At 44.3% G+C, this 72,089-nt stretch overlaps 2 protein-coding genes across 3 annotated transcripts; one reads left to right on the forward strand and one right to left on the reverse strand.

The window, feature by feature from the left end:
- The first annotated feature begins 25,909 nt into the window (after positions 1-25,909).
- Positions 25,910-27,075, forward strand: LOC103634723 (protein STRICTOSIDINE SYNTHASE-LIKE 10). Its single transcript, XM_008657311.2, has one exon. The coding sequence runs from the start codon at positions 25,939-25,941 to the stop codon at positions 26,953-26,955; it is 1,017 nt and encodes a 338-aa protein (XP_008655533.1). The 5' UTR covers positions 25,910-25,938; the 3' UTR covers positions 26,956-27,075.
- Positions 27,076-28,808: 1,733 nt separating this feature from the next.
- LOC100283868 (sentrin-specific protease 2) lies at positions 28,809-34,009 on the reverse strand. Of its 2 annotated transcripts, NM_001156766.2 has the most exons (9): positions 33,289-33,980; positions 32,847-32,926; positions 32,665-32,758; positions 32,446-32,544; positions 31,469-31,561; positions 31,260-31,379; positions 30,752-30,852; positions 29,415-29,487; positions 28,809-29,217 (listed from the first exon to the last, which is right to left on the reverse strand). In NM_001156766.2, exons 1-9 carry the CDS (start codon positions 33,805-33,807, stop codon positions 29,155-29,157), a joined length of 1,242 nt encoding a protein of 413 aa, NP_001150238.2. In that variant the 5' UTR covers positions 33,808-33,980; the 3' UTR covers positions 28,809-29,154. The 2 variants fall into 2 exon arrangements, with proteins under 2 accessions (NP_001150238.2, XP_020407959.1); XM_020552370.2 differs by lacking the exons at positions 32,665-32,758; positions 32,847-32,926 and having other exon boundaries at positions 28,818-29,217; positions 33,289-34,009.
- Positions 34,010-72,089: the final 38,080 nt, after the last annotated feature.

Consider the following 72,089-nt stretch of genomic DNA (forward strand, 5'->3'; position numbering starts at 1 on the left):
GCCTTGGAGCCATTGGCGCACCGGACACTATCCGGTGCACACCGGACAGTCCGGTGCCCCCTCCCGACCGTTGGCTCGGCCACGTGTCTCGCGCAGATCGCGTAGCCGACCGTTGGCCCGGCCGACAGTTGGCTCACCGCACAGTCCGGTGAATTATAGTCGTATGCCGTTAATTCCTTCCTGAGAGCAGCAAGTTCGTCTGAGCCAGCCTAGCGCACCGGACACTGTCCGGTGCACCACTGGACAGTCCGGTGCACCCAGACAGAGCTGGCTTTGGCTGAAACAAAGCTATCTCCCTCCAATTTGTTTTCTCCTGTTTCCAGCACTTAGACACAATACATTAGTCCATAAAACAATGTACTAAGTCTAGAAACATACCTTTTGACTTGATTTGCACTTTGTCCACCACTTTGCATAGATCAACACTTAGGCACTAGTGTTGGATACTAAATCACCAAAACACTTAGAAATGGCCCAAGGGCACATTTCCCTTTCAGCATGTTAGATCAATCAATAACTCCAGCCAAAGTGATGACAGAGGAAGCGAGCTTCAAAGGCCACAACACAGCTCTCAATCCTCAGGGCAACAACAAAGTTCTTTTAGGCCACCAACCCCAAGGGGCAGAGGCGGCAGGGGCTTCGAAGGAAGGTACGGGGATCGGCCTAGAAAACTTTATTGCTTATTATGTGGTGAAGACAAGGGCCACACTACAAGAACATGCCAGGTCACCATTCAGAAGCAAAAGCAGATTGCCGAAGCTGAGGCGCGGCAGAATCAGCCGAAGCAGGTTCTACATACTGCTTCATGCTACTCTCCCTACATACCAGAATACATAAGTAATCAAGAACCTGCGACTTCTGTTGCTTCGGCAAGTCATTCTCAAGCTTCCTGGGCCTAGCTCCCGTTACCACCACCATTACCACCTACTCACACCCGAAGCCAGCAGCCAGAAGGGCACACACGTGCACAGCAGCAGCGTGATTTTCGAGAGGAATTCGAAGCTCGTACAGTCAACAGTACTGTGCCGGAATCGAAGCATATCTACTAAAGAATATCCTGCTCTTAATGTACCTTTATCTTTTATGCCATTTTATTTTTTGTATGAGAAACAAGTAACGAAGGACTAAATTTCGATTTCTTGTAATAATTGTGCTTGCATCAATGAGTAAAATATGCCTTCCTCACAGTCTTCTGAAGCTTGAAAATCGTTCCTAAGGGAGCGCAGAGTAAATTCCGAAGCTGCAAAAAATCGTTCCTAAGGGAGCGCAGAGTAAATTCCGAAGCTGCAAAAGGTCGTTCCTAAGGGAGCGCAGCGTAAGTTTTCTGCTCAAATGTCGTTCCTAAGGGAATGCAGAGCCAAAAATTAAGTTTTGAAGTTGCAAAAAAGTCGTTTCTAAGGGAGTGCAGCGTAAGTTTTCTGCTCAAAAGTCGTTTCTAAGGGAATGCAGAGCCAAATACCACCGAAATATAAGGTGAAGAAGCTCAAAAGTCGTTCCTAAGGGGACGCAGAGCTTAAATGCCACCGAAATAGAAGGTGAAGAAGCTCAAAAGTCGTTCCTAAGTGGATGCAGAGCTTAAAAGACTCAAAAGACGTTCCTAAGGGGATGCAGAGTCTTGTGTGTTCTAGTGTGGGCGCGTGTGTGTGTCTTCGGCATCACCATCATTTTGCATCATATCATCATATCATTACACATAACATTACATCATACATCATATCGCATCAACAGCAAGAAAGAATGAATATATACGAAGCAAATCCTCGGCAATACTTTGTTAAAAGAAAATGTCCAGAGGCACGAACCGAACTTCGGGAAATACGTTTTTATCGGACTTGCCAAAGAAGGGGCCTCTTTCTTTACAAAGCATGAAAAGAAGGGAAAGTGTTTTTCGCTGAAGGCTCAAAAAACGGTATGTGCGTAAATTTCATGCATCGTAAAGAAACATGTTACAATAATTTACATGTCTGATTAATTGTTCTATACACCAAATATTACATACTGTCATTACAATAAGGTCTAATCTTCCCTAAGTATTTTTTTCCGCGGCTTTGTTCAATAGCTTGTCGACGACTTCGTCAACAATGGAGTTAGCAACGCTTATTACATCCAGTGCTTCCTTCATGTCCGGATCAGCCAGGGGGTTGTATGGCTCCGGCAGCGGTGAAAGGGAATTAGGCTTACACCTTTTTCCTAATTGATTTTGGTGGTTGAATTGCCCAACACAAATAATTGGACTAACTAGTTTGCTCTAGTCTATAAGTTCTACAGGTGCCAAAGGTTCACAATAAGCCAATAAAAAGACCAAGAAAGGGTTCAAACAAAGAGAGCAAAAGACATCCCAAAAGGCACCCTGGTCTGGCGCACCGGACAGTGTCCGGTGCGCCAAGCGATAGCAGCCTTCCAACGGCCATATTTTGGTGGTTGGGGCTATAAATACCCCAACCACCCCACATTCAATGGCATCCAAGTTTCCAACCTTCAACACATTACAAGAGCTATAGCATTCAATTCTAGACACTCCAAAGAGATCAAATCCTCTCCCAAGTCCGGAATCACTCCAAATCAAATAGTGACTAGAGAGAGCGACATTTGTGTTCATTTGAGCTCTTGCGCTTGGATCGCTTCTTTTCTTTCTCATTCTTCTTGTGATCAAACTCAATTGTAACCAAGGCAAGAGACACCAATTGTGTGGTGGTCCTTGCGGGAACTTTGTGTTCCGTTTGATTGAGAAGAGAAGCTCACTCGGTCTAAGTGACTGTTTGAGAGAGGGAAAGGGTTGAAAGAGACCCGGTCTTCGTGACCACCTCAACGGGGAGTAGGTTTGCAAGAACCGAACCTCGGTAAAACAAATCATCATGTCTCACTCTTTATTTGCCCGCGATTTGTTTTTCACCCTCTCTCTCGGACTCGTTTATATTTCTAACGCTAACCCGGCTTGTAGTTGTGCTTAAGTTTATAAATTTTAGATTTGCCCTATTCACCCCCCCTCTAGGCGACTTTCAAGCGGTGACAGTTTAGTTGTAGTAGGCAAACTATTAGTTTGAAGCCATAAAGTAAGTATCAAAGCCAAAATTCAAAAACAATACCTATGTGCCTTTCGCGTTCAGTAGCTTCTTCAGCTGGCTTAGCTTCTTCTCGGGCATCATGGGTGTCTTTTTCATTCTTCTTTATAATTTCGTTGGCCAATTCTCGGCCACCGTTCACCGAGACATCAGAATAAAATTTTCCGCCCACCAAAGTAGCTTTGACTGAAGGGTCTTTTGTGTCGTCTATGGAGAAGGCGGCTTCGGCCTGGGCTATAGCTTTAACATGATCACATCCTGCCTTCTCCAGAACAACCGCAATTCCCCAAGCGCCAGAGAAAGCACAGATATCCCCACGATCGCTCAGGATCTCCTCGAAAGCTTCGGCTTCCCACTTATCCACTCAATAACGCCCTCGGGGTCGCCTCGAATAAAATTTTCCTCAGAAGAATAAGCACCCACTTTGGAAAAGCTAGTTTTCAATTTATTCATGCAATCCAAGGATTTTTCAAAGCATCTTTCCTTGGATTCGTGAAGCTCCTCAACATTTTTCTCTAGCTTAGTCTTCCATCATTCACTAATTTCTTGGCTAGCCTTTGCGAGCGCACAATTTTCATTGGCTTCGGCAAGTTTTTTACGAAGATCTTCAACTTCGGCTTTATAAGCTTCGGATTGAGTATTAAATTTTGCTTCATCTTCTTTTGCTTTATCCGCCAATGAAAGTAGAATTCTGTCTTTCTCCATGGCTTCGTTTCTCAACCTGATGACCTCTGATCGAAGGTTGCTGAGAGCTATAGTGCAGCTCTCATCTTCGGCGTTCTTTTGCGCCCTCAGGGCGTTGCCAATGATTAAGCCCTGCAAGAAAGAATAAAGGATTAGCGTGAGAATAAAATACTTCATTTCCAAGTCCATAAGCTCCAAAGTTCACTTCTGTACCTTCAGACTGTTGTATGTGAGGCTGTCCGCGAGGTCAGCCTTCGTCATGGCGCAGAGGCCAGCTTCGAGCTTCGAAAATCCCATACTTTTGGCCATCTCCCGGCAGACGGATAACTCTTTGTTGTCCGGGAGGCAGTATAGGAAATCATCTTCGTCCGTGCCGTTAAACACTAAGGCCCCCTTCGGGTACTTCAGCTCCCGGGCATAGTGTTTGGCTTCAAAAACTTCTCCTTCGGATAATCTTTTTCCCGAAGTATGTCGAATAATATAGTCAAGTTCTTCGGACGGTGCTTCGGGAGCAGGGGATTTGGCTTCTTTGGCCACATTTTTCTCCAGAGCTACGCTAATATCTGGAGATTCTTCTTCGGCCTTCTGCTCAGTTGTGGCAAGCTTCGTCTCAACAGTCACTGAGGGCCCAGCTTCGGTTTCCGTATGAGTTGTAACAACTTCGGCAACTTTCTTCACAGGAGCGGGAGTCAGCGCTCTTGTTGCCTCCACAACAGCGTCTAGCATGCTGGCCATTCTCCTCCTCTTGGGAGTTGTGGCGGGAGCCTTTGTCACCTTCGGCAGTTCTGCCTCTGTCGGATGTCTCAGAATTTTTGGCAGCACCACTGTTTTTTCCAACTCTGGCTCTTTGGCGGCATCATCTTTGGCTTCGGCTGACCTGACTATAGGCACCTTCGGCATTACTGAAAGGGAATTAGGCTTACACCTAGTCCCTAATTAATTTTGGTGGTTGAATTGCCCAACACAAACAATTGGACTAACTAAGTTTGCCCAAGTTTATAGATTACACAGGTGTAAAAGGTTCACACTCAGCCAATAAAAAGACCAAGTTTTGGATTCAACAAAGGAGCATTGTGGGAACCGAAGGCCCTCTGGTCTGAGAGCACCGGACTGTCCGGTGTACACCGGACAGTGTCCGGTGCACCAGAGGACTCCAGCTCAAACTCGCCACCTTCGGGAATTTCCAGAGGCGACTCCGCTATAATTCACCGGACTGTCCGGTGTACACCGGACAGTGTCCGGTGCGCCAAGGAGGAGCGGCCTTAGGAACTCGCCAGCTTCGGGAAAACTCCAACGGCTAGTCCGCTAAAATTCACCGGACTGTCCGGTGTGCACCGGACTGTCCGGTGCGACTCCGAAGCAACGGCTATCTCCGCGCCAACTGCTCTCTGCCGCGCATTTAATGCGCGCTCTACGCGCGCAGATGTCAGGCGCGCCCATACTGGCACACCGGACAGCAAACAGTACCTGTCCGGTGTGCACCGGACAGCCAGGCGGGCCCACAAGTCAGAAGCTCCAACGGTCAGAATCCAACGGCAGTGTGACGTGGCAGGGGACACCGGACTGTCCGGTGTGCACCGGACTGTCCGGTGCGCCATCGAGCAGACAGCCTCCCAACGGCCACTTTTGGTGGTTGGGGCTATAAATACCCCAACCACCCCACCATTCATTGCATCCAAGTTTTTCACTTCCCAACTACTACAAGAGCTCTAGCATTCAATTCTAGACACACCAAAGAGATCAAATCCTCTCCAAATTCCACACAACGCCATAGTGATTAGAGAGAGTGATTTACTTGTGTTCTTTTGAGCTCTTGCGCTTGGATTGCTTTCTTCTCTCTTGATTCTTTCATTGCGAACAAACTCACTTGTAATTGAGGCAAGAGACACCAATCTTGTGGTGGTCCTTGTGGGAACTTTGTGTTCCAAGTGATTGAGAAGAGAAAGCTCACTCGATCCGTGGATCGTTTGAGAGAGGGAAGGGTTGAAAGAGACCCGGCCTTTGTGGCCTCCTCAACGGGGAGTAGGTTTGCAAGAACCGAACCTCGGTAAAACAAATCTCCGTGTCTCACTTGCTTATTCGCTTGGGATTTGTTTTGCGCCCTCTCTCGCGGACTCATTTCTTTATTACTAACGCTAACCCGGCTTGTAGTTGTGTTTATATTTGTAAATTTCAGTTTCGCCCTATTCACCCCCCCTCTAGGCGACTATCAATTGGTATCAGAGCCCGGTGCTTCATTAGAGCCTAACCGCTCGAAGTGATGTCGGGAGATCACGCCAAGAAGGAGATGGAGACCGGCGAAAAGCCCACTACAAGCCACGGGAGCACTTCATCGGAAGAGTCCCACACCAAAAGGAGGGAGAAGAAGAAGAAGAGCTCCTCCAACAAAGGGAAGGAGAAGAAATCTTCTTCTCACCACAAAGAGAAGAAGGAAAAATCTTCTTCCCACAAGCCGCATCGGAGTGGGGACAAGCAAAAGAGGATGAGGAAAGTGGTCTACTACGAGACCGACACTTCATCAACATCGACCTCCGACTCCGATGCGCCCTCCGTAACTTCTAAACACCAAGAGCGTAAGAAGTTTAGTAAGATCCCCCTACACTATTCTCGCATTTCTAAACATGCACCTCTACTTTCCGTCCCATTAGGCAAACCACCAACTTTTAATGGTGAAGATTATGCTAGGTGGAGTGATTTAATGCGATTTCATCTAACCTCACTCCACAAAAGTATATGGGATGTTGTTGAGTTTGGTGCACAGGTACCGTCGGTAGGGGATAAAGACTATGACGAGGATGAGGTGGCCCAAATCGAGCACTTCAACTCTCAAGCAACAACAATACTCCTCGCCTCACTAAGTAGAGAGGAGTATAACAAAGTACAAGGGTTGAAGAGTGCCAAGGAGGTTTGGGATGTGCTCAAAATCGCGCACGAGGGAGACGAGCTCACCAAGATCACCAAGCGGGAAACGATCGAGGGGGAGCTCGGTCGGTTCCGGCTTCGCAAAGGGGAGGAGCCACAACACATGTACAACCGGCTCAAGACCTTGGTGAACCAAGTGCGCAACCTCGGGAGTGTAAAGTGGGATGACCATGAAGTGGTTAAGGTTATTCTAAGATCTCTTATATTCCTTAACCCTACTCAAGTTCAATTAATTCGTGGTAATCCTAGATATACAAAAATGACCCCCGAAGAAGTAATCGGGCACTTTGTAAGTTTTGAGTGCATGATCGAAGGCTCGAGGAAGATCAACGAGCTTGATGATCCATCTACATCCGAGGCTCAACCCGTCGCATTCAAGGCGACGGAAGAAAAGAAGGAGTCTACCCCAAGTCGACAACCAATAGACGCCTCCAAGCTTGACAATGAGGAAATGGCGCTCGTCATCAAGAGCTTCCGCCAAATCCTCAAACAAAGGAGAGGGAAAGACTACAAGTCCCGCTCCAAGAAAGTTTGCTACAAGTGTGGTAAGCCCGGTCATTTTATTGCTAAATGTCCTATATCTAGTGACAGTGACCGAGGCGACGACAAGAAGGGAAGAAGAAAGGAGAATAAGAGGTACTACAAGAAGAAGGGCGGCGATGCCCATGTTTGTCGGGAGTGGGACTCCGACGAAAGCTCAAGCGACTCCTCCGACGACGAGGACGCCGCCAACATCGCCGTCACCAAAGGGCTTCTCTTCCCCAACGTCGGCCACAAGTGCCTCATGGCAAAGGACGGCAAAAAGAAGGTTAAATCCAAATCCTCCACTAAATATGAATCCTCTAGTGATGATAATGCTAGTGATGAGGAAGATAATTTGCGTACTCTTTTTGCCAACCTCAACATGCAACAAAAAGAAAAACTTAATGAATTGATTAGTGCCATCCATGAAAAGGATGATCTCTTGGACACCCAAGAGGACTTCCTTATTAAAGAAAATAAGAAGCATGTTAAGGTTAAAAATGCTTACGCTCTAGAAATTGAGAAATGTCAAAAATTATCTAGTGAGCTAAGCACTTGCCATGAAACAATAGACAACCTTAGAAATGAAAATGCTAATTTATTAGCTAAGGTTGATTCTCATGTTTGCAATGTTTCAATTCCCAACCCTAGAGATAATAATGATGATTTGCTTGCTAGGATTGAAGAATTGAACATTTCTCTTGCTAGCCTTAGAGTAGAAAATGAAAATTTAATTGCTAAGGCTAAAGATTTTGATGTTTGCAAAGTTACAATTTCCGATCTTAGAGATAAAAATGATATTCTTCATGCTAAGATTGTTGAACTTAATTCTTGCAAACCATCTACATCTACCATTGAGCATGTCACTATTTGTACTAGATGTAGAGATGTTGATGTTAATGCTATTCATGATCATATGGCTTCAATTAAACAACAAAATGATCATATAGCAAAACTAGATGCTAAAATTGTCGAGCACAACTTAGAAAATGAGAAATTTAAATTTGCTCGTAGCATGCTTTATAATGGGAGACGCCCGGGCATCAAGGATGGCATTGGCTTCCAAAGGGGAGACAATGTCAAAATTAGTGCCCCTCCTAAAAGATTGTCAAATTTTGTAAAAGGCAAGGCTCCCATGCCTCAGGATAACGAGGGTTACATTTTATACCCTGCCGGTTATCCCGAGAGCAAAATTAGAAGAATTCATTCTAGGAAGTCTCACTCTGGCCCTAATCATGCTTTTATGTATAAGGGTGAGACATCTAGCTCTAGGCAACCAACCCGTGCTAAGTTGCCTAGAAAGAAAATTCCTAGTGCATCAAATGATCATAACATTTCATTTAAAACTTTTGATGCATCTTATGTTTTAACTAACAAATCCGGCAAGGTAGTTGCCAAATATGTTGGGGGCAAGCACAAGGGGTCAAAGACTTGTGTTTGGGTACCCAAAGTTCTTGTGTCTAATGCCAAAGGACCCAAAACCATTTGGGTACCTAAAGTCAAGAACTAAACTTGTTTTGTAGGTTTATGCATCCGGGGGCTCAAGTTGGATCATCGACAGCGGGTGCACAAACCATATGACAGGGGAGAAAAGGATGTTCTCCTCATATGAGAAAAACCAAGATCCCTAACGAGCTATCACATTCGGGGATGGAAATCAAGGTTTGGTCAAAGGATTGGGTAAAATTGCTATATCTCCTGACCATTCTATTTCAAATGTTTTTCTTGTTGATTCATTAGATTACAATTTGCTTTCTGTATCTCAATTGTGTCAAATGGGCTACAACTGTCTTTTCACTGATGTAGGTGTCACTGTCTTTAGAAGAAGTGATGATTCAATAGCATTTAAAGGTGTGTTAGAGGGTCAGCTATACTTAGTAGATTTTGATAGAGCTGAACTCGACACATGCTTAATTGCTAAGACTAACATGGGTTGGCTCTGGCACCGCCGACTAGCCCATGTTGGGATGAAGAATCTTCACAAACTTCTAAAGGGAGAACACATTTTAGGATTAACAAATGTTCATTTTGAGAAAGACAGGATTTGTAGCGCATGCCAGGCAGGGAAGCAAGTTGGAGCCCATCATCCGCATAAGAACATAATGACGACCGACAGGCCACTGGAGCTCCTACACATGGATCTATTCGGCCCGATCGCTTACATAAGCATCGGCGGGAGTAAGTACTGTCTAGTTATTGTGGATGATTATTCTCGCTTCACTTGGGTATTCTTTTTACAGGAAAAATCTCAAACCCAAGAGACCTTAAAGGGATTCTTGAGACGGGCTCAAAATGAGTTTGGCTTAAGGATCAAGAAAATAAGAAGCGACAACGGGACGGAGTTCAAGAACTCTCAAATTGAAGGCTTTCTTGAGGAGGAGGGCATCAAGCATGAGTTCTCTTCTCCCTACACCCCACAACAAAATGGTGTAGTGGAGAGGAAGAATCGAACTCTATTGGACATGGCAAGGACCATGCTTGATGAGTACAAGACTTCGGATCGGTTTTGGGCGGAGGCGGTCAACACCGCTTGCTACGCCATCAACCGGTTGTATCTACACCGAATCCTCAAGAAGACATCGTATGAACTCCTAACCGGTAAAAAGCCCAACATTTCATATTTTAGAGTCTTTGGTAGCAAATGCTTTATTCTTGTTAAAAGAGGTAGAAAATCTAAATTTGCTCCTAAGACTGTAGAAGGCTTTTTACTAGGATATGACTCAAACACAAGGGCATATAGAGTCTTTAACAAGTCCACTGGACAAGTTGAAGTTTCTTGTGACGTTGTGTTTGATGAAACTAACGGCTCTCAAGTAGAGCAAGTTGATCTTGATGAGATAGATGAAGAACAGGCTCCGTACATCGCTCTAAGGAACATGTCCATTGGGGATGTGTGTCCTAAGGAATCCGAAGAGCCTCCAAATGCACAAGATCAACCATCCTCCTCCACGCAAGCATCTCCACCAACTCAAAATGAGGATGAGGCTCAAGTTGATGAAGTAGAAGATCAAGCAAATGAGCCACCTCAAGACGATGGCAATGATCAAGGGGGAGATGCAAATGAGGAAGACAAGGAGGATGAGGAACAAAGGCCGCCACACCCAAGAGTCCACCAAGCAATCCAACGAGATCACCCCGTCGACACCATCCTCGGCGACATTCATAAGGGGGTAACTACTAGATCTCGTGTTGCACATTTTTGTGAACATTACTCGTTTGTTTCCTCTATTGAGCCTCACAAGGTAGAGGAAGCACTTCAAAATTCGGATTGGGTGGTGGCGATGCAAGAGGAGCTCAACAACTTCACTAGGAATGAGGTATGGCATTTAGTTCCACGTCCTAATCAAAATGTTGTAGGAACCAAATGGGTCTTCCGCAACAAGCAAGATGAGCATGGTTTGGTGACAAGGAATAAAGCCCGACTTGTGGCCAAGGGATACTCCCAAGTCGAAGGTTTGGATTTCGGTGAAACCTATGCACCCGTAGCTAGGCTTGAGTCAATTCGCATATTATTAGCCTATGCTACTTACCATGGCTTTAAGCTTTATCAAATGGACGTGAAAAGTGCCTTCCTCAATGGACCAATCAAGGAAGAGGTCTATGTTGAGCAACCTCCCGGCTTTGAAGACAGTGAGTATCCTAACCATGTCTATAAGCTCTCTAAGGCGCTTTATGGGCTCAAGCAAGCCCCAAGAGCATGGTATGAATGCCTTAGAGATTTCCTTATTGCAAATGGCTTCAAAGTCGGAAAGGCCGATCCTACACTCTTTACTAAAACTCTTGAGAATGATTTGTTTGTATGCCAAATTTATGTTGATGATATTATATTTGGGTCTACTAACAAATCTACATGTGAAGAGTTTAGTAGGATCATGACACAGAAATTTGAGATGTCTATGATGGGGGTGTTGAAGTATTTCCTAGGATTTCAAGTGAAGCAACTCCAAGAGGGCACCTTCATTAGCCAAACGAAGTACACTCAAGACATTCTAAACAAGTTTGGGATGAAGGATGCCAAGCCCATCAAGACACCCATGGGAACCAATGGGCATCTCGACCTCGACACGGGAGGTAAGTCCGTGGATCAAAAGGTATACCGGTCGATGATAGGATCTTTACTCTATTTATGTGCATCTCGACCGGATATTATGCTTTCCGTATGCATGTGTGCAAGATTCCAAGCCGACCCTAAGGAAGCTCACCTTACGGCCGTGAAACGAATCTTGAGATATTTGGCTTATACTCCTAAGTTTGGGCTTTGGTACCCTCGGGGATCCACATTTGATTTGATTGGTTATTCGGATGCCGATTGGGCGGGGTGCAAAATCAATAGGAAGAGCACATCGGGGACTTGCCAGTTCTTGGGAAGATCCTTGGTGTCTTGGGCTTCAAAGAAGCAAAATTCGGTTGCTCTTTCCACCGCCGAAGCCGAGTATATTGCCGCAGGCCATTGTTGCGCGCAATTGCTTTGGATGAGGCAAACCCTGCGGGACTACGGTTACAAATTAACCAAAGTCCCTTTGCTGTGTGATAATGAGAGTGCAATCAAAATGGCCGACAATCCCGTCGAGCATAGCCGCACTAAACACATAGCCATTCGGTATCACTTTTTGAGGGATCATCAACAAAAGGGAGATATCGAGATTTCTTACATTAATACTAAAGATCAATTAGCCGATATCTTTACCAAGCCCCTTGATGAACAATCTTTTAACAAACTTAGGCATGAGCTCAATATTCTTGATTCTAGGAACTTCTTTTGTTAAATTGCACACATTGCTCTTTTATATACCTTTGATCATGTCTCTTTCATATGCTATGACTAATGTGCTTTCAAGTCTATTTCAAACCAAGTCATAGGTGTATTGAAAGGGATTTGGAGTCTTCGGCGAAGACAAAGGCTTCCACTCCGTAACTCATACTTCACCGTCACTCCGCGCTTCTCTCCATCTTTAGGGGGAGAATTCAAAAGCAAAAGGACTTTGTCTTTGGGGAAGAAAGTAAGAGCCTAAAGCAAAAGAACCAGACTTCGTCTTTGGTATGATCTTAACTCATTTATTTATGACCAAAGGGGAAGATAGTACTTCGAGGGCTCTAATGATTCCGTTTTTGGCGATTCATGCCAAAAAGGGGGAGAAATGAGCCCAAAGCAAAAGGACTGCACCACCACCAATTTCAAAAACTTAGTGTTGAATATTTTCAATTTCAAATGGTATGGTAGTATTTCAAAAATGGTATATCAAAACCCTCTTGAACACTAAGAGGAGGATCTCATTTAGGGGGAGTTTTGTTTAGTCAAAAGAGAAGCATTTGAAACAGGGGGGGAAAATTTCAAATCTTGAAAATGCTTTGCAAAATCTTATTCATTCACCTTTGACTATTTGCAAAAGAACTTTGAAAAGGATTTACAAAAGAGTTTGCAAAAACAAAACATGTGGTGCAAACATGGTCCAAAATGTTATAAGAAAGAAACAATCCATGCATATCTTGTAAGTATTTATATTGGCTCAATTCCAAGCAACCTTTACACTTACATTATGCAAACTAGTTCAATTATGCACTTCTATATTTGCTTTGGTTTGTGTTGGCATCAATCACCAAAAAGGGGGAGATTGAAAGGGAATTAGGCTTACACCTAGTCCCTAATTAATTTTGGTGGTTGAATTGCCCAACACAAACAATTGGACTAACTAAGTTTGCCCAAGTTTATAGATTACACAGGTGTAAAAGGTTCACACTCAGCCAATAAAAAGACCAAGTTTTGGATTCAACAAAGGAGCATTGTGGGAACCGAAGGCCCTCTGGTCTGAGAGCACCGGACTGTCCGGTGTACACCGGACAGTGTCCGGTGCACCAGAGGACTCCAGCTCAAACTCGCCACCTTCAGGAATTTCCAGAGGCGACTCCGCTATAATTCACCGGACTGTTCGGTGTACACCGGACAGTGTCCGGTGCGCCAAGGAGGAGCGGCCTTAGGAACTCGCCAGCTTCGGGAAAACTCCAACGGCTAGTCCGCTAAAATTCACCGGACTGTCCGGTGTGCACCGGACTGTCCGGTGCGACTCCGAAGCAACGGCTATCTCCGCGCCAACGGCTCTCTGCCACGCATTTAATGCGCGCTCTGCGCGCGCAGATGTCAGGCGCGCCCATACTGGCACACCGGACAGCAAACAGTACCTGTCCGGTGTGCACCGGACAGCCAGGCGGGCCCACAAGTCAGAAGCTCCAACGGTCAGAATCCAACGGCAGTGTGACGTGGCAGGGGGCACCGGACTGTCCGGTGTGCACCGGACTGTCCGGTGCGCCATCGAGCAGACAGCCTCCCAACGGCCACTTTTGGTGGTTGGGGCTATAAATACCCCAACCACCCCACCATTCATTGCATCCAAGTTTTCCACTTCCCAACTACTACAAGAGCTCTAGCATTCAATTCTAGACACACCAAAGAGATCAAATCCTCTCCAAATTCCACACAACGCCATAGTGATTAGAGAGAGTGATTTGCTTGTGTTCTTTCGAGCTCTTGCGCTTGGATTGCTTTCTTCTCTCTTGATTCTTTCATTGCGAACAAACTCACTTGTAATTGAGGCAAGAGACACCAATCTTGTGGTGGTCCTTGTGGGAACTTTGTGTTCCAAGTGATTGAGAAGAGAAAGCTCACTCGATCCGTGGATCGTTTGAGAGAGGGAAGGGTTGAAAGAGACCCGGCCTTTGTGGCCTCCTCAACGGGGAGTAGGTTTGCAAGAACCGAACCTCGGTAAAACAAATCTCTGTGTCTCACTTGCTTATTCGCTTGGGATTTGTTTTGCGCCCTCTCTCGCGGACTCATTTCTTTATTACTAACGCTAACCCGGCTTGTAGTTGTGTTTATATTTGTAAATTTCAGTTTCGCCCTGTTCACCCCCCCTCTAGGCGACTATCAATTACAATCGATCCTTCAGCGCTCCAAACTGCGGGAGCAGCTTGTTTCGCTTCGGCAGCGGAGGAGGTCCCTTCACCAAATTCAGGCACTACGGTCGTTTCAATATATCGTGGCCGGTGGGTCAAAACATTTATTTTCTTGCCCTTCAGCACAACAGTGGTGGCCGAAGCGACAGTTTTTCTCTTTTTTCCTTGCCTTCGCAAGGGGTAGCAGTAATCAGGGTATATGAAGCCAATTGCATCAAAAACTCTGTTCAATCTTTTCTTGCCCCGACTAGAAGTCGCCTAGAGGGGGGTGAATAGGGCGAATCTGAAATTTATAAACTTAAGCACAACTACAAGCCGAGTTAGCGTTAGAAATATGAACGAGTCCGAGAGAGGGCGAAAAACAAATCGCAAGCAAATGAAGAGTGAGACACAAGGATTTATTTTACCGAGGTTCGGTTCTTGCAAACCTACTCCACGTTGAGGTGGTCACAAAGACCGGGTCTCTTTCAACCCTTTCCCTCTCTCAAACGGTCACTTAGACCGAGTGAGCTTCTCTTCTCAATCAAACGGGACACAAAGTCCCCACAAGGACCACCACACAATTGATGTCTCTTGCCTTGGTTACAATTGAGTTGATCACAAGAAAGAATGAGAAAAAGAAGCAATCCAAGTGCAAGAGCTCAAATGAACACAAGTCACTCTCTCACTAGTCATTATTTGATTTGGAATGAACTAAGGACTTGAGAGAGGATTTGATCTCTTTGGTGTGTCTTGTATTGAATGCTATAGCTCTTGTAAGGTGTGGAAGTTGGAAAACTTGGATGCAATGAATGGTGGAGTGGTTGGGGTATTTATAGCCCCAACCACCAAAAGTGGCCGTTGGGAGGCTGTCTGTCGCATGGCGCACCGGACACTGTCAGGTGCGCCAGCCACGTTAGCCGGCCATTGGGTTCTGACCGTTGGAGCTCTGACTGGTGGGGCCTCTGGGCTGTCCGGTGGTGCACCGGACAGGTCCAGTAGACTGTCCGGTGCCCCTTCTGCGCGTGCTCTGACTCTGGCACACACTGTAGCGCATTTAATGTGGTTGCAGTCGACCGTTGGCGCGAAGTAGTCGTTGCTCCGCTGGCACACCGGACAGTCCGGTGTGACACCGGACAGTCCGGTGAATTATAGCGGAGCGGCCTCCCATTTTCCCGAAGGTAGCGAGTTCAGCGTCAAGTTCCCTGGTGCACCGGACACTGTCCGGTGGCACACTGGACAGTCCGGTGCGCCAGACCAGGGTTCCTTTGGGATGTCTTTAGCTCTCTTTATTTGAACCCATCTTTGGTCTTTTATTGGCTTGTTGTGAACCTTTGGCACCTGTAAAACTTATAGACTAGAGCAAACTAGTTAGTCCAATTATTTGTGTTGCACAATTCAACCACCAAAATCAATTTACGAAAAGGTGTAAGCCTATTTCCCTTTCAATCTCCCCCTTTTTGGTGATTGATGCCAATATAAACCAAAGCAAATATAGAAATGCATAATTGAACTAGTTTGCATAAGTGTAAGTGCAAAGGTTGTTTGGAATGAAACCAATATATTCTCATAAGATGCGCATGGATTGATTTCTTTTTCATTTTCAACATTTTGGACCACTCTTGCACCACATGTTTTGTTTTTGCAAATTCTTTTGTAAATTCTTTTCAAAGTTCTTTTGCAAATAGTCAAGGAACAAATGAGTAAGATTTTGAGAAGCATTTTCAAGATTTGAAATTTTCTCCCCCTGTTTCAAATGCTTTTTCCTTTGACTAAACAAAACTCCCCCTCAATCAAATCCTCCTCTTAGTGTTCAAGAGGGTTTTAGATATTAGTTTTGAAAGGGTTAAAGCAATTTGAAATTCTATTAAAAATAAGATACCAATTGAAAAATCATCAATTGAAAAATCTTTTCTTAACTCACAATTTTGAAAATTGGTGGTGGTGCGGTCCTTTTGCTTTGGGCTAATACTTTCTCCCCCTTTGGCATGAATCGCCAAAAACGGATACTTGAGTGAAATATAAGCCCTTTTACTTTCTCTCCCTATGGTAAATAACATATGAGTGAAGATTATACCAAAGTTGGAGAGTTGTGCGGAGCGACGGCGAAGGATGAGTAAATTGATGGACTGGAGTGGAAGCCTTTGTCTTCGCCGAAGACTCCAATTCCCTTTCAATCTGTGACTTAGCAGGAAATGCACTTGAAAACACATTAGTCATAGCACATGAAAGAGATATGATCAAAGGTATATTATTGAGCTATGTGTGCAAAACATCAAAAGAAATTCCGAGAATCAAGAATATTTAGCTCATGCCTAAGTTTGTTAAAAGTTTGTTCATCTAGTGGCTTGGTAAAGATATCGGCTAATTGTTCTTTGGTGTTAATATATGCAATTTCGATATCCCCCTTTTGTTGGTGATCCCTTAGAAAATGATACCGAATGGCTATGTGTTTAGTGCGACTATGTTCAACGGGATTATCCGCCATGCGGATTGCACTCTCATTATCACATAAAAGAGGAACTTTGGTTAATTTGTAACCATAGTCCCTAAGGGTTTGCCTCATCCAAAGTAATTGGGCGCAACAATGGCCTGCGGCAATATACTCGGCTTCGGCGGTAGAAAGAGCTACGAAATTTTGCTTCTTTGAAGCCCAAGACACCAGAGACCTTCCCAAGAACTGGCAAGTCCCCGATGTGCTCTTTCTATTAATTTTACACCCCGCCCAATCGGCATCCGAATAACCAATTAAATCAAATGTGGATCCCCTAGGGTACCAAAGCCCAAACTTAGGAGTATAAACTAAATATCTCAAGATTCATTTTACGGCCCTAAGGTGAGCTTCCTTAGGATCGGCTTGGAATCTTGCACACATGCATACAGAAAGCATAATATCCAGTCGAGATGCACATAAATAGAGTAAAGAGCCTATCATCGACCGATATACCTTTTGATCTACGGATTTACCTCCCGTGTCGAGGTCGAGATGCCCATTGGTTCCCATGGGTGTCTTGATGGGCTTAGCATCCTTCATTCCAAACTTGTTTAGAATGTCTTGAATATACTTCATTTGGCTAATGAAGGTGCCCTCTTGGAGTTGCTTCACTTGAAATCCCAAGAAGTGCTTCAACTCCCCCATCATAGACATCTCGAATTTCTGTGTCATGATCCTACTAAACTCTTCACAAGTAGATTCGTTAGTAGACCCAAGTATGATATCATCAACATAAATTTGGCATACAAACAAATCATTTTCAAGTGTTTTAGTAAAGAGTGTAGGATCGGCCTTTCCGACTTTGAAGCCATTAGTGATAAGGAAATCTCTTAGGCATTCATACCAAGCTCTTGGAGCTTGCTTGAGCCCATAAAGCGCCTTAGAGAGTTTATATATATGGTTAGGGTACTCACTATCTTCAAAGCCGGGAGGTTGCTCAACATAGACCTCTTCCTTGATTGGTCCATTGAGGAAGGCACTTTTCACATCCATTTGATAAAGCTTAAAGCCATGGTAAGTAGCATAGGCAAGTAAAATGCGAATTGACTCAAGCCTAGCTACGGGTGCATAGGTTTCACCGAAATCCAAACCTTCGACTTATGAGTATCCCTTGGCCACAAGTCGGGCTTTGTTCCTTGTCACCACACCATGCTCATCTTGCTTGTTGCGGAAGACCCACTTGGTTCCTACAATATTTTGATTAGGACGTGGAACCAAATGCCATACCTCATTCCTAGTGAAGTTGTTGAGCTCCTCTTGCATCGCCACCACCCAATCCGAATCTTGAAGTGCTTCCTCTACCTTGTGTGGTTCAATAGAGGAAACAAAAGAGTAATGTTCACAGAAATGAGCAACACGAGATCGAGTAGTTACCCCCTTTTGTATATCGCCGAGGATGGTGTTCACGGGGTGATCTCGTTGAATTGCTTGGTGGACTATTGGGTGTGGTGGTCTTGGAACTTGTTCATCTTCCTCATCTTGATCATGGGTATCTCCCCCTTGATCATTGTTCTCCTCTTGAGGTGGCTCAACTTCTTGATCTTCTCCTTCATCATTTTGAGCCTCATCCTCATCTTGAGTTGGTGGAGATGCTTGCATGGAGGAAGATGGTTGATCTTGTGCTTGTGGAGGCTATTCGGATTCCTTAGGACATACATCCCCAATGGACATGTTCCTTAGTGCGACGCACGAAGCCTCTTCATCATCTAGCTTATCAAGATCAACTTGCTCTACTTGAGAGCCGTTAGTCTCATCAAACACAATGTCACAAGAAACTTCAACTAGTCCAGAGGACTTGTTAAAGACTCTATATGCCCTTGTGTTTGAATCATATCCTAGTAAAAAGCCTTCTACAGCCTTAGGAGCAAATTTGGATTTTCTACCTCTTTAAACAAGAATAAAGCATTTGCTACCAAAGACTCTAAAATATGAAACATTGGGCTTTTTACCGGTTAGGAGTTCGTATGATGTCTTCTTGAGGATTCGGTGTAGATATAACCGGTTGATGGCGTAGCAGGCGGTGTTGACCGCCTCGGCCCAAAACCGATCTGAAGTCTTTTATTCATCAAGCATAGTCCTTGCCATGTCCAATAGAGTTCGATTCTTCCTCTCCACTACACCATTTTGTTGTGGCATGTAGGGAGAAGAGAACTCATGCTTGATTCCCTCCTCAAGGAAGCCTTCGATTTGAGAGTTCTTGAACTCTGTCCCGTTTTCGCTTCTTATTTTCTTGATCCTTAAGCCGAACTCGTTTTGAGCCCGTCTCAAGAATCCCTTTAAGGTCTCTTGGGTATGAGATTTTTCCTGCAAAAAGAACACCCAAGTGAAGCGAGAATAGTCATCCACAATAACTAGATAGTACTTACTCCCGCCGATGCTTATGTAAGAAATCGGGCCGAATAGGTCCATATGTAGGAGTTTGAGTGGCCTGTCGGTCGTCATGATGTTCTTGTGTGGATGATGAACACCAACTTGCTTCCCTGTCTGACATGCGCTACAAACCCTGTCTTTCTCAAAATGAACATTTGTTAGTCCCAAAATGTGTTCTCCCTTTAGAAGCTTGTGAAGATTCTTCATTCCAACATGTGCTAGTCGGCGATGCCAGAGCCAGCCCATGTTAGTCTTAGCAATTAAGCAAGTGTCGAGTTCAGCTCTATCAAAATCTACTAAGTATAGCTGACCCTCTAACACTCCCTTAAATGCTACTGAATCATCACTTCTTCTAAAGACAGTAACACCTATATCCGTAAAAAGACAGTTGTAACCCATTTTACATAATTGCGAAACTGAAAGCAAGTTGTAATCTAAAGAATCTACAAGAAAACATTTGAAATGGAATGGTCAGGTGATATAGCAATTTTACCCAATCCTTTGACCAAACCTTGATTTCCATCCCCGAATGTGATAGCTCGTTGGGGATCTTGGTTTTTCTCGTAGGAGGAGAACATCTTCTTCTCCCCTGTCATATGGTTTGTGTACCCGCTGTCGATGATCCAACTTGAGCCCCCGGATGCATAAACCTACAAAACAAATTTAGTTATTGATTTTAGGTACCCAAATGGTTTTGGGTTCTTTGACATTATATACAAGAACTTTGGGTACCCAAACACAAGTCTTTGACCCCTTGTGCTTGCCCCCAACATACTTGGCAACTACCTTGCCGGATTTGTTAGTTAAAACATAAGATGCATCAAAAGTTTTAAATGAAATGTTAGACTCATTTGATGCACTAGGAGTTTTCTTCTTAGGCAATTTAGCATGGGTTGATTGCCTAGAACTAGATGCCTCACTCTTATACATAAAAGCATGGTTAGAGCCAGAGTGAGACTTCCTAGAGTGAATTCTCCTAATTTTGTGCTCGTGATAACCGACAGGTACAAAATGTAACCCTCGTTATCCTGAGGCATGGGAGCCTTGCCCTTAACAAAGTTAGACAATCTTTTAGGTGGGGCATTAAGTTTGATATTGTCTCCCTTTTGGAAGCCAATGCCATCCTTGATGCCAGGGCGTCTCCCACTTTAAAGCATGCTTCTAGCAAATTTAAATTTTTTATTTTCTAAGTCATGCTCATTAATTTTGGCATTAAGTTGAGCTATGTGATCATTTTGTTTCTTAATTAAAGCTAGGTGATCATGAATAGCATCAACATTAATGTCTCTACATCTAGTGCAAATGGAAACATGCTCAATAGTAGATGTAGAGGGTTTGCAAGATTTTAGTTCAACAATCTTAGCATGTAAAATGTCATTTTCACTTCTACGATTGGAAATTGTAACATCGCAAACATCTAAGTTTTTAGCCTTAGCAATTATTTTTCATTATCATTTCTAAGGCTAGCAAGAGAGATATTCAATTCTTCAATCTTAGCAAGTAAACTAACATTTTCATTTCTAAGATTGGGAATTGAAACATCACAAATATTTGAATCAACCTTAGCAATTATTTTAGCATTCTCATTTCTAAGGTTGACAATAGTATCATGGCAAGTGCTTAGCTCACTAGATAGTTTTTCACATTTTTCTACTTCTAGAGCGTAAGCATTTTTAACCTTAACATGCTTCTTATTTTCCTTAATTAGGAAGTCCTCTTGTGTGTCCAAGAGTTCATCCTTCTCATGAATAGCACTAATTAATTCATTTAATTTTTCTTTTTGTTACATGTTTAGGTTGGCAAAAAGGGTACGCAAATTATCCTCTTCATCACTAGAATTATCTCCATCACTAGAGGATGCATATTTAGTGGAAGATCTTGATTTTACCTTCTTCCTTTTGCCGTCCTTTGCCATGAGGCACTTGTGGCCGACGTTGGGGAAGAGGAGTCCTTTGGTGACGGCGATGTTGGCAGCGTCCTCGTCAGAGGAGGAGTCGGAGGAGCTCTCGTTGGAGTTCCACTCGCGGCACACATGGGCATCGCCGCCCTTCTTCTTGTAGTATCTCTTCTTTTCTCTCCTCTTTCCCTTCTTGTCGTCGCCCCTGTCACTGTCACTTGATATTGGACATTTTGCAATAAAGTGACCGGGCTTACCACACTTGTAGCGCACTTTCTTGGAGCGGGACTTGTAGTCCTTCCCTCTCCTTTGCTTGAGGATTTGGCGGAAGCTCTTGATGATGAGCGTCATTTCCTCGTTGTCGAGCTTGGAGGCGTCGATGGGGAGTCTACTTGATGTAGACTCTTCCTTCTTCTCCTCCGTCGCCTTGAATGCGACCGGTTGTGCTTCGGGCGTGGAGGGGCCATCTTGCTCGGTGATCTTCTTTGAGCCTTTGATCATCAACTCAAAGCTCACAAATTTTCCTATTACTTCCTCGGGAGACATTAGTGTGTATCTAGGATCACCACGTATTAATTGTACTTGCGTAGGGTTAAGAAAAACGAGTGATCTAAGAATAACCTTGACCATTTCATGGTCATCCCATTTTTTGCTCCCTAGGTTGTGCACTTGGTTCACCAAGGTCTTGAGTCGGTTGTACATCTCTTGTGGCTCCTCCCCTTGGCGAAGCCGGAAGCGACCGAGCTCCCCCTCGATCGTCTCCCGCTTGGTGATCTTGGTCACCTCGTCTCCTTCGTGCGCGGTCTTGAGTACGTCCTAAATCTCCTTGGCACTCTTCAATCCTTGCACCTTGTTATACTCCTCTTGACTTAGAGAGGTGAGGAGTATAGTGGTGGCTTGGGAGTTGAAGTGCACGATTTGGGCCACCTCGTCCTCATCATAATCTTCATCCCCTACGGGTGGTACCTGTACACCAAACTCAACAACATCTCATATGCTTTTGTGGAGTGAGGTTAGGTGATATCTCATCATATCACTCCACCTAGAATAATATTCACCGTCAAATGTCGGTGGTTTGCCTAATGGGACGGAAAGTAATGGAGTATTCTTAGGAATGCGAGGATAGTGTAGGGGGATCTTACTATACTTCTTGCGCTCTTGACGCTTAGAAGTGACGGACGCGGAGTCGGATCCGGATGTAGAGGGCGATGAAGAGTCGGTCTCGTAGTAGACCACTTTCTTCATTTTCTTCTTCTTCTCGCCACTCTTATGCGATCGAATGCGTGAAGGGGATCCATCCTTCTTGTTGTTGGCGGACTCCCTTGATGGAGCCTTCCCGTGGCTTGTAGCAGACTTCTCACCGCCGATCACCATCTTCTTGGCGTGATCTCCCGACATCACTTCGAGCGGTTAAGCTCTAATGAAGCACCGGGCTCCGATACCAATTGAAAGTCGCCTAGAGGGGGGGTGAATAGGGCAAATCTAAAATTTATAAACTTAAGCACAACTACAAGCCGGGTTAGCGTTAGAAATATGAACGAGTCCGAGAGAGGGCGAAAAACAAATCGCAAGCAAATGAAGAGTGAGACACAAGGATTTGTTTTACCGAGGTTCGGTTCTTGCAAACCTACTCCCCGTTGAGATGGTCACAAAGACCGGGTCTCTTTCAACCCTTTCCCTCTCTCAAACGGTCACTTAGACTGAGTGAGCTTCTCTTCTCAATCAAACGGGACACAAAGTGCCCACAAGGACCACCACACAATTGGTGTCTCTTGCCTTGGTTACAATTGAGTTGATCACAAGAAAGAATGAGAAAAAGAAGCAATCCAAGTGCAAGAGCTCAAATGAACACAAGTCACTCTCTCACTAGTCAATATTTGATTTGGAATGAACTAATAAGGACTTGGGAGAGGATTTGATCTCTTTGGTGTGTCTTGTATTGAATGATATAGCTCTTGTAAGGTGTGGAAGTTGGAAAACTTGGATGCAATGAATGGTGGAGTGGTTGGGGTATTTATAGCCCCAACCACCAAAAGTGGCCGTTGGGAGGTTGTCTGTCGCATGGCGCGCCGGACAGTCCGATGCGCCAGCCACGTCAGTCGGCCATTGGGTTCTGACCGTTGGAGCTCTGATTGGTGGGGCCTCTGGGCTGTCCGGTGGTGCACCGGACAGGTCCTGTAGACTGTCCGGTGCCCCTTCTGTGCGTGTTCTGACTCTGGTGCGCACTGTAGCACATTTAATGCAGTTGCAGTCGATCGTTGGCGCGAAGTAGTCGTTGCTCCGCTGGCACACCGGACACTGTCCGGTGCTTCACCGGACAGTCCGGTGAATTATAGCGGAGCGGCCTCCCATTTTCCCGAAGGTAGCGAGTTCAGCGTCAAGTTCCCTGGTGCACCGGACACTATCCGGTGCGCCAGACCAGGGTGCCTTTGGGGTGTCTTTAGCTCTCTTTATTTGAACCCATCTTTGGTCTTTTTATTGGCTTGTTGTGAACCTTTGGCACCTGTAAAACTTATAGACTAGAGCAAACTAGTTAGTCCAATTATTTGTGTTGGGCAATTCAACCACCAAAATCAATTTAGGAAAAGGTGTAAGCCTATTTCCCTTTCACTGACCCCCGAAGGATGAGGATAAAGCATCATCTTCGGCTCTGGTATATGCCCCAAGTAACTCGTCGCTAGTAGCCTCAAAACATTTCAGCCAATCGTCATCTGGCTCGTCAAACCGGTCCCTGAATCTGAAGGTATATTTCAATCGAACTAATCCACCTTCGATGGATCCGGTAGCAGTCTCCTTCGGCATCTCCCAATTATCCACAAGTGGCCACACTCTATAGGCTATGTGCTCTTGGATTATGTCTCTTGTGCCAATGAAAGCACAGACATTGCTGAAAGCCTTTTGACACGCTTCGGCATCACTTTCAATCACCACCCTCGGTCATCGAAGGCCGAAGCGAGACCAGATGGGGCGCTGGGTAATTTCCTTAATGTTCTCTCTCTCAACCAGATTATTCTTAACATAAAACCATTCCTCCATCCAGGCCCCGGTCCACCTTTTCCGAAATGTTGGAATCGGGTAGCTTGCATTGGGACGAGCAATGAATCCATAACAACCAAAGTTGTTGTGATACTGCTCTTTGCCAGTGGCCTTCGACTCATACAATAGTTCATGCATACTGCAAAAACACTTCACGCTCGGTTCCAGCCCCTGTCTTCTTACAGCCCAAACAAACAAGCCCATTCTAATTATAGCTTTGGGAGTAAGTTGATGAACAAAGATCTGAAATATCTTTAGCACTTGAACCAAAAATCTGCTTAATGGGAACCGAAGACCCGCCTTCAAAAGGCTTTTGTAAACAACCACCTCATTTTCTTCAGGAGCAGGGGTGGTGCTGTCTCCTCCAACCCTCACAATAGACATGTCACGAAAGTATCTTCCCTTCATGGCGTCAACATGACTTTGCTTAATAGTCGACTTTCCGAAGATGGTATGGCTTGGTCGCTAGGGCCGGTCCTCAGAATCTTCATCTCCACTTTCCACATCATAGTCATCGCTATCGTCTGAATCCTCAGACAAATCCGCCATTATTTCCTTCGTGATCTTTTCTGTATTTGTCTTTGCCATAGATTCATAAAACCCAGCAAGAAAAGGGTCCACAACCTTCTTCTCCTCATATAGTTTCTCCTCCTCGGATATCTTCTTCTCTTTAGACATCTTCTTCTCTTCAAACATGGAACAAGCACTTGACTTTAAGATGAAGCTCGAAAATCAAGCAAGAGCTAACAGTAAGAGAATTAAGATTTGAGAAAACAGCGCAAGCAACAGAAATGGCGTAGCAAATGTCGCTGCTGCGGGCATCTATTTATACGCCTAGTGCATTGCAACTTGGTGGGTCCCATTTGTCATTGACTTTCGCTATTCTAGCGAAAGGAAGGTGTTTTCTCGGACTTTCGGCTTAAGGCATTCGTTCACGTCGCAGTCTGAATTCGTTGTTACAAGAACAAATTAATACTGCGAGGGGCTACTGTTGGGGGCCTTCGTCTTCCAAAGGTCCTCAAAAACACGACTAACATGCTTTCCAAGTATAATATATTGTCACAGGAACCTTCGGCCTTTAGATGAAGGTGTGCACGGTATGAAAGGCGCGGTCTGGGAGAAGGATGAACCAGTTCCGAAGTTACGAATGAAGAAGCTTCGGCTTAGCGCAAGGGCAGCGATGGAGAATGGAACCGACCTAAAGAAAAATATTCTGCCCAGTCCTCGACAAATTACTCCTTAGTTAGCAGTAAGTGTCAAGGACATGGATGTAATTTTACCCAGGTTGCGTCTTATGCCTATAAATAGATGAACAGTAACACCGTACTGTTCACGCTGACTTGTAATCGCTCGCACGTCACTCTTTGACTTTTACCTTCTGTCGAGCCGAAGGTATGCCCTTCATAACCTTCGTCTGAAGATCATTATATTCTAAATGAGATAATGCTTCGAATGACGAAGGTCTTTAACCAGTAACATTTGTGTTGTCTTGTTCTTAATTCATAGCATTTGAGAACAAATACTCAACAGTCGGTAAACTCACGTTCTTATGGTAAGTTCGTCGGCTTATTACATTAAGTTCGACGGTTTGTCACCGCGTTCTTTAACTAGTTTCTTGTAGTGCACTGTTTAGGTACTAAAATTCGTGTTCCACTGTTTCGGGAAACAACCTCACAACCGAGTCCTAGTTGCTTCTTAAATACACAAATTAATACTGTATTGTATAGATATATAGGTTCCATGAATAACTGCTTTGGCTGTTTAGGTGCTGCTCACACGGTTATAAAAAAAAGGAGCGAAACTAGCAAAATTCCGAAAACAAAACAGAAAAATGCCACGTCGAGGTGGGCCCGGGCAACACATAACACCGACGTACGGTACGACCACGCAAGTCCGCGTCGCGTCCAACTCCAACGGGTCCGGCACCGCACCCACCCAGGCCTATAAAAAGGCACCGCCACGCCACGCCGTCTCATCAAACCAAAGTCGAAAGTTTTGTTCAGCTCCATCGCAACGTAATCGAGATGGGGCGCATGGCGTCGCTTCTACTCGCCGTCGCCCTCGCGCTGTTGCTCCCGACGTCGTTCTGCGCCGCCGAGCCAATCAAGACCACGCCCACGCTCTGGAGCTTTCACCTACCGCTTCCCGACGGCGTTATCGGCGCTGAGAGCCTCGCCTTCGACCGCCGCGGCCAGGGCCCCTACGCCGGCGTCTCCGATGGCCGCGTCCTCAAGTGGGGCGGCAGCGCCCTCGGCTGGACCACGTTCGCCCACAGCGCAAACTATCGGAAGATCCCTCTGTGCACAGCGTCCGTGGTGCCGTCGGAGCAGACGGAGAGCATGTGCGGCCGCCCCCTTGGGCTGCAGTTCTTTGCCATGACCGGTGATCTCTACATCGCCGACGCGTACATGGGGCTCATGAAGGTCGGGCCCAACGGCGGCGAGGCACAGGTGCTGGCGACCCAAGCGGGCGACGCGCCGTTCCACTTCGTCAACGGGCTCGACGTCGACCAGGCCACCGGCGACGTGTACTTCACCGACAGCAGCGCCATCTACCCGCGCAGGTTCAACACGGAGATCATGATGAACGCCGACGCGACGGGGCGGCTGCTCAAGTACGACGCGCGGACGAAGCGAGTCACCGTGCTCAAGGCCGACCTGCCGTACCCCAACGGCGTGGCGGTCAGCAACGACAGGACTCATGTGGTGGTGGCGCACACCGTTCCGTGCCAGGCGTTCAGATACTGGCTCAAAGGCCCCAAGGCCGGCCAGTACGAGCTCCTCGCCGACCTGCCTGGCTACCCTGATAACGTGAGGCGCGACGCCAGGGGCGGCTACTGGGTAGCGCTCAACCAGGAGAAGGCGCGCCTCGACGCCACGGCGCCTCCAGCAAAGCATCTAGTTGGTGTCCGGCTCGCCGTAGACGGCGCGGTGGTGGAGGAGCTGACGGCGGCGAAAGGCGTGACACTGAGCGACGTCGCCGAGAAGGACGGCCAGCTCTGGCTCGGATCTATAGAATTGGACTACGTGGGCTTAGTTTAGATTACTATACGCTACTGTATTAGATAGTATTTTATTTGGAAAGAAATACCCTTAGATTACTATACACTGCTGTATTAGATAGTACTTTATTTGGAAAGAAATACCCTGGTATTCAGATTAGACAGGAACGCTTTAGTTAGACTGTATTCCATTACAATAAATACTGTTATTTTTATACTTACCGAAGGCTTGTTCTGTACATGTTTATAATGGTGTTATAGTTCACAAACATGTTTATGAAGATGAAAAACACAAGGAAAAAATAAAAGACACACGAGCAAGCTCTCCAACACCTCAACCAACAAGGAAGATAAAACGATAAAACATGTTTACTTCCAGTCAAACTGCTTTGTGTCAATGGGGCTGCTACCAAATAGTTTGGAACAGTTCCTGAGTGTCATGTTCCAACCAGAATTACTCTGTTGTAAATAGTTTCTAAATGAGCGATGCCAACTTATTATTGGAATAATGCTTATATCGTGTGCTCGAGAAAAACGTTCTAGTAATATTACAGTTTTAAGATTGCCAATGTCTTTCTTTTGGCTAAGTTAACGCTACCTCTGTTCCCCACTGATTAAAAGGTAAGGAAAAAAATAGAGAGATAACATTGACTACCTTGCACTAGAATTGTTCCGAAAATATCTTCAACTTACAAATGCAAACTCAACACATGACGAAAATTTGCTAAAGATGGTTGCGAAAAAATAGAAAGTACAAATAAATCGGAGGATTCTCTTCCAACACCACCCACTAGATTCTCTCCGAACACCAATGCGGTCAACTTGGATTTGAGAGGAAGAGATGAAGACGATCCGTCCATTTCTAATCAAAGCTTTGAAAGAAGTTGGTTTTTGTCTGTAGGCTGTAGCGGGAGTTGTTGCTAGCTTCTAAAGGCGGCCGATCCAGCCGCTTTAAGGCTACGTTCGGCGGATAATGTAAATTGGAAACACGATATTGTAGATGACATTGTTTATAAAGTGAAGTTTAAAATAAAGGATAAGATAAAAACGAGATAGAAGAGCTGCCACAACAATGTAAGCACTTTGGCTTCTAGTACACTAGAAAAAGAATCTTCATCAATGGTTCCCATGAGAATTGGAGAATCTGTGGTTCCCATGAGAATTGGAGGATCCCCTTAATCTCCGTAGAAAATTAGACCTATTTATTTTAGATTATAATATGTCCAGATCATATAATCTAACATAAATAATTTAGATGAGAAACAAACAAACAAATTATTATACTTAATTATATAATCTAGAGATCAAATTATTATAATTTATTTAAGAGATACTTATTTGAGATTATTTTTTGGTAAAAGACTCACTGCCCATAACTTCAAAATTACGTATAGTTGCCACTCTTAACAAAAAAAAACGTTTCATTTATTTGTTTTCTTGCTACGTCACACATGACTAAAATCAATAGCTGTGTAATACATGACTAAAATCAATAATCAAAATTCCAGTAACTAGGTTCGCAAATAGCTACATCCAAATTATTTAATCTAGATTATATAATACATATTATTTAATTTTATATATAACTTAGATTATATAATCTATAAACTCAAACAAATAAGCACTTCGCCCTTCCTTAATGTAAAAGTCCCGACATCAGTCCACCATCTAGGCCTGACCAGGGCGGCCAACCCTTTAGCGCTAAATTAGATTTGGGATACAACTATTCTCCAAGGAACTTAGATTATATAATCTATATAAACTCAAACAAACAAGCACTTCGCCCTTCCTTAATGTAAAAGTCCTGACATCAGTCCACCGTCTAGGCCAGACCAGGGCAGCCAACCCTTTAGCGCTAAATTAGATTTCGGATACAACTATTCTCCAAGGAGATTCAAGGGTAACTTAAGTATGACAACCATGGCTGCAAAATAATTCCACAAGAACAAATTAATCTGAAACAACTTTAAACCAACAACGAATATCAGCGTAGCTACATCTATTTCCCCCCTCACTGCTTCTCCGAGTCAAATAAATCCCTAAACAAAATTTCTCTACAGAATATCTATAGTATTTACATTATCAGGGCCACATTACCAACCATCTCAGGTAGATGACCCCACCCTGAGCATGCTCAACAATGCCATAGACTTGACTTAGCAGCTTTTATTTATTATAATCCCCAAAATGCAGTAAAAAAAGTCAGCCTCTGTTCCAAAAAGTGATGAATGTCTATCCATCAGTCAGCTCTTAGTCTTAAGATCTCCTTCGCTGTCCTCTTCCTAAAATACTCCATGTGTTCCTGCAGAAATAAACAATTCTTTTGGGTATGTATCATTCTGCCTAATCACACCAAAACAGACAGATCTTTCAGGTCGGCACATGGTTATACTACGTTGATAACTAAAACAAGCATCTTCATGCATGTAAAAGGTTCCCGTGGTTAAGTTTTAGCCATCAGTCCAGTCTGCTAAAATTTTATTAAGCATGTTCACCCACCTGACTAAAAGACAGGGGCAGTCCTCTGCTGTGGAAATCAATGTACTTGAGCATAAACATACCGCAGTCCCACCTGTTACATGAAAAGATCTTTTTGTCACCTACTCTTCCAGTCACATAAAAAATCTTGTGCTAGACATAGTTATATTTTTCAATCTCTGTCCATCACCATAACTCCATAAGTTTCCCTATTAGTACTTGGGTCACAGAAAACAGTCTACATATATCTAGTGGAAACCACAATCAGTTGAGGTACGGAGACATTTTGGTGTGGCACACAAAACTACTTTCATCAGAAATACTACCTCCGTTTTCGAATATTTGTCATCGGCTAGCTCATTTTTGAACTAAAACGCGAGAAATAAAAAAGAACGGAGGGAGTAAAATTTAGTCACACAATCACAGGCATGCCTTTTAACTAGTTACATACATGTGCATTGCTACAGTTTCTATATATCACATAGGTAGACCTTATTTAAATGGGATAATTGTTCAAACATGTTCGAAACCTTTACAATGAGCATCCAAAAGTCCTGAACGGCTTGCGAGGATGGTGACAATCTCGAATCGAACCTAACTAATCCCAAATTTACCAAATCAAAAACTCAAATATCTCAATCAATGACCTGACAGTTTCGCTACGCTAACACTTGGTGGCCCTGTCTACATGGGCCATCATCTTGATCGCGCCACCCAAGCACAACACGGCTCGTTGTCCACCAGGCTTGTGCCGGGCCTATTTGATCACCGTGTCATGCCTGGGCCTTAGGTGCGACACGGCGAGCTAGGCCCAGTACAGGCCAGTTTTACTTTTTTTCCCTATTTTCCCAAAACAATATTTATATTATGCTTGAGTATAGAATATAAAACATGAAAATGTGTGCTCTGATAGCTTGGTCAGTGTGAATGCAGACCAACAACCAAGGTTCGAACCCCAACTTGTGCACAATTTTACATTATTTTTGTAGAAGGCACTACATTACAGGAGTAGAGATTTAAGAAGACACGCAAAAAAAAACCCTTCAAGCTCAAACTATATCCGCTGGCGGTACTAAAAATGTGAAATATGAAAAATAACAAAACCAAAGTAAAATGGAACCGCATCAAAAGTTTTAAAACTACCCATACTGTTGTGTCCGACGATTTGACTGTATACTTAAATTCTATGGGTGCAACAAAATAACATAGCTCCATGCCTCCATCAAATACATGAAATGGATTCATAAAAAATGCACTAAGTAGAAGTTATCTAAGCATGGAAGCCGCATGTTACCTAGCCTACTGAACAGTACATGAGTTAGAAGGAAAGAATCATCATTACTATAAGCAAGACATACCCATTCCGCTGTAAAGGAATATCAACTAGCTCTTCATGCCACAAACTGGTGTTGATTACTCTGTTACTTTTGTCCTTCACTTCCTCTGAAATATATCGAGCCTGCATTGAAAAACACATGTATAACACCATTAAGTCACCAAGACGATTTAACACAAAAGCCTATCAACATACCCAGCTATTTTTTTTACTTTCAATTAGGATAGATTGGGTTGGAGAATAAGGACCAGACTCCAGAGGTTTCAAGGACCACATGAAAGTGTATAACAGATGTGCCAAAGTCTATAGCCATCTCCATCTAGCAATTCACCAATTTTAACAAAGACTCGAGAGGCATATCAATAGAGAGAAATGCTCACATAGATAAAAAACAATAGCTGTGTAGTTAACAACACTTCTCAAATAATTAGCATGCATGAATAAGAGCGAATGGGCACAGTTTTCTAGCTGTCAAAGCTGGAATTTATTTTTATGCCAAACTTTATTCTGGACGAATCAGTTATGCTTACCAGTACTTTTGGTACATTATGATCCATGCCACCAAGGGAATCAAGATACTGAAAGAAATTTTCCTTCACGTTTATAATTGCTAAACACCAATGTACATCTTTATGCACAGGGACAAATATCTATAAAGAAATTCAGAAAGCAACATGAGAAAAACACAAGCCACACAAAGGTAGGAACAAGTAAAAAAAGAATGCAACATTTACATTACTTTATCGCATTCAATGAGTTCATATCCCAACTTCCTTTGGGAGGTCCATCTTTTAACAGATTTGTAATCATAACCATTTTTTCCACAAGCAAGCTGAGTAACATTCAGGAAGTCAGTAAGGATCAACATTCATAGGCAAAAAAAAATCCATGAACAATAAACGAAGGCAGATACATGCAAGGCAGAAGTCCATGTCATCAGTGAGAAAGGGGTTTAAACAAAAGTGAACATAGCTAATAACTGATATACAGAGGCCAATATGTGATTTCATTAAATACAATTTGGGTACACCAAACAAGAAACAAAGATATATCAAATATTATCAGTATACAATACCAAACAAAAGTGCAAAGCAAGATAGTATAGTATAAGGAACCAAGAAAGCAAATCAAGTAATAATAATGCAATCTAAGGGGTTTGGGTAGATAATACGATCTAAGAAACCAAGAAGGTAAAGTGTCGAACAACTCAGAGATTCAGGATGCCAATTATATCTACAAATGTAAACCGCCATGGAAAATATGTAATTAAACTTTCCTAACTATACGACCACATACCATTACAAATCGATCACATTAAAACTATAGCAACTACCATATATAAATTAGTAATGCAAGTTCATAACAGATATAGATTTGTGCAGAATTAGCAGCCAAATGTACAACTTGACAACTAATTATCCAAGCTATTAACACATTTATAAATAAGAGGGATTAATACTTGATGTAATAAATGAACCACCACAAAACTAAACTATGATATGCTATCATTCAAATTTGATTACGTCATCTACATTTCTTATAAGAGCTAATACTGAAAATTCAATCAACAATTCAACATCAACTAGTTCATTTAGAAACAAAACAAAAAACTTCTTCAAGGAGGATACACAAAAAAATGCCAATTTTAGTACGGAAAAAAGATGCAAACATCCTGCAGGTGCAATAATTGAAGCATAAAGGAGTAAACAATCTAACCTTCTTATAAAAGAATGTATTAAAGAAATGACATTTCAGAAACCTGTTTGGTTCTCTTTTTTCTCGCTCCTTCAACAATTCAAGGTACAGATTAATAACCTACAAGTATGAGAAATATTTATCATAATCAAGCATGGAGACATGTAATCAGTTAATCACCCATACTTGTCAAAGATAGAATTAGCGAAGTGTGTATAGAATATACAGAATGAATATGACCTCATCATTTAACCAGCAGCCACGTCTCAAGCACTGGAATTTCTCTTTGCTAACCTCAATGTTAGATGGTTCATGCAGCACTAGAACTTTGCTACTGAAATGAGGGAACCAGGGCACTCAATTAAGCTTATATGGTATATAGAAAGCTTTAAAAACATGCAAGCAGGTTCATGAAAGAGTACCTCGAGCCTCTACTGTAGAGACAGTCATGAACATCATTTTCCTCCTCAGCAGTGAGAGGTTTAAATAGTTCAGACATATCCTAGAATGGGCAGTAGTTAGATAAAGCAAAAAAAAATGGTGCTGAGCTGCCATCAAACATGTGCATAACATGGTCAGTAAGTAGCTTTTTGTGTAGGCATGCAGTTTCATCCAAGACATTTAAAAAAAATCATGCATGCCTCTTCTAAGTTATTTATCAATTAAAATACCATTTAACAATAGAATTGTTAAAGGTTGGAGCTAGAGACAATTTCGAAGCAATTCACTCAATTTTCTGTTCCAGAGCACCAATTCCAAATAAACCCCACTAATTAAGTGCAAGATGGAAACTCGATCACTCATTTTCCTTCCATGTCACCTAGCATGACAATAGCAAAGCAGAGTATACACAGATCAAACTACCTCCTTGGCAGCCTTATCCGACTTTGGTATATAGGCAAGCTTCTCCTTTTGGAGCCTTATCTCGATCCCGATTGCCTCCAGCCTCGGATCGTAATGTGTCGCTGCTGCCTCCAACGCCTCCTTGTAGAAGGGCCTCCTTTTCTTCCATTGGGGAGGCTTCACCGCCTCCTCCTTCAACGTAGTCTTCCTCGAATCCGTAACCCTCCGCCGGTCCACCAAATGCAGTCCCGTCCCCGCCTCCACATCCATGGCCACCGTGAGACCCCGCGCCTTGCCGATCCAGCAACAGAGGAGCCCCCGCCCGTCATCACTGGGCCAACCGAAGGCACTGGACATGTGATTTCCCATGTCGGAAGCGAAGGACCGCGCCTTCGGTGGTAGCGGCAAGAAGAACCGGCGGCGGTGGCGCTGGCTTAGGCGGGTTTGGCTCTGCGGGCCGTGGAAGTGGCGGGGAAGGGGGGAGGCGTCGAGGTGGCGCTTGCGCGGGTTGGGGAAGAGTGGGGAAGCCGAGGTGGTCATGGCCAGCAGGACACGGCTAGGGCCATGGGAGGCGGTGGCTACAAGGGGATCATGCCCGGAGCGCAAACCCTAGAAGGGGTTTGGTTTGCTTTGAGCCCGAGTTCGCGGGGAGGGGAGAAGGCGACCAGCGGAGCGGGGAGAGGAGACGGACGGGCGACGCCCGATCTTCCCCCACCCCTTTTTTTTTGTGAAATTCCAAATAGGTACGGGCCGGCCCATGCACCGCATCACGCGACTCTCACGTGCCACGTGAACGCGAACGCCTGGCCGGCTGGGTAGTCCAGGAGCACCTTCAGGCTTCTCCAGCCTCGAGGAACGTCATAAATTTCACCCTCTAAAAAAATATTTTATTTCTTTATAGTACATTTTAAAAGATTTTGGTCTTCTATATATTTCTCATCTTCAACAATATTTTCTAAATTCGGTCCTCTATATCTATAGCGTTAGAATACATAAACTACCATATTTATTCTTTGTTTTTCTTATATTTCAATTGGATTAAACGTACGCCATTAAAAATGATGAAATACTCCAGCATCATGAATTAATTAATAGTTTTGTATGGATATAAAATGACAAACTGATTACTAGTCGTATATTTCCTTCACATTTGTTGTACACAGGCATTACATCGAGCACCTTGCACGCGTCTTTTCCGACGTCACTTTTTGCAGCCGTCGCTCGCCATCCACCTCACAGACCAAAGCGAAGCTACTGCAACCAGACTCGCCAACTCACCAACACGCGACAAAGATAGGTATGGTGCGTCCCAAGTCCTCCGCGCCGCCATGGCGACCGAGCTCGACCTTGATTGCTACGACGACTTGCTTACCTTTATCTCAACTAAATCAGGACCAGCCTAAAATCATATTCGCCACACTTCGCCCTCCTGCCGCTCAGCTTCGTGTCGAGCTCCGACGAGAACCGTTGCAATCCAACTATCGCCTCGAGGAAGAAGGTCGCAAGCAGCATAGACACGAGCTCGGAACTTTTCAGATCGAGGCGGGAGGAGGAAGCAACTGACGTTTGGTGGACGATTCCCTTCCGCCACATTTAGAGGTCGAAGTTTGGTGGACGATTCCCTTCCGCCACATTTAGAGGTTGAAGGACGCATACCAAAATTTACAGGTCTGTTTATCGGACGTTGCTGGACGCCTACCAGACGTTTCATCCCCCAAATATAGCGAACAATACCGTTTAGCGTGTCTTGCTGGAGACAGTCTCAGTCCTTCACCCAACGCCTGCAACACATCGCATCATCACTCACTAGTGGTCTGTTTGGAGACCAAAGTGACTAAAATAACTAACTAAAATTTAGTTACTCATGTTTGAAACAAGTGATTAAAGCAATCATTAAATCATAAATGCTACCGTGGAGACCAGGCAGCTAGCGCTGTGATTAGTGGAAGATGAAGCAGGCGGCAAGCGCAAGTGTGGGGACCCTGTTTTAGTTCAGTTTAGCTCCTCCTTGTAAGCTAAAGGAGCTAAAACATTTTAGTCCCTTCTAGTCCATTCTGTTTAGAACTTTAGCCTCTTAAGTGACTAAATTTTAGTTTGTTTACTTTAGCCCCATGCAGGGGCGGACCCACCGGGGACCTCACTCGTCCATCCCGGCGTCGACCGTTCCAACTTCTACTGATGACCTTATCGTTTCTGGCGGCTAGCCACATGCCCACAACAACTCAACAATATGGTTGTTCATGTTCCTGCCTGGTTGCCTTCTTGAGTTCCTGGCGGGCGGCGACTGGCCGTTCCTGCAGCCTGCGCCGCTGCGCGGCTGTTCCTGGTGCGTGGCTGCTTCCTGCCTGGTTGCCCGTCTTCGGACTCCGGTGGTCGGCTGGCGGTGTACGACAAGTAATTTGCAATCCAATTTTTGTATGGATATGGATGTTTATGTGTCAGTCGAAACATCAGGTCATGTATTGTCTCTGTAGTTTTATGTTACATTCGGTTTGGATTGCGAAAAATCAGGCAATTACTATGAAGAACAATCTGAACATTTCGGCATCAGCAGATATATGGGGCGCCATGTCATCTCTGAACGCACATTTTCACTACTGGTCGACGAACATTTTTATTTTAGTCTGCGGTGTTTTATAGTAATCAGACTCTACCTGCAGCCACTGCGACTAGGGCTCTAATCTGAGAGGTGATATTAAAGGATTGAAAACATTGATCATGCAAGAGTCACCTTCTACTTATTATATCCATTGTTTTGCACATCAACTCCAACTAGTTCTTGTTGTTGTTGCCAAGGGAAATAATGATTGTGTATGGTTTTTTGATCAAGTAGCTCTCTTATTGAATATCGTTGGAGTTTCTTGTAAGCGTCACGGTATGCTTCGAGATGCTAGACTTGAGAATCTCATGAAATCACTTGAATGTGGTGAACTTGAAACTGGGAGAGGATTGAATCAAGAGATGGGGTTGCCTAGGCCTGGTGAGACTCGATGGGGCTCTTATTACAAAAATATATGCAACATAATTACTACGTATCCTGTAATCCGAGATGTTCTCATGATTCTTGGAGAGGGTACTACAATTAGAAGTGATTGGACAAGGATACATTCTATGCTTGGAGCATTTGAGTCATTTGACTTTGTTTTTGATGCATACTTAATGTTTGTTATTCTTGGATATAGAAATGATTTATCAGTGTGTTTGCAAAGAAGGGAGCAAGATATTATTAATGCAATTTCACTTGTTAATGTGGCAAAGAAAAGAATGCAATAGTTAAGGCTTGATGGTTGGGATCAATTTCTTCAAAGAATCACTTCATTTTGCAACAAACATGATATCTATGTTCCTGCTATGGATGGAAATTGAAAGTCGCCTAGAGGGGGTGGATAGGCGAAAACTGAAATTTATAAACTTAAAGCACACTTCAAGCCGGGGTTAACGTTAGAATAAAAGTTAAGTCCGGGAGAGAGGGAAAAACAAATCAACCAAGAGAATAAAGCGGATGACACAGTGATTTGTTTTACCGAGGTTCGGTTCCAAAGAACCTAGTCCCCGCTGAGGTGGTCACAAAGACTGGGTCTCTTTCAACTCTTTCCCTCTCTCAAACGGTCACCTAGACCGAGTGAGCTTTCTCCTTAATCAAATGGGTCACTTAGACCCTACAAGGACCACCACACACTTGGTGTCTTTTGCTTTGATAAACAAGAATGAGGAAGAAGAAAGCCAACCAAGCAACAAGAGCAACAAAGAAACAAAAGACGATCTTCTCACAAGTCCTAAAATACTAGAGTTGAATTGTGGACTTGGATTTGATCAGAGACTTTGATTTGTGTCTTGGAGTGTAGTGTATTGCTCTTGTATTGAATGCACTGTTGTGAATGTTTGGAGTGGAGGTGGTTGGGGGGTATTTATAGCCCTCAACCACCAATTCAACCGTTGGGACAGGCTGCTGTCGATGGACGCACCAGACAGTCCGGTGCGCCAGCCACGTCACCCAACCGTTAGGGTTCTGACGGTTTCAACCGTTGGAGCTTTGTCTTCATGTGGCACCGGACAGTCCGGTGCTGCACCGGACAGTCCCTGTTCACTGTCCGGTGCGCCTTCTGGCGGCTGCTCAGACTCTGCGCAAACTGTCCGCGCACTGTAGCACTTTTGCAGGTGTCCGTTGCAGTCGACCGTTGCGCTGGAGCCGTTGCTCCGCTGGTGCACCGGACAGTCCGGTGAATTATAGCGGAGCGACTCTTCTGAAACCGAAGGTGGCAAGTTCAGACTTATAAGGCCCTGGGACCGGACATTGTCCGGTGGTGCACCGGACACTGTCTGGTGGCGCACCGGACAGTCCGGTGCGCCAAACCAGGGTGCTCTTCAGTTTCTTTTGCTCCTTTCTTTTTAAACCCTAACTTGATCTTTTTATTGGTTTGTGTTGAACCTTTAGCACTTGTAGAATATATAATCTAGAGCAAACTTGTTAGTCCAATTATTTGTGTTGGGCATTCAACCACCAAAATTATATTTAGGAAAAGGTTAAACCCTATTTCCCTTTCAATCTCCCCCTTTTTGGTGATTGATGCCAACACAAACCAAAGCAAATATATAAGTGCAGAATTGAACTAGTTTGCATAAGGTAAGTGTAAAGGTTGCTTGGAGTTAAACCAATTTATACTTTTATTAGATATGCATGGTTGGTTTTCTTTTATTTAACATTTTAGACCACGCTTGCACCACTTGTTTTGTTTTTGCAAATTCTTTTGGAAAAATCTTTTCAAAGTCTTTTTGCAAATAGTCAAAGGTATATGAATAAGATTTTGAGAAGCATTTTCAAGATTTGAAATTTTCTCCCCTGTTTCAAATGTTTTTCCTTTGACTAGACAAAACTCCCCCTGAATAAATTCTCCTCTTAGCTTTCAGGAGGGTTTTACCAGTTTTGCAAATACCAAATTGAGTAAGATCAAATACATTTAGATACCAATTTTGAAATATTCTTGAGAGTAAACATACCAAAATATGCCAATTGAAAATTTTGAAATTAATTGGTGGTGGTGCGGTCCTTTTGCTTTAGGCTTAATATTTCTCCCCCTTTGGCATTAATCGCCAAAAACGGAGACTTTGAGAGCCCTTTTTCTTTCTCCCCCATTGGTACAAGTAAATATGAGTGAAAGATTTTACCAATTTGAGAGTAGTGTGGAGTGATGGCGAAGGGTAAATGATACCGATTAGAGTGGAGTGGAAGCCTTGTCTTCGCCGAAGACTCCATTTCCCTTTCAATCTACGACTTATCATGGAAATACACTTGAAAGCATATTAGTCGTAGACACAAAAGAGATATGATCAAAGGTATATAAATGAGCTATGTGTGCAAAGTGTCAATCAAAGTTACGAGAATCAAGAATGTTTAGCTCATTCCTAAGTTTGGTAAAGGTTTTCTCATCTAATGGTTTGGTGAAGATATCGGCTAATTGTTCTTTGGTGCTAACATAAGCTATCTCGATATCCCCCCTTTGTTGGTGATCCCTCAAAAAGTGATACCAAATGTCTATGTGCTTAGTGCGGCTGTGTTCAACGGGATTATCCTCCATGCGGATTGCACTCTCAATGTCACATAGGAGAGGGACTTTGCTCAATCTGTAGCCATAGTCCCTGAGGGTTTGCCTCATCCAAAGTAATTGCACACAACAATGACCTGCGGCAATATACTCGGCTTCGGCGGTAGAAAGAGCTACTGAGTTTTGTTTCTTTGAAGCCTAAGACACCAGAGATCTCCCCAGAAACTGACAAGTCCCTGATGTGCTCTTCCTATCAATTTTCCACCCTGCCCAATCGGCATCTGAATATCCTATTAAATCAAAAGTGGATCCCTTGGGGTACCAAAGTCCAAACTTAGGTGTATAAACTAAGTATCTCATGATTCTTTTCACGGCCCTAAGGTGAACTTCCTTAGGATCGGCTTGGAACCTTGCACACATGCATACAGAAAGCATAATATCCGGTCGAGATGCACATAAATAGAGTAAAGATCCTATCATCGACCGGTATACCTTTTGATCTACGGACTTACCTCCCGTGTTGAGGTCGAGATGCCCATTTGTTCCCATGGGTGTCTTGATGGGCTTGGCATCCTTCATTCCAAACTTGTTAAGTATGTCTTGAATGTACTTTGTTTGGATGATGAAGGTGCCCTCTTGGAGTTGCTTGACTTGAAATCCTAGAAAATACTTCAACTCCCCCATCATAAACATCTCGAATTTTTGAATCATGATCCTACTAAACTCTCATTCCTTGTGAAGTTGTTGAGCTCCTCTTGCATTGCCAGCACCCAATCCGAGTCTCTTAGTGCATCCTCCACCCTGTATGGCTCAATAAAGGACACAAAAGAGTAATGTTCACAAAAATGAGTGACTCGAGATCGAGTGGTTACCCCCTTATGAATGTCACCGAGAATTGAGTTCATGGGGTGATCTCTTTGAATCGCCTGGTGGACTCTTGGGTGTGGCGGTCTTTAACCCTGTACTTCTTGATCATCTTCTTTGTCCTTATCAACTTCATTTCCCCCTTGATCATTGACCTTCTCTTGAGGTAGCTCATCTTCTTGATCTTCTTCTTCATTGTCTTGAGCTTGATTCTCATCTTGGGTTGGTGGGGATGCTTGATTTGAAAATAATGGTTGATCTTGTGCTTGAGTGGGCTCATCGGATTCCTTAGGACACACATCCCCAATGGACATGTTCCTTAGCGCGACGCACGAAGCCTCTTCATCATCTAGCTCATCAAGATCAACTTGCTCCACTTGGGAGCCGTTAGTCTCATCAAACACAATGTCACAAGAAACCTCAACTAATCCAGTGGATTTGTTGAAGACTCTATATGCCCTTGTGTTTGAGTCATAACCAAGTAAAAAGCCTTCTACAACCTTAGAAGCAAATTTAGATTTTCTACCTCTTTTAACAAGAATAAAACATTTGCTACCAAAGACTCTAAAATATGAAACATTGGGCTTTTTACTAGTGAGGAGTTCGTATGATGTTTTCTTGAGGATTCGGTGAAGGTAGAGCCGGTTGATGGAGTAGCAGGCGGTGTTAATTGCCTCAGCCCAAAACCGGTCCGGAGTCTTGTACTCATCAAGCATGGTCCTCGCCATGTCCAATAAAGTTCTATTCTTCCTCTCTACTACACCATTTTGTTGAGGTGTGTAGGGAGAAGAGAACTCATGCTTGATGCCCTCCTCCTCAAGAACGCCTTCAATTTGAGAGTTCTTGAACTCCGTCCCATTGTCGCTTCTTATCTTTTTGATCCTTAATCCGAACTCATTTTGAGCTCGTCTTAAGAATCCCTTTAAAGTCTCTTGGGTTTGTAATTTTTCCTGCAAAAAGAACACCCAAGTGAAGCGAGAATAGTCATCAATACTTACTTCTGTCAATGCTTATGTAAGCAATCGGGCCGAATAAATCCATGTGGAGTAGCTCAAGCGGCATGTCAGTCGTCGTGATGTTTTTGTGTGGATGGTGGGTACCAACTTGCTTCCCTACTTGACATGCGCTACAAACCCTGTCTTTCTCAAAATGAACGTTTGTTAGCCCCAAAATGTGTTCTCCCTTTAGAAGCTTGTGAAGATTCTTCATCCCAACATGGGCTAGTCGGCGATGCCAGAGCCAACCCATATTAGTCTTAGCAATTAAGCAAGTATCGAGTTTAGCTCTATTAAAATCAACCAAGTATAGCTGATCCTCTAATACTCTCTTAAATGCTACCAAATCATCACTTCTTCTAAAGACAGTAACACCTAAATCTGTAAAAAGACAGTTGTAGCCCATTTTGCATAATTGAGAAACTGAAAGCAAGTTATAATCTAAAGAATCTACAAGAAAACATTGGAAATGGAATGGTCAGGTGATATAGCAATTTTACCAAGTCCTTTGACCAAACCTTGATTTCCATCCCCGAATGTGATAGCTCTTTGGGGATCTTGGTTTTTCTTGTAGGAGGAGAACATCCTTTTCTCCCCTGTCATGTGGTTTGTGCATCCGCTAACAATAATCCAACTTGAGCCCCCGGATGCATAAACCTGCAAAACAATTTAGTCCTTGTTCTTAGGTACCCAAACGGTCTTGGGTCCTGTTGGGGGCCTTCGGCTTCCGAAGGTCCTCAAAAACATGATTTGACAATGTTTTTCAAGTGAAATATGTGAACAGGTATCTTCGGAATCGGATCATGAGTATACAAGAGCACAGTCAGGACGAAGCCTGAACGAGACGAAGGATGATTATGACGAAGGTCTAGATGATCACGAAGCTGTGCGCAGAAAAGCTTCGGCATGATAGCAGAAAAGGGGAACCGACTTAAAGATGAAAAGGCAAAATAGACCTCGAAGAATTACTATAGAGTTATTAGCAAATGTAAAGGGCATGGATGTAATTGTACATGGCTGTGTCCCTTGCCTATAAATAGATGAACAGTACTCCCGTACTGTTCACGCTGACTTGGCATTCGCTTTTTGCATCACGCCTGTACCCTTACTTTCCGTCAAACCGAAGGTACATTTATAATTTGCTATTTTGGATATGATAATGCAAATAAAAATAAGTTGATGGTAATGTTTATATTATTTTTCATATTCTGTATACGAATTCTTCCTTATCATTTATTGTGTTTACGAAGGTTTTTTCCTTCACAACCTTCGTCCGGAATTCATTATATCCGAAGGGATATAATGTCTTGAAGGACGAAGGACTTTAATATTTAATACTTTTTATGTTGCCTTGTTCTTAACTTTTAGTATTTGAGAACAAGTCCCCAACATTGGCGCCCACCTCCGGTGAACTCACTTCCATTTTTTGAGTTTTGAACACCTTCGGCAAACATCAACCTTCGTCATGTCGCCGAAGAAAGCTTCAGCAACAGGGGCTGCCGCTCTGCAGCCATTGGATCCCAATCAGGATGCTCTTTCTCTTAGGGAGGCCCGAAACCAGAAGAGGAAGGCCACCAGTCCAACGCCTCAGGAGGACGACTTGGATCAAGAAATCCAAAACTTGGAGATGCTCCATCAGCAGGTCCAACGGAAGAAGGAAAAGATGGCTCGTCTAGCTGACCTGCAAAGGCAGATAGACGAAGCCTCTGAAGAAGTTCGTCATCTTGCCCAAGATGAGCAGAACCGAAGGCCTCTGCACAGAGAGCTTCATCAGGAGGGCTTCTACAACGAGGATGACTGGTATGAAGATTTCCATCATGGAAATTTTGCTTTTGATGATACCTCTCCTCTATCAACAGAACTGCAGGCTACACCTTGGCCCCAATCTTACAAGCCACCCCAGCTCCCCATGTACGACGAACATTCAGACCCAAAGCAATTCTTGATGAGTTATGAAGCAACCATATCTTCGTATGGTGGCAATACTGCAGTCATGGCAAAGTCCTTCGTCATGGCTATCAAGAGTGTTGCACAAACCTGGTACTCCTCTCTTCGGCCAGGGACAATCACCTCATGGCAGAAGCTGAAGAACATGCTGATAACCAGTTTTCAAGGATTTCAAACGAAGCCGGTCACTGCTCAAGCTTTGTTCCAGTGCACCCAGGACCACGAAGAATACCTTTAGGCGTATGTCCGAAGGTTCTTGCGTCTGAGGGCACAAGCATCAACGGTGCCCAATGAAATTGTCATTGAGGCCATGATTAAGGGGCTTCGGCCGGGACCTTCAGCTCAATATTTTGCCAGGAAACCCCCTCAAACTTTGGAGAAGCTGCTCCAGAAGATGGATGAGTATATTCGAGCTGACAATGACTTCCGCCAAAGAAGGGAAGAAGCATACAGGTTCTCTGAAATGACCAGGGGCTTCGGAGGAAGAATCCACCCAAGGCATGTCAGGTCAATTCACAACTCTACTCAGAGTGATGACAGAGGAAGCCAACAACAGAGGCCACAGTATTCCTCGCAAGCTTCGGGGCAGCAGCAAAGCTCTTTCCGGCCGCCAGCTCCAAGGGGCAGAGGCGCCAGGGGCTTCGGAGGAAGGTTTGGGGATCAGCCCAGGAAAATTTATTGTCTATTCTGTGGTGAGGACAAGGGCCACACCACCAGGATGTGCCATGTTACCATCCAGAAGCAAAAGGAGATAGCAGAAGCTACAACACAACAGAGTCAGCCGAAGCAAGTCATGCATACTGCTTCGTACCATTCGCCTTACATTCCAGAGTATGTAGGCAACCACCCTGCAGCTTCTGTTGCTTCGGCAAGCCAACCTCAGGCATCTTGGCAACAGCCTCCACCTCCACCACCAACGCAATGAGGCCAGCTGCCAGAAGGGAGTCAGCACACTCACCTCCAATGGGACTTCAGAGAAGAGTCCGAAGCTCGCACAGTCAATAGTACTGTGCCAGAGTCGAAGCATATTTACTGACAAATATCCTATCCCGACAGCAGTTTTTCGTATTCAGTATTATTTTCTTTTTAATAAGGAACAATTATGGGAAGCTTAAGTGCTTTTTGTCGTTTTCAATCTCTTGTAACAATTTTGCTTTTTACCATAATGAAAATATATCTTCTCCATAGGCTTAAGTTGCAAAAGCATAAGAATTTATGGTGGCAAGGAGGACCTTCGAATTATCAAAAATTTGTTCTAAGGAACGCAGTATAATTTCTTCGAAGCAGCAAAAAGTCGTTCCTAAGGGAGCGCAGCGTAAGTTTTCTGCTCAAAAGTCGTTCCGAAGGGAATGCAGAGCTTACAGCGAAAAATAAACGTTGATTCCGCTGAAAGTAAAAGGCGAAGAAGCTCCTAAGGGAGGCTTACAGCGAAAAATAAACGTTGATTCCGCTGAAGTAAAAGGCGAAGAAACTCCTAAGGGAGGCTTGCAGTGAAAAAACGTCAATCTTTGGCAAATATCATTTTGCATAACATCACATCATTACATCATTTGCATAGCATAACATCATACATCATATTGCATCAACAACACAAGAAGGGGGTCTCAGTATTGATATTCGAAGATTGTTTCGAAGAAATAGTGACAGAGCACAAAAAATAGCTATTGAGGAATTATACCTTCGTCAAACTCTGAAATGAAAAGATCTATTGATTATTGATTCTACGAGGATTGGTTACTGATTTTATGAGAACGCAGATATCATTTACGAAGCATGAAAAGAAGGGAAGGTGTTTTTTCGCCGAAGGCTCAAAAACGGTATGTATATGCAGTTTCATGCATCGTAAAGAATAGAGCCATAAATAGCTAATATATTACATTCAAAGTTACAAAATATTACACATGTTTCTCAACAAAAATTACATTCTAAATGTTTTTATAACAGCATCTAATCTTCCCTTAGAACTACTTCTGCAGCTTCGTTTAGTAGCTGATCAACAACTTTATCCATGATGGCTTCGGCCATTTTCCTAATTTCGTCGTCCCCCTTCGCATGGGGGTCCGCAGATGGCTCGGCAGGCTCTGAGGGAGGAGAAAGTACGACTTTATTACAAAACGTAAACAAGTCTGAAATCAAAAATTACAACAAAGAGCCGAAAACCACTAGTCAATACCTAATTGCCCTTTGGGATCCGCACTTTTTTCAGCGGCCTCTGCTACTTTCCTAGCGTCATGAATGCCTTTCTCGCTTTTTCGTATAATTTCCTGGGCCATTTCCCGACCACCATTGTCCCAGATGTCGGTGAAAAATTTTCCACCGACCAGGCTCGCTTTGGTCGAGGGGTCTTTTATATCTTCAGAGGATAAGGCGGCTTCGGTTTGTGCCAAGAATTTTACATGGTCACAGCCTTTCCTCTCCAAAATGGTAGCAATCCCCCTGGCACCCGAAAAGGCACATATGTCTCCACGACTATTCAAAATTTCTTCAAAGGCTTCAGCTTCGTGGCTGATCCATTCAATTGGGCCTTCGAGGTCACCCCTTATGAAGTTCTCTTCACTTGAGAAGGCGCCAACGTTGGCGAAGCTGGTTCTTACTTTCTTAACACATTCTATAGATTTTTCATAGCATATTTTCTTAGATGCACGAAGCTCTTCAACATTTTTCTCCAAATGATTTGCCCATTGTTCACTGATTTCTCGTTTTGTTTCTTCAAGTGTGCGTTCCTCTTTAACTCTGGCTAGTTGTTTTCGAAGATCTTCAATTTCACGCTTCTGAGCCTCAGCTTGAGCTTTAAAAGTAGCTTCGTCTTCTTTTATTCTATTTATTAATGAATGTAATATTTTATCTTTTTCGAGACCTTCGTTCCTTAGTTCAATTACTTCGGAACGAAGGTTGCTCAGGGCCATAACACACCCTTCGTCTTCAGCATCTTTTTGAGCTCTGAGGGCGTTGCTAAGTATAAGGCTCTGCAAAAAATCGTGTGTGTGTCAATAAGTTTAAGCAAATGAAAAATTTTGATTTCAAGAAATAATACAAAGACCTTGTTTTCGCACCTTTAAGCTATTGTACGCCAAGCTGTCGGCTAGCTTGTCTTTTGATAACACCGAGAGCCTGTTTTCTAATGTTGGGAATCCGAAGCTCTTGCTCATCTCCCAACAGACAGAAATCTCCTTGCTGTCAGGGAGACAATACAAGAAGTCTTCTTCTCCGCTACCGTTGAATATCAACGCCCCCTTTGGATATTTCAGTTTTTGAGCGTAAAACTGGGCCTCTTGCTTTTCTTTTTCAGTCAACTTTTTCCCCGAAGCATGTCGTAAAATATAATCAAAAGCTTCGGAAAATGCTTCGGGGGCGGCAGTGCCAGTTTCTTCAGCCAAAATTTGTTTTGATGTTTCTGTTTCTTCGGCTTCCAAGGATTTTACCTTGGTGGGCTCTGAAGGCCCAGCTTCAGTCTCAGATTGGTGCTTTGAAGCTTCGGCACCAGAGGCTTCGATTTGCACTTCGGAAGTTTCAACAATTTTCTTCGGAGTTGTGCTTGAAGACTTTATTGTCTCCAACACATCCAGTACGTTAACCATTCTTCTCCTCTTGGGGGTCGTCATCGGCATTGGCATTGGCACCTCCATTCTAGCTGAAGGACTTAAAATTTCCGATGACTTTGTTTCTTCAGCCCTCGGTTCTTCTATTTTTTTCCGTCGCTGGCACTTTGGCTGACTCTTCAACATTCGAAAGGGGAGTCGGCTCCTTGGCTTCGGTGGCCGAAGAGGTCTCACCGACAAACTCAGGCACTGTGGCCGGTTCAATATAGTGTGGCCGGTGTGTGAGAACCTTTATCTTTTTTCTCTTCGGCGCCAGCTTGCTAGGAGCGGCTGAAGCAATTTCCTTCGCAGAAGATGTATTCTTTCTTTTTTGACCCCGTGTTGGATAACGGTAGTCGGGGTAGACAAACCCAATTGCATCAAATACTCGGTTGGGTCTTTTCTTTTTTCGGTCTCCGAAGGCCACTGATAGTGCAGTGTCTTCGGCCTTCGAGTATGATCCAAGCAGTTCATCGCTTATGGCCTCAATACTTTTCAGCCAGTCATCATCTGGCTCGACGAACTTATCTCCGTATTTGAATGTGTATTTTAGCCTAATTAGTCCACCTTCGTCAGGTTCCCTGACGGTTTCCTTCGGCATTTCCCAGTTTTCTGCAAGTGGCCATACTCTGAAGGCAATGTGTTCTTGCATCAAATCCCTTGTCCCAATAAAAGAGCAAACTGCACCGAAGGCACTCTGGCATTCTTTGGCTGCTTCATCCATTTCCACCTTCGGCCTCCAGAGGCCGAAGCGTTGCCAGATAGGGCGCATAATGATATCTTTAATATCTTCCTGTGTTTTCAAATCATTCTTCACATAAAACCATTCCGTCATCCAGTCGCCGGGCCATCTCTTTCGAAAGGTTGGCACGGGACAGCTTGACCCAGATCGGGCACCGAAGCTGTAGCAGCCAAAATTGTTGTGATACTGCTCTTTACCCCAGGGTTTCGTCTCATACAATAGCTCATGTATGTTGCAGAAACTTTTTGGATTTGGTTCTAAACCTTGGCTCCTCACGACCCAGACGAAGATGCCCATCCTTATGATTGCTTCGGGAGTAATTTGATGAAGGCAGATTTCAAATATCTTCAGTACTTCCACGACAAAGCTGCTCAAGGGAAACCGCAGTCTAGCCTTTAAGAAGCTTCGGAATATCACGACTTCATTCTCCTCGAGAGTCGGACAAGTTTTTTCTCCTTCGTCAACCCTCACAATAGACAAGTCTCGAAAATATCTACCCCTCATATTGACAAGATGGCTTTGTTTAATACTTGATTTCCCAAAAACCGCATGGCTTGGTTGCCAAGGTCGATCTTCGGAATCTTCACCACCACTATCCACATCATAGTTGTCACTGTCACCAGTATCTTCAGATAAACCCTCTAAAATCTCCCTAGTAATCTTCTCTGTATTTGTCTTTGCTATTGATTGAAGAAAGCCAAGATGCATCTCCTCAGAAAGGCTTAGCTTCGATTCAGCAACAGCTTTCTTATCTTCAGACATCTTCGAAAATGCTGAGAAAGTGCTCTCGAAACCGAAGCTTAAAAATTTAAAAAGCCAAGCAAGTGTTGTTGCGCAAGGGCTAAAAGTCGAGTGAGCAAGAGCAGATGGCAAGAAAGCGTGCCAAATAAACTCGTGGTGAGCTCTTATTTATACACCTAGTGCGTTGAAAACTGGAGGGTCCCGCTTGTCAATGACTGTTGCTATTCTAGCAAAGGGAAGGTGTTTTTTCGAACCTTCGGCTTAAGGCCTTCGTCCATGTCGCAATATGAATTTATCATTCTAGCAAATTAATATTGCGATGGGCTACTGTTGGGGGCCTTCGGCTTCCGAAGGTCCTCAAAAACATGATTTGACAATGTTTTCCAAGTGAAATATGTGAGCAGGTATCTTCGGAATCGGATCATGAGTATACAAGAGCACAGTCAGGACGAAGCCTGAACGAGACGAAGGATGATTATGACGAAGGTCTAGATGATCACGAAGCTATGCGCAGAAAAGCTTCGACATGATAGCAGAAAAGGGGAACCGACTTAAAGATGAAAAGGCAAAATAGACCTCGAAGAATTACTATAGAGTTATTAGCAAATGTAAAGGGCATGGATGTAATTGTACATGGGCTGTGTCCCTTGCCTATAAATAGATGAACAGTACTCCCGTACTGTTCACGCTGACTTGGCATTCGCTTTTTGCATCACGCGTGTACCCTTACTTTCCGTCAAACTGAAGGTACATTTATAATTTGCTATTTTGGATATGATAATGCAAATAAAAATAAGTTGATGGTAATGTTTATATTATTTTTCGTATTCTGTATACGAATTCTTCCTTATCATTTATTGTGTTTACGAAGGTTTTTTCCTTCACAACCTTCGTCCGGAATTCATTATATCCGAAGGGATATAATGTCTTGAAGGACGAAGGACTTTAATATTTAACACTTTTTATGTTGCCTTGTTCTTAACTTTTAGTATTTGAGAACAAGTCCTCAACAGGTCCTTTCACATTAGAAACAAGCACCTTGGGTACCCAAACACAAGTCTTGGAGCCCTTGTGTTTGCCTCTGACATATTTGGCAACTACTTTGCCTGATTTGTTAGTTAAAAATAAGATGCATCAAAAGTCTTAAATGAAACATTAGGTTCATTTGATGTAGTAAGAGTTTTCTTTTTAGGAAATTTAATATGGGTTGATTGCCTAGAGCTAGATGCCTCATTCTTGTACATAAAAGCATGATAAGAAACAGAATGAGACTTCCTAGCATGAATTCTCCTAATCTTGTGCTCAGGATAACCAGCAGGATATAAAATGTAACCCTCGTTATCCTGAGCCATGGGAGCCTTGCCCCTAACAAAATTAGACAATCTTTTGGGGGCATTAAGTTTGACATTGCTTCCCTGTTAGAAACCAATGCCATCTTTAATGCCAGGGCGTCTCCCAATATAGAGCATGCTTCTAGCAAATTTAAATTTTTCAGTTTCAATTTCATGCTCATTAATTTTAGTAGTTAGTTGAGCTATGTGATCATTTTGTTGTTTAATTAAAGCAAGGTGATCATGGATAGCATCAACATTTACATCTCTACATCTAGTACAAATAGAGACATGATCAACAGTAGATGTAGATGGTTTGCAAGCATTTAATTCTTCAATCTTAGCATGTAAAATAGCATTCTCATTTCTAAGATTGGAAACAATATCGTTGCAAACATTTAAATCTTTAGCCTTAGAAATTAATCTAGCAATTTCACCCTAAGGCTAGAAATTGATTCATTCAATTTATCAATCTTAGCACTCAAACTAGCATTTTCATTTTTAAGATTGACAATTGAATCATGACAAACATTTGATTTTTCAACCTTAGCAGTTAAACTAACATTCTCAGTTCTAAGGTTGGATATAGTGTCATGGCAAATGCTAAGCTTTTTAGTCAAGTTTTCACATTTTTCTATCTCCTGAGCATAAGCATTCTTTACCTTAACATGCTTTTTGTTTTCCTTAATAAGGAATTCCTCTTGGCTATCCAAGAGTTCATCCTTCTCATGAATAGCACCTATTAATTCATTTAATTTTTCTTTTTGTTGCATGTTAAGGTTGGCAAAAAGACTAAGCAAGTTATCTTCATCATCACTAGAACTACCCTCATCACTAGATGTAGTATATTTGGGGGTGGTTCTAGCTTGTACCTTCTTTTTTTGCCGTCCTTTTCCATGAAGCATTTGTGGCCGACGTTGGGGAAGAGAAGTCCCTTTTTGACGGCATTGTTTGCGGCATCCTTGTCCAAGGAGGAGTCGGTGGAGCTCTCGTCGGAGTCCCATTCCCGACACACGTGGGCATCACCGTCCTTCTTCTTGTAGTACTTCTTCTTCTCCTTCCACTTTCCCTTCTTGTCGTTGTCCCTGTCACTATCACTAGACATAGGGCATTTAGCGATAAAATGACCAAGCTTACCACACTTGTAGCACACCCTCTTGGAGCGGTGTTTGTAGTCCTTCCCCCTCCTTTGCTTGAGGATTTAGCAGAAGCTCTTGATGATGAGCACCATCTCCTCGTCGAGCTTGGAGGCGTCGATGGGGAGTCTACTTGATGTAGACTCTTCTTTCTTCTCCCCCGTTGCTTTGAATGCGACGGGTTGCACCTCGGGTATGGAGGTGCCGCCTTGCTCGATGATTTGTTTGGAGCCTTTGATCATCAACTCAAAGCTCACAAACTTTCCTATTACCTCCTCGGGAGACATTAGCTTATATCTAGGATCACCACATATTAATTGAACTTCAGTAGGATTACGAAATACGAGGGATCTTAGAATAACCTTGACCATCTCATGGTCATCCCACTTGGTGCTCCCGAGGTTGCGCACTTGATTCACCAAGGTCTTGAGCCGGTTGTACATGGCTTGTGACTCCTCTCCTTGGTTGAGGACGAATCGACCGAGCTCCTCCTCGATCGTCTCCCGTTTGGTGATCTTGGTCACCTCGTCCCCTTCGTGTGTCGTCTTTAACCCTTGGACCTTATTATACTCCTCTCGACACAAGGAGGCGAGGAGTATAGTTGTGGCTTGGGAGTTAAAGTGCCAAATTTGGTCGGCCTCGTCTGAATCGTAGTCCTTGTCCCCTACCTTCAGTACCTGCGCTCCATACTCAACAATATCCCATATGCTTTTGTGGAGTGAGGTTAGATGATGCCTCATTTTATCACTCCACATACAATAATCCTCACCATCAAAAAGTGGTGGTTTGCCTAGGGGAACAGAAAGTAATGGAGTGTGTTTAGAAATGTGAGGATAGCGGAGGGGCATCTTATTATACTTCTTGCGCTCATGGCGCTTAGAAGTGACGGACGTCGATTCAGAGCTGGAGGTGGAGGGTGACGAAGAGTCGATCTCGTAGTAGACCACTTTCTTCATCTTCTTCTTTTTGTCACCTCTCCGTTGTGACTTGATGGAGGAAGCAGATTCCTCCTTATGCTTGTGGTCGGACTCCCTCGAATGGGTTCTTCCCGAGCTTGCGGACTTGTCGCCGCCGGTCACGATCTCCCTCTTGGCGTGATCTCCCGACATCACTTCGAGTGGTTAAACTCTAATGAAGTACCGGGCTCTGATACCAATTGAAAGTCGCCTAGAGGGGGGTGGATATATAGGCGGAAACTGAAATTTACAAACTTTAAGCACACTTCAAGCTGGGGTTAGCGTTAGAATAAAAGTTAAGTCCGAGATAGAGGGGAAATCAAATCAACCAAGAAAATAAAGCGGATGACACGGTGATTTATTTTACCGAGGTTCGGTTCCAAAGAACCTAGTCCCCGCTGAGGTGGTCACAAAGACTGGGTCTCTTTCAACCCTTTCCCTCTCTCAAACGGTCACCTAGACCCAGTGAGCTTTCTCCTTAATCAAATGGGTCACTTAGACCCCACAAGGACCACCACACACTTGGTGTCTCTTGCTTTGATTACAAGTCACTTAGAGAACAAGAATGAGGAAGAAGAAAGCCAACCAAGCAACAATAGCAACAAAGAAACACAAGACGATCTTATCACAAGTCCTAAACTACTAGAGTTGAATTGTGGACTTGGATTTGATTGGAGGCTTTGATTTGTGTCTTGGAGTGTAGTGTATTGCTCTTGTATTGAATGCACTGTTGTGAATGCTTGGATGGTTGGAGTGGAGGTGGTTGGAGGGTATTTATAGCCCTCAACCACCAATTCAACCATTGGGGCAGGCTGATGTCGATGGCGCACCGGACAGTCCGGTGCGCCACCGGACAGTGTCCGGTACGCCAGCCATGTCACCCAACCGTTAGGGTTCTGATGGTTTCGACCGTTGGAGCTTTGTCTTCATGTGGCACCGGACAGTCCGGTGCCGCACCGAACAATCCCTGTTCACTATCCGGTGCGCCTTCTGGCGGTTGCTCTGACTCTGCGCGAACTGTCTGTGCACTGTAGCACTTTTGCAGGTGTCCGTTGCAGTCGACCGCTGGTGCACCGGACAGTCTGGTGAATTATAGCGGAGCGGCTCTTCTGAAACCTGAAGGTGGCAAGTTCAGACTCGTACGACCCTGGGCACCGGACAGTCCGGTGCGCCAAACCAGGGTGCTCTTCGGTTTCTTTTGCTCCTCTCTTTTTGAACCCTAACTTGATCTTTTTATTGGTTTGTGTTGAACCTTTAGCACCTGTAGAATATATAATCTAGAGCAAACTAGTTAGTCCAATTATTTGTGTTGGGCATTCAACCACCAAAATTATATTTAGGAAAAGGTTAAACCCTATTTCCCTTTCAGAAATTATAAGCCTTATGGAAGATCATCATGATTTGTTCATAACCAAACCAATGATGACCACTTCAGAAGAGAAGTATATATTAGGGTCATTGATCAAATTAGCCTAGAGCTTGATAGTCGATTTAGTAAGCCTAATATGGAGCTGCTTTCTTGTATGTCAGCCTTGGATCCTTCCAACTCTTTTGCTTCTTTTGATGCACACAAGGTACAAAATCTAGCTGATTTCTATCCTAATGACATGTCAAGCACTGACTCATTAAAACTTGATTTGCAACTTGACAATTATATTGATGGCATAAGAGAAGATGATAGATTCAAAAACATAACTAATCTTGTGGATCTCTTAGTTAAGCTTGTTGAAACAAAGAGACATAAGGTGTTTGATATGGTTTATTTGCTTCTCAAATTGGTATTGCTTTTGCCTGTGGTGACAACATGTTGAAAGGGTATTTTCTGCAATGAGTTTGGTGAAGACTAAATTGAGAAACAAGATGTGTGATAGTCTTTTGGATGATTGTCTTGTTACATACATCAAGAGGGATATTTTCTTCGAAGTGAATGAAGAAGATATAATTGAAACTTTTATGGCGTTGAGGAAGCGCAGGCCAGATAAGTAGTATTATTGCAATCTTTATGTTTAATGTATGCAATTTTCATGCTTATTTGTTGAGTATCAAACTTTATATCTATATATCAAATTGTTTACCAAATTTACTATGAAATTATATGTACATTAGATAGAATTCTACATGAAAATTTTGTTGCGGTACACCCTATGTAAAAATCATAGGTCCGCCACTGGCCCCATGGATCCAAACAAGCTCTAGGCTTATGCATGTGCGTTGCTACGGAGTCAATATGTAACGATAAGATATATTGAGATGCATCACCACCGGTCCACCACCTCACCACCCAGTCCGGCTCTTTCAGTCCTTCAATTTTTGTGCTCGCTGTTGCCGAACAAATGGAGTATTACGACGTAGTATGATCCATGTGTTTCAAAGTCCTATAGTATGGCCGAACTTGGGCCAGTCTTGGCCTCACCGAACAGTCACCCGAGATGTGCTCCGGCGAGTTGGAAATGCGGTCGAGCGAATCGAGGACTGCGCTCGGGCGAATCAGGTCTGGTCCTGGTGAGTCATGACTGGCTCGGGCGAGTCGTGACTGCCTCGGGGTGTGCTATGGCCTCGGGCGCATTAATGCCTCGGGCTTGTTGTGGCCTTGAATGCTTTGTGGCCTTGGACGTGTTGTGGCCTCGGGTGAGTCATGTCCGGTGTGTCATGCAACCGAAGGCTCACAAAAGTCGGCTCAGCTGATGAAGGAAACAAATCGTTGATTGTCAATCTAGTGCTCATAGACAGGGAAGGCTGATTGCTTCCCTAATGAAGAACCAACAGTTCCTAGTTCCTTGGGGCTATAAAAGAATCCCCTGAGCACCATGGAGCGTTACCTATGCAACACATCGAGACAAACACAAGAGCATACAACATACTCCGAGACTTCGATCACGCCTTGGTTCGTGAAAGAGATCTGAGCATGCTTTGAGTTGAGACTCTGTTGGTTTTCATTCATGCGCTCTTTTCTTCACTTGTGTGTGTGGTCTTGCTGCATTTGTGTTCTTGTGTGTGTTGCTAATCCCTATCTTCTCTTGTTCTTGATTGTGATCATACTGTGTAAGGTGTGAGAGACTCCAACTTGTGGAGATTCCTCACAAACGAAAATATACTATAAGGAAGACAATCGTCGTACTCAAGTTTGATCTCTGGATCACTAGGGAGGGGTTGAGTGCAGCCCTCGTTCATTGGGACACCACAACATGGAGGTAGGCCTTGGCCAAACCACGAGATAAATCATCTTATCTCATTGTCTACATTTCTTTAATTACGATTTTGTTCTTCTGAGCCCTCCACTTCAATTTCATTACTGCTCTAATTTCAATACGCATCTTGCAAGAACAATTAAGTGAAGAAATCATCTTTCTATTCTCCATTGAACTTGGTTTTAGATTTCACTAACCCCATCTATAGACCAAGTTTGTTGTTTTTAGTTAAGGTTTCGTAGGATCACTTATTCACCCCCCCTATAGGTGCTCTCAAGAACCTACTTCCCATTGAGAAGACCACTAAGGATGGGTCCCTTTGAACCCTTTCTCTCTCTCAAATGATCACTTAGACTGGTTGAGTGTTCTTCTCTTCTTGAAAGACACTTAGTCCTCGCAAGGATCACCATAAAATTTGGTGTCTCTCGCTTGCTTTACAAGTGTGAGAATGGAGGTGAGAATAAGAATGAAACTCAAGAACACAAGAACCAAACACAACAAGCTCAAATGAAACACTCTGCAAGGCGCTACTATCTCTCTTGCTCAACCTCGATGAATTGGCACTTGGGAGGAATTGGGATGCTTGGAGTTGTTGCAAGTATTGAATAGGAGTTTGGTGAATCTCTTGTGTATCTTCAATGCTGGTTGGAGAGGCATTTATAGCCCCAACAACTAAATATGGCCATTGCAAAAACATCTAAAACTGCATTGTCGGGTTGTGCATCGGACCCCCTACAGTGCTAGTCCGGTGCACCACCCGACCCTCTGACAATGACTTGGCAGGTTACCATTGTGTATGACAGGATGAATAGTACTTGTCCTGTGGGCCACCGTACTCTCCACGTCAGCGCCACGTCAACAGATGACCGTTGAGACTTGACATGGTTATTGCATCCTGATTGGTCTGCTGCACATCGGACTGGTCCGATCCTCCACTGCTCAAATGTCCATTTTACATCCACACGACATAGACGGTCCAGTGTGCCACCAGACCGGCCCAGCACGCCAACTAGTAAACTCCGAGCTTCGGCTTCTCTGCGTATATGGTCCGGTGCGCCAGTCAACAGCCCAAATTTTGCAAACTTGTCCAATTCTTCTTTAAATGAATTTCATTGGTCTTGAAGGTGTTCCTAAGCCATAGACAAACATATCTAATGGCAATCCAACTAGTCTAAGTTAGGAAACTTGGATATTTTGATTTTGCTATCTCATATTCATGTTTCGGCTCAAACTAGCTCCAAAAGAGTGAACTGTTGAAACTAGGCTATACAACCACTTCAGATATATCAAATATGTTCTATGATATCCTGGCCCCTGGGATGGGATATCCTAGCCCAAGGCTTAATATAATTAATAGAGTATTCATACCAATAAGATGCATCTTCTTTTTCGGAAGCCTATCTCGAAAGAACCTCTAAGTTAAGCGTGCTTGGCTTGGAGCAATTTGGGATGGGTGACCGACTAGGAACTTTTATCGGGTGCGCATGAGTGAGGACAAAGTGCGTACAAAAGACTCGTGTTGGTCTGTGAGGACAATATATGATCCTAGAGAGCTGCCAGGAGTAAGTACCGCTGGTCCAGGGATTGGATGGGGTGTTACAAGTGGTATCAGAGCCGACCCTCGAGGTTTCACGGGCGTGTGTGGGCTAGGGGGTTCGGGTATATGGCGCATGGAACGTGTGGGCCCGGAGTGGTCACATGGCATGGCATATGACGTTACTATACACACAAACGTGGCTAAGAGGGGAGGTTCCTGGATTGGGGTTGGCCGACGAGTATGTCGGTCTTCTAAGGGAGGTGGATTGTGATATTGAAAGGGAAATGTGCCCTTGGGCCATTTCTAGTAAATTTTGGTGATTAAGTGCTCAACACATATTGAGTGAGTAATTATGTGCTAAATGATGAATGAAGTGCAAATCAACAAGAAGGTATGATTCTAGACTTAGTACATTGGTTTTTGTGTACTAATATATTTGTCTAAGTGCTAGAATCAGAGAAAAGGGAAAAAGGAAAAAGGAAAAGACTTGGCTGGAGCAGCCAAGACTCAACGCAGTCTGGCACACCGGACTGCCCGGTGGTGCACCGGACAGTGTTCGGTGCACCAGACTGGGTTCTGGCGAACTGGCCACTCTCGATAATTCGTCGGCGGCGTACAACTATAATTCACTGGACTGTCCGGTGGTGCACCGGACTGTCCGGTGAGCCAACGGCCGCCAGCGCAACGGTCGACCGCCAAATCCGCGGGCGATGCGTGGCCCGCTCCAACAGTCGGCAGGAGGCACCGGACAGTCCGGTGTGCACCGGACAGTCCGATGCGCCAACGGCTACAACTCTGCAACGGTCGGCTGTGCCATTTTAGGAAGGCGATCTGCACCGGACTGTACGGTGCGCCACCCCACAGAAGGCAAGAATTGCCTTCCCAGATTGCCTCCAACGGCTCCTAGCTGCCTTGAGGCTATAAAAGAGACCCCTAGGCGCATGGAAGAGCATACCAAGCATTCCTTGATCATTCCTAAGCACCAAGACTCCATTCTCGCGCATTTGATTCTTTAAGATAGTGACTTGAGCCCCATTTGAGTAGAGAACTCTTCTAGTTGTGTTGTGAGCTCAAGTTGTGGCTTTGTGTGCGTGATTGTGCTCTTGCTTTGAGTCTTGCGTGTGTTGCTCTTCCCTCCCTTACTTCCGTGCTTCTTTGTGATCATCAATTGTAAGGGCGAGAGGCTCCAAGTTGTGGAGATTCCTCGCAAACGGGAGAAAGTATAAGAAAGGAAAACATAGTGGTATTCAAGCTGATCATTGGATCACTTGAAAGGGGTTGAGTGCAACCCTCATCCATTGGGACGCCACAACGTGGAGTAGGCAAGTGTTATACTTGGTCGAACCACGGGATAAATCACTGTGTCTTTTGTGTTGATTTTCTCTGTGATCATTGTGTTTCACAAAAGCTCGGTCCTTAGCCACTTGGTCCTTTTGCATTAACTCTTAACCAAGTTTTGTGGCTACAAGTATTTGATTTTTATAGGGTCACCTATTCACCCCCCTCTAGGTGCTCTCAATTGGTATCAGAGTCGTTCTCTTCACAAAAGGGACTAATCGCCCGAAGAGATGGATCTTAAGGGAAAGGGGATGGTGGTCAACGACAAGACAAAAGAGTCCATCGTCAACGAGCCAAGAGATGATAAACCCTCGGACTCTGGCTCGAGTCATAAGAAAAGAGACAGGAAGAAGAAGAGGCGCATCAAGAAGATCGTCTACTACGACAGTGACGAGTCTTCTTCTTCCCCAAGAGACGACGACGACGAGAAAAAGAAACCGGTTAACTCAAACTTTTCTTTTGATTATTCTCGTATTCCGTTTAACTCCAATGCTCATCTACTTTCAATTCCACTTGGGAAACCTCCACACTTTGATGGAGAAGACTACTCATGTTGGAGTCACAAAATGCATAGTCACATATTCTCTCTCCATCCAAGTATTTGGGAGATTGTTGAAAACGGAATGCTTTTTGATAGTACTGACAACCCCGTTTTCATTAATGAGCAAATCCATAAAAATGCACAAGCTACCACTGTTTTTCTAGCATCCTTGTGCAGGAACGAGTACCACAAGGTGAGCGGCTTGGATAACGCCAAGCAAATTTGGGACACCCTCAAGATTTCTCATGAGGGGAACGACGCCACCATGATCACCAAGATGGAGTTGGTGGAAGGCGAACTGGGAAGGTTCGCAATGATCAGGGGAGAGGAGCCAACGCAAACGTACAACAGGCTCAAGACCCTGGTCAACAAAATCAGGAGCTATGGAAGCACGAGATGGACGGACCACGACGTCATCCGACTTATGCTCAGGTCCTTCACTGTTCTTGATCCTCATCTTGTGAACTCAATTCGTGAGAATCCTAGGTACACAAAGATGACGCCCGAGGAAATACTCGGAAAGTTTGTAAGCGGGCGTATGATGATCAAGGAAGCAAGATACGTTGATGAGGCATTGAATGGCCCAATGCCCATCTACGAGCCTCAAACCGTTGCTCTCAAAGCAACAAGCAGCAGGGAGGCGCTACCTAGCAAGGTGGCACAAGTTGAGGCAGCCGGACTAAACGAGGATGAGATGGCCCTAATCATAAAGCGCTTCAAGACCGCATTGAAAGGACGCAAGGAGTACTCAAACAAGAACAAGGCAAAGGGAAAGTGCTCCTGCTTCAAGTGCGGTAAGACTAGTCATTTTATAGCAAATTGTCCTGATAACTCTAGTGACCAGGAACAAGGAAAGGGCGGGAAGAAAGAGAAGCAAAAGAGCTATAGGAAGGCAAAGGGCAAGGCACACATCGGAAAGGAATGGGACTCGGACTGCTCATCTTCTGATTCCGATGACGAAGGACTCACTGCCTCAGCCTTCAACAAGTCCTTTCTCTTCCCCAATGAATGCCACACCTGCCTCATGGCAAAGGAGAGAAAGGTAAGCGTTCGTGAAACTCCTAAGTATACTACTTCAAGCGATGATGAATCTAGTGATGATGAAGTAGACTATACTGAATTATTTAAGGGTTTAGATAGATCAAAAGTAGATAAAAATAATGAATTGATTGATGCATTAAATGAGAAAGATAGACTACTAGAGAGGCAAGAAGACATTCTGTATGAGGAACATGACAAGTTTGTTAGTGTTCAAAAGTCTCTTGCCTTAGAAATAAAGAGAAATGAATTACTATCTTCTGAGTTATCTACTTGCAATAAAACTGTGGCTAGCTTGAAGAGTATTAATGATGATTTAAATGCCAAGCTAGAAGTAGTTAACAAATCTAGTTCTTGTGTAGAGAATGTTGTAATTGCAATAGATGCAAGGATTTTAATGTTGATGCTTGTGATGAACATTTAATTTCCATTTCTAAATTAAATGATGAAGTAGCAAGTCTTAATGCTCAATCAACTTAAGACTTGCAAAAGTGACTTTGATAAATTAAAATTTGCTAGGGATGCCTACATTGTTGGGAGACACCCCTCAATTAAGGATGGACTTGGATTTAAAAAGGAAGCCAAGAACTTAACAAGCCAAAGGGCTCCCATTCTCAACAAGGAGAAAGGGAAGGCCCCTATGTCTAGTTGCATTCAAAAGAATCATGCATTCATTTATGATAGAAAAGTTTCTAGGAATACTCATTATAACAGGAGTTATGGTACTTATGATTCACATGTTATGATTGCTTCAAGTTCTACTTTTGTGCATGGTAGAAGTAGGCCTAGGAAGGGAAATGTTATTCATCATGTGCCTAAAAAAATGCCTAATGAATCTGCTACTGTTTTTCATGCCTGCAACACTGATTTTGTACTTTCATGTAAAAATAAGAAAGTGGTTGCTAGGAAGTTGGGGGCCAAATGCAAGGGAGACAAGACTTGCATTTGGGTCCCAAAGGATATTGTAACTAACCTTGTAGGACCCAACAAGAGTTGGGTACCTAAGACCCAAGCCTAATTTGCCTTGCAGGTTTATGCATCCGGGGGCTCAAGCTGGATTATCGACAGCGAATGCACAAACCACATGACGGGGGAGAAGAAGATGTTCACCTCCTACGTCAAGAGCAAAGATTCCCAAGATTCGATCATCTTTGGAGATGGGAACCAAGGCAAGGTTAAAGGTCTAGGAAAGATAGTTATTTCATCCGAGCATTCCATATCTAATGTGTTCTTAGTTGAATCACTAGGATACAACTTATTGTCTGTTAGTCAACTATGTAATATGGGATATAATTGTCCGTTTACCAATATAGATGTGTCTGTCTTTAGAAGGAGTGATGGTTCACTAGCTTTTAAGGGTGTACTAGACGACAAACTCTATTTAGTTGATTTTTCGAAGGAGGAGGCCGATCTAGATGCATGTTTAATTGCTAAGACTAGCATGGGCTGGCTGTGGCATCGGCGTTTAGCACATGTTGGAATGAAGAACCTTCAAAAACTTCTAAAGGGAGAACACATGTTAGGTCTAACCAATGTATCTTTCGAAAAAGATAGACCTTGTGTAGCTTGTCAAGCAGGTAAACAAGTGGGAAGTGCTCATCACACCAAGAATGTGATGACCACGTCAAGACCACTAGAGCTACTTCATATGGACCTCTTCGGACCCATCGCCTACCTTAGCATCGGGGGAAGTAAGTATGGTCTTGTTATTGTTGATGATTTTTCCCGCTTCACTTGGGTATTCTTTTTGCAGGATAAAACAGAAACCCAAGGGACCCTAAAGCGCTTTCTAAGGAGAGCTCAAAATGAATTTGAGCTTAAGGTGAAAAAGATAAGGAGCGACAACGGGTCCGAGTTCAAGAATCTTCAAGTGGAGGAGTACCTTGAGGAGGAAGGAACCAAGCATGATTTCTCCGCTCCCTACACACCACAACAAAACGGTGTGGTAGAAAGGAAGAACAGGACGCTTATAGACATGGCGAGGACGATGCTTGGAGAATTCAAGACGCCCGAGCGATTTTGGCCGGAAGCTGTGAACACAGCTTGCCACGCCATAAACTGGGTCTACCTTCATCGCCTCCTCAAGAAGACCTCGTATGAACTTCTAACCGGTAACAAACCCAACGTTTCATACTTTCGTGTATTTGGGAGTAAATGTTATATTCTAGTGAAGAAAGGTAGAAATTCCAAATTTGCTCCCAAAGTTGTAGAAGGGTTTTTACTAGGTTATGACTCAAATACAAAGGCATATAGAGTCTTCAACAAATCATCGGGTTTGGTTGAAGTCTCTAGCGACGTTGTATTTGATGAGACTAATGGCTCTCCAAGACAGCAAGTTGATCTTGATGATGTAGATGAAGATGATGTTCCAACGGACGCAATTCGCACCATGGCAATTGGAGATGTGCGACCACAGGAACACCAAGTGTAGGATCAACCTTCTTCGTCAACAATGGTGCAACCCCCAACTCAAGATGATGAACAGGTTCATCAAGAAGAGGCGTGTGATCAAGGGGGAGCACAAGATGATCAAGCTATGGAGGAAGAAGCACCACATGCCCCTTCAACTCAAGTCCGAGCGACGATTCAAAGGAATCATCCCGTCGACCAGATTTTGGGTGATATAAGCAAGGGAGTAACCACTCACTCTAGATTAGCTAATTTTTGTGAGCATTACTCGTTTGTCTCTTCTATTGAGCCTTTTCAGGGTATAAGAGGCCTTGCTAGATCCGGACTGGGTGTTGGCCATGCAAGAAGAGCTCAACAACTTCAAGCGAAATGAAGTTTGGACACTGGTGCCTCGTCCCAAGCAAAACGTTGTGGGAACCAAGTGGGTGTTTCGCAACAAGCAAGACGGGCATGGGGTAGTGACACGAAACAAGGCTCAACTTGTGGCAAAAGGTTATGCCCAAGTCGCAGGTTTGGATTTCGAGGAGACTTTTGCTCCTGTAGCTAGGCTAGAGTCTATTCGCATTCTATTAGCCTATGCCGCTCACCACTCTTTCAGGTTGTTCCAAATGGATGTGAAGAGCGCTTTCCTCAATGGGCCAATCAAGGAGGAGGTGTACGTGGAGCAACCCCCTGGCTTTGAGGATGAACGGTACCCCGACCACGTGTGTAAGCTATCTAAGGCGCTCTATGGACTTAAACAAGCCCCAAGAGCATGGTATGAATGCCATAGAGATTTTCTAGTTGCTAATGCTTTCAAGGTTGGGAAAGGCGATCCAACTATTTTCACTAAGACTTGTGATGGTGATCTGTTTGTATGCCAAATTTATGTCGATGACATAATATTTGGTTCTACTAACCAAAAGTCTTGTGAAGAGTTTAGCAGGGTGATGACACAGAAATTCGAGATGTCTATGATGGGCGAGTTGAACTACTTCCTTGGGTTCCAAGTGAAGCAACTCAAGGATGGCACCTTCATCTCTCAAACGAAGTACACGCAAGACTTGCTCAAGCGGTTCGGGATGAAGGACGCCAAGCCCGCAAAGACTCCAATGGGAACCGACGGACATGTCGACCTCAATAAAGGAGGTAAGTCCGTTGATCAAAAGGCATACCGGTCTATGACAGGGTCTTTACTTTATTTATGTGCTAGTAGACCGGATATTATGCTTAGCGTATGCATGTGTGCTAGATTTCAATCCGATCCAAGGGAGTGCCACCTTGTAGCCGTTAAGCGGATTCTTAGATATTTAGTTGCTACGCCTTGCTTCGGGATCTGGTATCCAAAGGGGTCTACCTTTGACTTAATTGGATACTCAGACTCCGATTATGCTGGATGCAAGGTTGATAGGAAGAGTACATTAGGGACGTGCCAATTCCTAGAAAGGTCCCTGGTGTCTTGGAGTTCAAAGAAACAAACCTCCGTTGCCCTATCCACCGCTGAGGTCGAGTACGTTGCCACAGGACAGTGCTGCGCGCAACTACTTTGGATGAGGCAAACCCTCTGGGACTTTGGCTACAATCTGAGCAAAGTCCCACTCCTATGTGACAATGAGAGTGCAATCCGCATGGCGGATAATCCTGTTGAACACAGCCGCACTAAGCACATAGACATCCAGCATCACTTTTTGAGAGACCACCAGCAAAAGGGAGATATCAAAGTGTTTTATGTTAGCACCGAGAACCAGCTAGCCGATATCTTTACCAAGCCTTTAGATGGGAAGACCTTTTGCAGGCTACGTAGTGAGCTAAATGTTTTAGATTCGCGTAACTTGGATTGATCTATAGCATACACGTGTTTTATGCCTTTGATCATGTTACATTATGCATTTAAATGATTTATTGCTTATTTATGGTGCTCAAGTTGTGCAAGAAATCCCCGGACCTCAGAAGTCCATGTGTGAATGATGCACATATTTAGGGGGAGAAATGCTACAACTTGACCCTTTGAGACTAACCGTGTGCTTGAGTTTACTTAATTTAGTCTCAAAGGTGGATTGAAAGGGAAAGGTGAACTTGGACCATGCAAGACTTCCACTGCACTCCGATGAAAGGATAATTTACTCCAAGTTCATCTCCATGCTCTTATTGCCTTTTTACTCTTCATTGACGTTTTTTGGTGAGGCAATGAGGTTTAAGGGCCAATAATGATCCTGTTTTGGTGCTTCATACCAAAGGGGGAGAAATTAAGGCCAAAGCAAATGGATCAGCTACCACTTGAGAACTTTGAAAATAATAGAGTTAGAACTTTCGATTTGTCAAAATACTCTTAATGTGCAAAATTTGGTCTCTTGTGGGGAGAATATTTGATTATGGGAAAAAGGGGGGAGTTTTTGGCTCTTGATCAATTTTCTCTTGGAACATCTCTCTTTATGCCTAAACAAGTGTGTTTAACTTAGAAATAGGAAAATGAGTTTGATTTCAAAAACAAACCAAGTGGTGGCAAAGAATGATCCAAATATGCCAAATTTGAATCAAAAACAATCTTTGTTCTCAAGTATATGGATGTTGCACTTATTTTGGTAGCGTTTTGATGTGTTGGCATAAATCACCAAAAAGGGGGAGATTGAAAGGGAAATGTGCCCTTGGGCCATTTCTAGTATATTTTGGTGTAAGTGCTCAACACATATTGAGTGAGTAATTATGTGCTAAATGATGAATGAAGTGCAAATCAACAAGAAGGTATGATTCTAGACTTAGTACATTGGTTTTTGTGTACTAATATATTTGTCTAAGTTCTAGAATCAGAGAAAAGGGAAAAAGGAAAAGACTTGGCTGGAGCAGCCAAGACTCAGCGCAGTCTGGCACACCGGAGGTAGTGCACCAGACAGTGTCTGGTGCGCCAGGCTGGGTTCTAGCGAACTGGCCACTCTCGGGAATTCGTCGGTGGCGTACGGCTATAATTCACCGGACTGTCCGGTGGTGCACCGGACTGTCCGGTGAGCCAACGGCCGCCAGCGCAACGGTCGGCCGCCAAATTCGCGAGCGACGCGTGGCCTGCTCCAACGGTCGGCAGGAGGCACCGGACTGTCCGATGTACCGGACAGTCCGGTGCGCCAACGGCTACAACTCTGCAACGGTCGGCTGTGCCATTTTAGGAAGGCGATCTGCACCGGACCATGAACAATACATGTCCGGTGGTGCACCGGACTGTCCGGTGCGCCACCCGACAGAAGGCAAGAATTGCCTTCCCAGATTGCCTCCAACGGCTCCTAGCTGCCTTGAGGCTATAAAAGAGACCCCTAGGCGCATGGAGGAGCATACCAAGCATTCCTTGATCATTCCTAAGCACCAAGACTCCATTCTCGCGCATTCGATTCTTTGAGATAGTGACTTGAGCCCCATTTGAGTAGAGAACTCTTCAAGTTGTGTTGTAAGCTCAAGTTGTGGCTTTGTGTGCGTGATTGTGCTCTTGCTTTGATTCTTGTGTGTGTTGCTCTTCCCTCCCTTACTTCCGTGCTTTTTTGTGATCAGCAATTGTAAGGGCGAGAGGCTCCAAGTTGTGGAGATTCCTCGCAAACGGGAGAAAGTATAAGAAAGGAAAACATAGTGGTATTCAAGCTGATCATTGGATCACTTGAAAGGGGTTGAGTGCAACCCTCGTCCATTGGGGCGCCACAACGTGGAGTAGACAAGTGTTATACTTGGCCGAACCACAGGATAAATCACCGTGTCTTTTGTGTTGATTTTCTCTGTGATCATTGTGTTTCACAAAAGCTCGGTCCTTAGCCACTTGGTCCTTTTGCACTAACTCTTAACCAAGTTTTGTGGCTACAAGTATTTGATTTTTATAGGGTCACCTATTCACCCCCCTCTAGGTGCTCTCAGATATCTTGGCCTCTAGGATGGGAAATCCTAGCCCAAGGCTTAATAGAATTAATATAATATTTGCATCTTCTTTTTCGGAAGCCTATCTCGAAAGAACCTCTAAGTTAAGCGTGCTTGGCTTGGAGCGATTTGGGATGGGTGACTGACCGGGAAGTTTTCTCGGGTGCGCATGAGTGAGGACAAAGTGCGCACAAAAGAGTCGTGTTGGTCTGTGGGGACAATATATGATCCTAGAGAGCTGCCAGGAGTAAGTACCGTCGGTCCAGGGATTGGACGGGGTGTTACATGTTCATAGGGATATTTAGAACTTATCCAAAGTATAGAACTATTGCTAGTTCATCTATTCCAGGTTTTACCCTTATTTGGCTGGGTTTGAGATGTTTCTGACTTAGAAACTCTAAAGTTGACCTTATAAACATATAAATCAAAAACTTGGTAAACTAGTTAGTCCATATGATTGTGACGGTCATCAAGCACCAAAATTAATAAAAAGGGTTTGAATCAATTTCCCTTTCAAATACAATGGTCTAAATAACTAAGCTAATCATCGAGTGATCTTTGAGCGCTTGTGTGTCTAGAGCTATAATAATGGAGTATCAACTCTCTAATAATGTTTCTTAGCTCCCACATATCTCAAATGGCCGGTTGGGGTGTATTTATAACCTCCCGTATCCAAACAATACGTTGGAAGCAAAGCTAAAATTCTACACACTCACTGGACACTCTAGTGCGTGTCTAATCACTGAAGCAAAGTTGTTGGAACTAGTTGTTGAGCTCGGGGTATCTCGTGCGATGTTCGTTGTGGCACCGTACACGCTGATGGGTTGTAACCCTACCTGGGTTGCTTTACAACCTCTTTAAGTACCTTGTCCGGTGGAGTATCCATTGCATCATTAGACATATTCGATACCTTATGGAATTTCCCAAGCACGCTATAGATCTCTTTGAGTGTCGTATCTGGTGCCTCATCTAGTGCTACGTCAGTTGTACACTTGCATCCCGAGTATACTCTAATTCTTTAGCCCTTTATTTAGTCCAACACTACTGAAAGTAGCCTAGAGGGGGGGTGAATAGGCTAATCTGAAAATTTTCACAACAAACTTCGAAAGATTGTTAGATACACATTTCGACTGGTGCAGGCCGGTTCAACAGCTACGTGCGCAAGTTGAACCACTCTGAACCAATTCAACTGTTTTATAAACTTTAGACTAAAATCTACTCGAAAAAGTATTTCGCAAGTTCTTGAGAGAAGTAAGATATAACTAAGTGAGGATGAAAAAGATGAATATGTAAAGGCTATTTTACTTCTAGATAAGCTCTACGGAAAAATCTTTATGTCAACCTTGCAAGTAAAAAATATCTCAAGTCAAAACAAGCAAGAACACAAGACACAAGATTTAATCCGAGGTTCGGCCACACCACAAAGGTGTCCTACTCCCCGTTGAGGAGCCCACAAAGGGCCGGGTCTTTTTCAACCCTAATCCTCCAAAAGCCGACCACAAAGGTCAAGGCAATCTCTTCGTATCTTAGCTCAAAGAGCGGGTGATACAAACTTCTTAGGGTCGTCCACAAATTTGGAGACTCCCAAGCAACCTCAAAGATCTTGAAACCTAGGGTTTCAAGAACACCAAGAACGCACAAGAGGGGTTTGCTCAAGCTCAAGTCTTTGTAAGAGAGATGGGAGAGGAAAACCAAATCGTGAGCACAAGCACAAACCTCACACCCAAGAGCTCCTCCAACAAGGTTGAATCTTGAGGAAGATTTAAGTGTGAGAGAGATGGAGAGATGAGTGCTTTGTCTCAAGTTAGGTGAGCAATAAATGAGTGAGTGTTCAGCCGTATTGAAGAAGAGAGAGAGAGGGGGTCTATTTATAGTCACGGCTCAAAAACTAGCCGTTTGACCAAAAACCCCGCTGAAAACCGGTTGAACCGCCCCCTAGGGCGGTTGAACCACCCCCTGACAGGTCAGCAGACTGTCTGCTAGTCTGACTGCCAGACTGACTGGCAGACTGACCTGCAGGCGGGTCAGACAGGCCAGGACCGGTTGAACCGCCCCCCTAGGGCGGTTGAACCGCCCCCTGACACCCCTGGCGACCTGACTGCCAGTCTGACTGGCAGACTGCAGATCAGAAGTCAGAGGGTCAGAGACCAGTTGAGCTGCCCCCCAGGACCAGTTCAGCTGGTCTAGACCAGAGAGTTTTGGAGAGAAAACCCCAGCTCAGCTGCCCTGGGGCAAGTTCAGCTGGGTATGGTTAGAGAGGTCCATAGCTAAAGTTGAAGTTCAGCTGGAGTTGAAAGTTCAACTCAGCTGAAGTCTAGCTCAGCTACAGCTGAAGAAGCTCATCACAGCTGAAGTTAAGTTCAGCTGGAAAGCTCAGCTGCAGTTGAAGAAGTTCAGCTGTTTTTCAGCAAGAACACTCTAGGTTTCTCAACCCAAACCATGGTCAGCCAAATAAAGTTAAAGTGATTTTTGGTTTTCAAAAATAGCTTTTGAATTAGAGGACTTGAGCTATAGCAAACACCTGTACCTGTGCGGAAAAGAACAAGGAAGAATTACATCATGCAACACAAGATTTTACATAAATTTTATACGTCCATTGCATGAAGTCCTTGGTGCTTCCTTAAGTCCATGTTTCCTTCTAATCAAACACTGAGAACAAAAACTGTTAGTACCCTTATTTGTTTTGTCATTAAATCACCAAAACCCTCACTTGGGGTTGATTGCACTTACAATCTCCCCCTTTTTGGTGATTGATGCCAAAACAATTAAGGTCAAAAAGATATATATTTGCAATAGAAAATTTCTTTTGAATGATTGTATGTAGATGGCTCCCCTAAATGTGTGCACGATTGTGAATCCAACGTCTTGACATAATATGTCATGTGAGCAACACATTTAGAGATAGTGACAAAAACCATACTAAATACAATCATCCGAGGGTGCAAGAGTGTCATAACAGGAGTTGTGATGCACATGACTATCTCTAAAAACACATTATTTTTACTTCATAGCAGAGTAGTCATTACAAACTGATAGGACAAAAGATGATGGCCAGAAGACCATCATATTACTTTGAATAACAATCCAACAGTTTTATTTCATACAATGGTAAAAAGGGGTACAAGCCACAACAGTGGCCAAAAACAAAAATAATCCAAAAGAAAAAACGAAAGAACCACAAACTAGAAGTTGGATTTTCTCCCCCTTTTTGGCAACAAGTACCAAAAACGGAGAGAGAGACAAGGATACAAGAATCAATATCCTCCAGGAGGAGGATATGACGGAGGATATGATGGAGGATATGAAGTGTAGTCAGGGAAAAAAGTCCTCATCGCGTCCTCCTCAAAAGTGGAGTCCCGAGGTGGCTCATCAGCCGCAGAAAAAACAGATGCCGAAGATGTACGATGATCAGGAGGAGGTGGAGGGTGGTGGTGGTAACCAGAGCCGGATGGCCTAGGGTCACCAGGAATGGGTCCCGGACCCGGGTAAGGAGGCGGAGGGTGGGAGGATGATTGACCCGGATCCCCATGGTAGGGAGGCGGGGCAAACTCCTCATGATCATCAACATAGGCTTCTTCTTCGTCATCGTCTGCAGACATAAAAGGCACCCCATAGGCCTGCTGGTGCCACTCATTGATCTCCGGGGGAGGAGGATGGAGAGGCACATCAGGCGAACGAGGGACAAAAGGCATGCCCATGGTGGAAGCTTGACGATGAAGATTGTCGTCAGTCTCCCGCTGACGCCGTGCCACCTCATGGACATCAGCAGAAATGTTGCGGCACATGGAGAAAAATGCCGCAAACCCATGGACCAAGCGAGCACCCATCCCGCGGCCACGACCTCGACCACGACCACGAGCACGTGGCATGAGAGATCCGCGGCCAGGAGAGGGACGCGAGGCAGCAGCGGGGGGAGAGGAGGATGGATGATGGGGAGGCTGGCGAGGTGGCTCAGTGGAGGAGGCAGGGCCTCCAGACCGTGAGGGAGCCCGCTTTGTACGAGCAGATGGGTTGGAGGAATCAACCCAGTAGTGTACGTAGCGGGAGTGTTTGACGGGTTTTTCGAAGTGGGTCTGGGTGACCACTTCGATCATCTTCATGATAAAGGGTGCATGAAGACACCCTCTGAGAGGAGACCAGGAAGCACGGACGATCTCTTCCCAGATCATGTCAAACACATTGATGCGGGCGAGACTGTTTGGAGCAAGGAGGAGGAGGAAGACTCGACTCTCCCCAAGGACGTTCATTTGATTTCCGCCCTTCGGGAGAACGGTCATCCGGGACAAAGAATTAAGGTACCTGTAGTACCTATGCATGTTAGCGGTTGTCCAGAACTCCCGCTCAGTAGAGACATGAATGAATTCCGTCTCTTCCCGCATGGGCAGCCGAATGTCATGCACTCGCATGTTGCTGCCCAGAATATCTGCATCAGAGAAGCCCAGAATATGGGCAAAACGACGATAACTGACTTTGTGCCAGTTACCCTGGATGAAGAAATACATGACTGGGTAATCATACCCATCGGCTTCCTCATCTACTTTCTTTATCCAGAGGGTGGCATAGAACTGAGCGACCACCTCGTCGTTCCAGGGGTATTCCATAGTCATAATGTTTCGTAACCCCTTTCTCTCTAAGTTTTCGAGAGCTGACGTCATGTCAGCATCTCCCATATTCTCACAACCCTCCCAGTCAATAAACCTATGTCTAACGACTGGGTGTTTCTTGGAAAGAATGACAGAATTGTAGAAGTCAGCCTGGAAAAGAATCCAGAACCGAGGATCCTGGACACCAGGATGACGAGGAGTGAGAGTAGGGTTGGTGAACCTCAGGCGCTGAAGGGTGTCTATTCCCTTCAGAGTGAAATCGACGGGAGATTCATGCGGACCGCGGCTGACGTTCGCCGGATGCATGTGCAGTCCGGTGACGTAGAGAGCATCAGGCGCCGGAAGGTCGACGAAGTCGTCGAAAGCCCCATCCTCCTCCTGGCAGGGAGCATACCCAGAGGAAGACGTGGTACGACGAGGACGAGAGGCGCCAACCTTTTGGCGTCTCCCGCGAGTCGGCTGCGAGGGCATGGAAGAGCCCTCGCCATCCATCCGACCAGAGCCACGTCCTCTCTTAGAGAGGGAGCGACGAGGCGGAGGAGAGGGGACGGGAGATTCCTCCAGAATCTCGTCCGAGTCGCTGCTAAACTCAATCACTGAAGGGTTGCGACGACGCACCATGATTGAAAAGGTGGTGAAACTGTGAACCGGTTGAGGTGTGTAAAAGAGAGGCTCTAAAGGTTGTGAAGCGACTAAGGCGAGAGTGAATGAAGTGGGAGAAGAGAAGGGGAATGTCAAATATATATAGGCAGTTGAGCTGGTCCTCAGGACCGGTTCAACCGCCCCCATGGGCCAGTTCAGCTGGTTCTGACCAGTGTGGTCAGAGAGCCAGAAACAGCAGAGGGAAGATGCCAAAAATTTAAATTTCTGACGCAGAATTCTAAAAAGTGTACTGCAGAGATTCCATGCGCCAAAAAAAAATCAAAACCAAGTGTCTGCGCAGATGAGACCGGACAGCAAAAGAAAAAGAACTGCGCAAAAGAAAAGTTCTGCGCGCCCTGTATCCCTCACACTGCTGCACGGAAGTGACAAAAAAAAAGTTTCCTTGCTGCGCGGGTGTCACAGCGACTGGTCACAAGAGCAAAAGGCTGCGCACACGGCAGTAGAGTGGGGCTGTGACAAAAAAACTGTGCGCGCAGCTGCTGGAAGCGACTGGATAGGAAAAAAAAACTGGCGCCCCTGACACGCATGCATGGCTGTGAGGAGGAGAGAAAAAAATCTGCAGCATGGCGTGCGGGCTGAGCAGAAGCGTCCAAAAAAAACTGTGCGCGCCCAGCAGAGGAGAAGTGACCGGACAGAAAAAAGATTCTGCATGCACACCAGCTGCTGACCGGACTCCACAAAAAAAGATTCTGGCGCGCTGACAAGGCGGTGGAGAAGCGACCGGACAAAAAAATTGCGCGCACAGACCCTGCTGAGCGGCAGCAAGCAGACAAAAATTTGAGCGCCCAGCAGAGGAAGTGACCGTTCAAAAAAAATGTTGCGCGCCCTGCAGAGAGGATTGGACTGGACAAAGGAAAGAGATGCTGCGCGCCCTGCAGGATGTGACCGGATTAAAAAATTTGCACGCCAGGCTGCCAGCAGAAGTGGAAGCGACCGGTCAATAGAGAAAAAGATGTTGCGCGACTGAAAAAAGGTGCAGCTGACAGACCTGCGTGGACAGGCCTGCGCGGACAGACCTGCGCGGACAGACCGGTCAGAGACCGGTTCAACCAGTCCACTATGCCGGTTCAACCGGTTTTAACCAGGATGGTCCTGGTAAAAACTGGTTAAAAGCAGGTGAGCTGAAGTTCAGCTCCGAAGTTCAGCTGGCCTCCTCCAGCTGAACTAGAAAGTTCAGCTGGTCAAGCCAGTTGAGCCCCAAAAAAAATCTTAGCACTAAAATACATTCAAATTTTAACATTTTCACCAAGTTTTTTGAAAGATCATCACATAGCTTTAAAACTATCAATCAAAAATAGTGAATCAATCAATTTTTGTGACCGTTTTCAAGTTAAGTTACGAGAATCCAAGATATTTAATTCACTCCTAAGAAAACAAAACCTAGTCTCATCGAGGGGTTTTGTGAAGATATCGGCTAGTTGATTTCGGTGCTCACATGAAACAATTCGATATCTCCTTTGGCTTCGTGGTCTCTCAAGAAATGATGTCTGATGTCAATATGTTTAGTTCTAGAGTGTTGCACAGGATTGTTTGCAAGTTTTATGGCACTCTCATTGTCACACAAAAGTGGAATTTTGTTAAACTCACAACCAAAATCTCTAAGGGTTTGCTTCATCCATAACAACTGTGCACAACATGCCCCAGCTGCTATGTACTCAGCTTCTGCAGTGGAAAGAGCAACACAATTTTGTTTCTTAGAACTCCATGATACTAAGGATCACCCAAGGAATTGGCAAGTCCCAGTAGTGCTTTTTCGATCTACTTTGCAACCAGCATAATCTGAGTCAGAATAGCCAAGTAAATC

This window comes from Zea mays, chromosome 1 (genome assembly GCF_902167145.1).
Source record: "Zea mays cultivar B73 chromosome 1, Zm-B73-REFERENCE-NAM-5.0, whole genome shotgun sequence".
In the NCBI taxonomy this organism is placed as follows: Eukaryota; Viridiplantae; Streptophyta; class Magnoliopsida; order Poales; family Poaceae; genus Zea; species Zea mays.

What these genes read in the sequence shown, in the direction of transcription:
- LOC103634723 (XM_008657311.2), top strand. Translation starts at nt 25,939, where the DNA reads ATGGGGCGCATGGCGTCGCTTCTACTCGCCGTCGCCCTCGCGCTGTTG.
- LOC100283868 (NM_001156766.2), bottom strand. Translation starts at nt 33,807, where the DNA reads ATGACCACCTCGGCTTCCCCACTCTTCCCCAACCCGCGCAAGCGCCAC. An exon ending in CTCTACAGTAGAGGCTCGAG is followed by an intron (nt 32,759 to 32,846) that starts GTACTCTTTCAT and finishes CCCTCATTTCAG; the next exon opens with TAGCAAAGTTCTAGTGCTGC. An exon ending in ATTCCTTTACAGCGGAATGG is followed by an intron (nt 29,488 to 30,751) that starts GTATGTCTTGCT and finishes TTCATGTAACAG; the next exon opens with GTGGGACTGCGGTATGTTTA.